The sequence below is a fragment of the Juglans regia genome, chromosome 7, assembly GCF_001411555.2.
Source record: "Juglans regia cultivar Chandler chromosome 7, Walnut 2.0, whole genome shotgun sequence".
Taxonomy (NCBI): Eukaryota; Viridiplantae; Streptophyta; class Magnoliopsida; order Fagales; family Juglandaceae; genus Juglans; species Juglans regia.
Genome location: NC_049907.1, coordinates 34,909,841 through 34,970,788, shown reverse-complemented (window position 1 = coordinate 34,970,788; position 60,948 = coordinate 34,909,841). Strand labels below are relative to the sequence as shown.

Below are 60,948 nucleotides of genomic sequence, written 5' to 3'. Positions count from 1 at the left end.
ATATTTTCCATGACCAGACTCAACTTGCCTAGACCTATCATGCACATCAGCTATATCTCAAGATTGAGAATTTTCAGTAAGGTAATCAAAATATTCAAATGCTTCCTCGGGCTCTTTATCGAAAAATTCTCCATTACGCATGGTTTGAACAAATTGGCGCATTTAAGGTGTCAAACTTTCACAAAAAAACTTATCACTCGCCAATTTTCATAACCGTGATGAGGACAAGCATTTAAAAGATCCTTGAACCTTTCCCAGTTTTGATAAAAAGTTTCATGATCATTTTGGGTAAAGTTCATGATTTGTCTTTTAACTGCATTTGTCATATGTATTGAAAATAATTTCTTCAAAAATTTAGTTTGCATTTACTGCCATGTGCCTATGTTTTAGTCTTATCTTTCAAGAAAAATGGAAACAATTTTAGTCTAATAATCTCATTGATGCATATCCGGTCCATGAATGTAAAACAAACCTCTTCAAACTTTTTGATATGAAGGTAAGGGTTATCGGATTCCATGCCATGAAAATGTAGAATCAATGGGATCATTCCAAGTTTAAAATTAAAGGCGTTTGCATTCAAATGTTAGATTATGCATGAGGGTGTGCTAGTTCTGACAGGTTGTAAGTAATGTCTAAGATTCTTGTTCTGATTTACTACTTCCCTATTATGATTCTCATTTTCAGCCATAGTGCTATTAGTGTCAGAAGATAATTCAAGAGAAAGTGATGTTGAGGTAAAAGATACTAGTGATTCTGTCCTAACCAACCGAGAAGTTTGGTCTGGTCCAACTAGTCATACAACAAGAGTAGAAATTAAAAGAATATGTAAGAAAAACAGAAAAAAAAAATTAAAATAAATAAAATAAAAAAGAATGTCACCCAAGCTGTGAAGAGATTCACAGTACTACAAACGTCTTCTCAACAGTATGAGAATGCCCTGATAAACACCAGTTGTCCCCGGCAACGGCGCCAAAAACTTGATGGTTTTCTATATCCGTCTTCCAAGTGCAGAAGCTATCAAAGTAGTACATGAATGAGTTGCATGGTCATTTCTACATGGACAATAGTATTCATGCTGAGCAAACATATAATGAAGTGTATTTTGTGTGAAGAACTTGTTTGTCAAAGGGCTATTTACACAACCAAGAAAAGAAACAAGAAAAGTATATTTATGTACTGATTGGAGTGTATTAACGAAGAATGGTTTGGATCTTTTCTCTATTTTTTTTTAATAATTTTCAGAATACTTGTAAACTTAAAAGAAATGAGGAAATAAATGAATGCTAGAGAAATGAGTGCAAGGAATTAGAAATTGCAAAAAAATAAAAACCTAAAAGAAAATATACCAAACACTTGAGCTGCAGTTTTCATCCTTTCACAGATTGACAATGAAAAATGTTAAAATCTCTTTTCTACTCAACCACTAACCCATAAGTAAGGATCATGATCAGAAAATATAATAAATCAAGCATAAGTTATATCTTAGCCCCAACTTTCCTACTGAGTTGTAAAGCCAATTGTACAATAAAATAAGACTATCAAAATCTTAATCAGATCAAGCATCAGTTGTGCCTAGCGTCTGCAACATATCAAAATGCATGAGAAGGAATTCCAAGCTTCTCCAAATATAACAGCATTACAGCTCAATAAGCTATGAAATGAAAATCAATGGAAAAATTAGCAAAGTTAAGCCAATCTGTTTCTGGATTACTCCCCACAACCTAGGTTTAGAAATTTAGCCTAACATTTTTTAATCCAAATACTTCATCCCCATTCTTGAATCTAACCGAAAGAAAATAAATAACCATAATCTCCCCCCAAAATAGGGGTTTGAAACCGAAAAACCTCCAAAAGGTTGAAACGAGCACAGGTCCCAAAAACTAAAACTAAAAAAAAAAACTGCCGAAAAAAAGAGAGAGAGATCGTACGGAAAAATGCCTCCCTTTTAATTTATACCATGCGTGCCCTCGTTCCGGCCCTACAGTGTGTGTTTCATGTTCCCACCTCTCCAATGCGCATCTTGCGCTGCTTGTGAGGCCACGATCCTTGCACTGCAGTCCTGCATGAGCTGCTCTGCACCAGTGTTGAAGCCAAAATCGTGCCATAGTTGTCCACGTGCGTGAGTTTCCAGAAGCTGCTCCACTTCACACCAATGGATATATGTCCCTTAGTGAATCCCATGCTCTGGTTCTTAATTTCAAAATTATCCCTACAACAATTAGTTAAGTGTTCAGTATATAAGGGTAAAATGGGTAGATTAACTTTGGTTTGTCTTAACAAAGTGAGTATGCCAGCTGCATTACAATCTTTTTAAGTGCAAAATATCATAATTTAACAATTGACCCTAGTTTATAATTTATTGCATAATTAAGTGTTTAATTCATTTTTGGCTAAACAATTTAGTCACTTTATCAACTTAATTATGCAGTTTTGAAACTTTATCATTTAGTTATTATAACTTTATTATAAATTGTATTATTGTAAATTGTAATAGCTGAGTTAGGACTTGAGAGTATTAGTAGTACTTCATTTTCTCTTAATTTGTATTCTTTTATTGTAAATTCAATACATTGTTTATTGCTATTTAATTATTATACATATTTTTTGTTTATTGTTTGGGCCCAAAATGGCCAAGAAGCTATGGCCCTTTTTTTTTTGGAGGGGGGGGGGAGCAAGGGTAGGGCGGGGCGGGGCGGATGGATACGGTATCCGACCCCGCACCCCAATAACAGGGTACCCGCACCATAAGGGCACCTGTCGGGGCGAAAACTTCACCCCCTCCCATGTGGGGTGGGGAGGGGGTGACCCCACACCTTATGGTGCGAGTAGCACCCATAGTTTAAACTGAAACATGCATACGTGTGATATTTGCATATTTGGAAGTGTTAGTCATGGAGAGTACTTTTAGTTTTGGGCTTAGTGCTTACAGTGATCGATATCTGCATACTTGGGTTGAAGCCCAGTTCCTTGAACCTAAGGTCCACGAAATAAATTGCTCTGGATCAGCATGACTATCCTGAAGCTAGCAAAAGAAGCAACAAAGCCCATATAAGTCTTTTTCCTTCTATTTTAAAAACAAATAAAATCTTATATCCAGGTAATTGGTTGTTTACATTAATTTAAGCTTGCTTTAAGAACACCCTGATCATCTTGCATGTATATTGTAAGCTTTAGGAAATTGACAATAGGTAGTACGTATGATTGCTTGTAAATTCAACTCATTTCATCTCATCTTATCTCAACATTCACATACAAACACATTTCAATTTCAAATTTTCAGTTTTATCTTATAATTATTACCTAATTATTACAATTTTTCAAAACAAAACATAAAAAATAATTCAAATTTCAAAAATTTTAAAAATTTTAAAAAAAATATTCTAACAAGATTTTAACTTTATAATATTTTTATTCAACTTTTTCTCTCATTTCTCAAAATCTCATAAAATATCTTAACTCAAATCATTTCACTACTATTCACAAACTATCTCCCTACCATTCACAAATTTTTCATCTAATCTTATCTAATTTGTGTAACCAAACGAGGCGTTAGTCTAAAGTAGTGATTTAAAAACTCAATAATAAAAAAAAGGGGAAATATTTTCCTGCAGCCTCCAAATTTGTAGTCTGAAAGCCCAACCCTCGTCATCATGAGCATATAATATATATATATATATATATATATATATATATGTAGAGTAATTATACTCATCATCTTAATTCTCATCATCTTATCATCTTCTCATGATGTGGCATTAGATCATGATTGGACACTATTTATTATATTTCACTTTTGAATCTATTATCTAATGTCACATTATGAGATGATGAGAAAAATGATGATAATAGATTAATCTATTATATATATATATATATAGCTAATCTCAGTTACAAGAACTAGCTGCATATATGCCATGCAGTACAAGCTGGTTTTTTGATCCGAATGAGTGCCTCAAGAACATAATTAGATTAAAGTTTTGGAAGTATAGTGTTGCATAAGTGAACAGAAATATTATTTTTTAGATTAAAAAAAAAAAAGCGTCAGATGAATGAGATCGTGGAAGGACGGCATAGTGGCTTTCTCTATTGTTAGATAAAGTGGAATCAATTCCAATTCCATCGATCACACTACTATGGACAAAGTGAATATTTGCTTGCCTATCTAGCCAACACCTTGCATGTTCTTGCTTTTCCTTCATTTTCTTTCTTTCTTTCTATACGCAGTTTTCTGTCTTTTATTCTTTTCGATCTGCTACCTCTTTCTGGCTTTTCAATGGCATATAATATATGTATATATATACATATATATATTTATATATATCTATATATATCTCTGTTTGGCCATATATAATCCATATATAATAGGCATAACTAATTGAATAATATTGCAGATCGTAAAATGAATTCTGAGTAGTACTGTTGGTCTTTGAGGTCTATCAAAGTACATGGCCGAAGTATGTATTCCTTCAAGCCGCGCTAGCTAGTGTTGTGATTAAACGATATATATCCCTGATGAACATTTATGTATTTTTCTCGGTTTTCTTTCTTTTTCTTCTTCTTCCTTTTTTTTTTTTTTTTTGGCTTGAACGATACGTCTCTTGCCCTGGGCATTTTAATCAAAGCTCTCTCTCTCTCTCTCTCTCCCCTGGAGAACCTAATTAATATTTTGTGGCTATTATGGGTGAGGTCATGAGCTGATGGGGACAGTGGATATATACCCCAAAAGTTAAAAGTGCTGCTTTTATGGATGGATATATACTCGAAAAGTAGAAAAATTCTCAGATATTGGTGGTTGATAGCTTCCATGTTTCGTTATCGATCTTCTTCTCTAGTACGTTCTCTTCAATTTGATTTATATATGAAAGAGAGAGCTTTCTGGCCTAGAGAAAAAGAAAGAAAAGAAAAGAGAGCTTTGGGTGAAATTTGAAGACTCGATTTGGTCCTAATAATATGCTTAAAACTAACGGTACTTCGAATTTCGCCAAGTCCAATTTGACGACTTTCTTTAAAGCCTTGAATGTGGTAGAGTACTGTAGAGTTGGGTCCGTTTGGATAGTGAAATAAGATGAGATGAGTTGAGATGATTTGTGAATAGTAATAAGATTATTAGTTGAAATTAGATGAGATGATTTCGGCCTAGTTTGGGTAGGTATTCTGAGAATACCTCACAAATATTCATTATTTTATATATTATTACTTTTCAACTACTTTTTACTACTATTTAATATTTTATCATTACTTTTTCACTATTATTCACAGAATACCTGAGAATATCTCATTACCCAAACGCAACATTTTATCTCACATTTGCATCCAAACGGGCTCTTAAAGTTTGAACTCAAGACCTCTATTATGATATTATGTGAAATCACCATTTCTTTTAAAAGTTTAAACTGATAGGAAGAAATAGATTTAATTATTTATATTATATTCTATACACTATCTACAAGTTAGAGTGAGTTTCTTACCATCCAACATTTAGCTTATGTTTCGTTTTCTCATTAGATAAATTGACCCAACCCCCTCTAGATCATCTCCCAATTGAATTTACAGTACTCTTTATCAAATCAGGACTTGATCAATTTTAATTTTGATAATGAATGGATTATATTTTTGTTCCTTTGCCAAATAATCATTCGATTGATCATTCCATTCAAATTGGCAAGTCTATCTAGCACTTGTATCGATGGGGATACCCCCCACCCCCAAATTGTACCCCACATTTTATTTTGCTTAATTTGTAGTCATGGACCCGTACGTGATGCCAAACCGCTCCTATTAAAACAATATGTATGGCCGTCCGGAAAAAATATATATATACAAATAACTTATCGTATAAATCAAATCATGCTATGTTAAGGCATCTACGTACACAAATTTATAAGTAGAAATATTCTTTGATTTATAAGACTATAACACTACAATATATATGATTTTTTGCAACGAACATTTGCAAGGAACATTTTTTTCGTTGTCATTTGCAACGATACAAAATATTTCGTTGAAAATAGTTGAATTTTGCAATGATAAAACCTCGTTGCAACTAACCATGCATGAACAGTGATTAGAATATTATTTAATTAGTTGTTTAACAATTGCAACGAGCTGTATAACCTAGCTAATAGAAATTAAAGTACCCCTTCATGTGTAGTAGAAATTAGAAACTCATGAAATCTTGATTTAGATAATGATGAGAACTACTTACGTACGGCCTATGGGGACTAGCTAGTTAACTAGGTTAACAAATTCTCTCTTTTGTCTATTACCAACACATGAAACTCAATTCATTCACCATCGATGATCTCAATAATCATACACATGATGTGGAAAAAATAAAGACCGATCACGTAGTGGTAGCTAGTAGTACTTAATTATATGCGAGGAGAGGTAGTAGTAGCGTACTGATCATTGTAAGAAAATTATTTATTTGTAATCAGTTATTTTCTATAAAAACAAATATTTTCTGTCAAAATGATCAATTTATTTTTATCGCAAATAGTCATTATCGCTACAAATACCGGCCATTTGATCTCTTGTAGTGACTGTTGAAAACTTGGAGGATACATACACATGATGATAGGGAACTATATATATATATTTGTTAAGGAGGAATTGAATTAGCAACCAACATTAAGGTTTCGTTTCGATAGTGACTTGAGATGATATGAGTTAAAATGAAAGTTAAAAGTTGAATAAAATATTATTAGAATATTATTTTTTTATATTGTTATTGTTTTGTGATTTGAATAAGTTGAATTGTTTATTATATTTTGTAGGTATAGGAATTTAGAAAAATTATAATGATGAGAGGAGATGAAATAAAACACATTTACTATCCAAATGGAGCCTTAATACTTTGCTCCAACTAGCTAACCTTGGCCAGGTACCACTGCACGTAACAGATAATCATGATGAGTAAGGGATCTCGCGGGAGAGCATCATGTAAGCCTCATATTATGGTGTTAAAAAGCTTTATGGTTTCCAAATGAGGTTTCTGAAGTCTTTCGAAAAGAAAGAAAACAATGTTTTCCAGAGATCAGAAAAGGTCCATGCATTTGAGAAAACGAAGAAAAAAAAAAAAAAGCTGATCCTGCATTGGTTATAAGGGTAGCATATAAATTCGGGATTCTTGTCTCAAAAGCTAAGGACAAGCATGTGATGCATCAGAGATAGATAACTAAAACAAGTACTCTAGTAATTAACAACCTAAGAAGGACGCAATATTCGTGCAAGGAATCATGCACTTTGTTTAGTGACAAGGAAGATGGTGGATCGATCATATATAGGGCAATTTATTATATATTTTTAAAAAGGAGCTTTAATTTAGTAATATATATAAATATATATATAGCATTACTTCTTAAATTGATCCAAATTAATTATATTCTCGAGAGCAATATTTCTAGGTTAGTAATTAAACAAGGGATCGTGTTATATATTGGAATATCGGATGATCATAAATGCGCGAGGCCCCATCCATCCCGATGAAACCCCCACCCCAAGATCCCCAAGATTATGCATGCTTGATGGAACAACACTAACAAGAATATAGTTTCTTAATATATATATATATATATAAATATTATATATAATCATAGAGTGCATAAACGTCATATAATCGTTTTGAAAAAAAATAAAGTCTATTATTAAAAAATTAATTTTTTTATATAAATCTCATATTTATTTATTTTTTATAAAATAATTATACGATACTTACACACTCACGATTATAATCATCATCTATTTTTTGATAAATACAAGCAGTAGTAATTAAATATAGTACAAATTTTAGAACTACACCTGATGAGATCAGTACTCTATATATAATTATTTGCCACACATTAATTGTTCCTACTGGAGCCGCCAGATGTAATTAATAAGTAGAAACAGAAGTTACAAAAAAAAGGGGTGGAAAGGGAAACAAAAAAGAGCTGACTTAACCTTATTTAAAAACTTAGAACGTCTAGGGCTGGGGGTTAGCTAGCTAGAGCTAGGCAAATGATCTATAATATTGTTAATCAAAGCCATATAGCTCCGGCTTCTTTGAGCAATTTCTTTAGATTGCCATTGAGATGAAGTGTCATGACAGTGTTAGCAGAGCCCACGAATTTACCCCCAATGAACACTGCCGGAACTGAGGGGTTGCATCCTAGACGCATGAGAGCCCACTCCATTTCCTGCCCTCTCGAGTCCTCATCAAGTTCGAAAATTGCCGGGCTCACTCCTTGCTCGTAAAACAGCCTTTTAATTGCATGGCACATGCAGCACGAGCTCTTGCTGAAGATCACCACTGCCTTTTGCGATGCAATTTTAACAATGCGATCCATTGATATTATTGATGGCCCTGCTAACTCAGTACAATTGAAGAAGCTTCTCTCTCTCTCTCTCTCTCTCGCTGTGCTAAAAAAGAAGTATAAATGTACGTACGTATAAGCTTGTAGTACTTGCCGAAGACGAATAGACTCCAAAATAGAGGTAATTAGCGATCGTGGGTACTTGTGATGGAAAATATGGCAAATGCAGGCTATGAAGATTGAGAGGAGATCTAGTTTAGAAGGCAGCTAGCTTGGTTTGTGATGGAAATGAATTAGCCCTCGAGGCCCTTTATATAACGTCTAGGGGAAGCAAAAGTACTTGGTACGTACATGGATCGATTATTATATGTATAAAGTTTATTTACTTAATCCGAAGCATGCAGCACGTACGAAAGAGATCATCAGGATGAAAAGGTGAAGGTTCCCTGAGATATATATAATTTGGATTTTAGCTGTGTCCAAATCAGTGAACACCCTTGATAGAGACTTGTGTGGCTTGCTGCTAACAATCTTTCCTAGTTGCGTGTTCCAAGAATCTTCGACCCTATAGAGATAAGCCAAACACTGCCGAAAGTGGATCACTAGGAAAAATAATATTATGGAACGTACGGTCACTACACTAGTTTTTTCTTCTTTTTTTTTGGGTAAATTATTATATATATAATGCTGCCTGCCCTCGATTACAATGTGTGGGTGAAGAATGTCATCAACTTTATAATATAAATGACGATTACATGCGTGGGATGAGAGGGTGATAGCAAGATCGATGTAGTCGGGCACGAATAGTTGCATCACCGAATAACCAGCTAGCTAGCAGCCGGTGCATGGCTCTGAGCATGACATGAAAATTCCACGTAAAGTTTTCTTAAGCTTTAGATGATGTCTATGTACGTAGCACCCATCTCTGTCAAAATTAAAGGAGATAAAGAAAGTTGGGAAACAGAAACAACCCCGGAGCTTGAGCCATTAGATAGATATATAATAAAAGGCCCTGCACTGAGTGTGTGTATATGTGTGTGTGTGTGTTAATAAGTTGATAAGAAGACTATAATGGATCTAGAGCGTCATATCCTTTAATTTTATTTAGCAGACGCGCGCGAGGATAAGAAAATCAAGTATGAAAGAACAAAAATACAATTTTATCATTTTATCTCTATTTAAATGGTTTAAAACTAGGATCAATGAAATTAACAATCTACACATGACTTAAAGTTGAAAAGTGCTTGGATTGCTAAAACTAACACCATGTTTGGTTACAAAAAATGTTTGAGAATATTTTGAGAATTTGTTTGAGATCATTAGGTTTTGGGAAATGAGAGATAAATATTTGAAAACCAATATTTTTTAAAGTAAGTATATTTTATTGGAATTTGTAAAAGTGGATAGATAAAAAGGTTGAAAATTTGTTTGAATATAATTTTTTAAGATTATTTTTTATTTAAGAGTTTGTACAAGTTGTATTGATTTTTCTGTTTGAGTAATGATTAGATAAAAAATTAAAAATATGAAAGAGAAAAGTATTTTATGTTTAAATAATATTTGAAAATGAAGTTAGAGAAAAGTTGATAAATCATGTTGAAACTTTTTTAAAAGAAAAATTATATTCATCCTCCTCACACATCACGCATTTTACTTTTTTTTCTCTTAAAAAATATATATTGTATATGGATGATGAGTATAAGAATTCAATTAATTTAAGAAAAATAAAATAAAAAAAATAAAAATAAATGTAGTGTCTAAAGATGATGAGTAGCAAATTAACTCAAAAATATATATATAAATATATATATTTATATATATATATATATATATATTTATATACTTGATTGCCAAACAGGGCTGGATTTAAGAGTCAGCTCCTAAAAATCCCCTTACCTCCGATTTCTTCGGTCCCCCTCCATCCCACTAAAGCCGGGGTAGAATAATTAATCAAAATAAGATAATGAAAAATTGATCAACATGTAATAAACAACAATACTTGAAAGAAAATATATAATTCTTCTTTAAATTAATATGTTATCTATGAAAACATGAATTAGTCTTTAAAATATATACTTTAAAGGTCTATTACCATGTACTACTACTTATGACAGGCCATTATATATAAGGGTTCCACACTATTTTTTCCGAGAAAAATGACGTTTCATCTAGTTGGTTAATTTTGGGGCTAATATGCTCGTGCTTGCATGGATAATCGACAAATTGCTAATATTTATTTTTATATATATAATATAATATATATGTGTATATATATATATATATATATATATTCTTCTCAATATATAAAACACATTTTGTTTCAAATCATGAACATGATTCGTGGTTCAAACTGTCTAATCAAATTTGCGAGAACTTTTACAATTAAGGAGAAGTGCTTATGATTCTCTTGCATGTCTATATATAAAGCCTAGACGTACGACGATCACATCAACTTACCTCAGAAGCTTGAGAGATGTACGCATGTTAATCAGTATATATATATATTAATATATGATTATAATTTGTTATTAATTCAAGCGCGTGTACGTACGTTACTCTCGTTTTCAAGATAGAGTAGTGAGCAAAATTACCAAAGATCCCAGATTCATTTAGGTGTTAAATGCAGATAATCATGGAGTAACAAATAGCGATGATGACATGAATTGGCATCCGAAACCATATTATGTTATATGAAAAATGATAGTTGCAGTTGTGAGTATGTAAGCGTCACACAATCATTTTTAAAAAAATGAATATATACAGGACTCACATGAAAAAAATTAATTTTTTAATAGTAGACCACACTTTTTTTTAAATATACTATACAATATTTACGTACTTCACAACTGCATGTAGTATTATTTATTATGTATGGCTAGGATCGAGATGGCCGGGATGCATGCACCACGAGATCTAGATCAGGCGAGAATCGCAATTCATTGAGAATAAATAAAATGATTATAACACAAGTTAACTGAATAGATCGATGGATCATATCTCTTCATGACTGGTGATGTATATATTTTGTTCCATAATCGAATTAAATGACCCAAGTATAAGAGAATTTTTTGATCTTCTTTCTGCTTTTATATTTTGGATGGAGTTGTAATATTCTTTCTGTTTCGTATCTAAAAAAGTGATAAAGGCAAAGAATATAAAATATGGTCCCTGGCCTTTCCCCTTTCCCTTTCTCTGTCTTTCTTGAGTGGAATATTAAACCAAGAGCAATTTGTACACGTCAGTACCCTTACCAACCCAAAACCCTAACATATAATGTGATGCCAGGATCCGTCCTTGCATTGATCTTCTTTATCTTCATACGCTAAAAGTAGCTTGACATTCTTTCCCCACCTTATCCTTTCCCGACGCATCGATCTCGTACCAATATATGTTCTTTTCATGTCCTGATCCCTCATGTGTCCTGCACGTTGAAAGTGAGCGCATCATGCATGTGTATGCATGTATGTGCAACTTACATGATCTCTGCTCACCTAGCAAAGTAGAAATCTTGATATAGGTACTTGCATATATATATATATATATATATATATATATGAAAAATGATTCTTGCAACCGGCCTGTGCAACCGGTGGGGAGTCTCCACGTAATTAAATGAAATACTGTATTTCTTTTTGCCTTGCAGGGGAGAAGAAAGTAGAAGAAAAAAAATGAATGGGAGAAAGAGAGAGTCCGTCAGTCATTGTGTGGGTGGACTGGATTTCATCCGATTTTAAGCAATCCAATTTGATGAAACTCCCATGGTCATCTTTGATTGGAGTGACAGTAAAAAGATTCCACTTTCCAGAAATGGGTACCGTCCTTGTAGTTCAAGAGCCTGCCACTGTAGCTCTTCCCCTTTTTAACTGCATCTCATTTTTTGGCCACTTCACTTCGGTCTGTTTCCGGCCTATGAAGAAATCGTCTGCACCCAAAATACCTCACTAAAGTCACAGATCAACTTCTCCCATTCTTTTCATGGGACACTACCATTTGAAAATATTTCTCTTATTTTTTTCATAATTTTGGTGCCCACTGCCCAAACTCTGCTAAACCCTGAACTCAAACAAAGAATGGATAAACCCAAAAAAAGAGCGATAAAGAATGCTGGTATACACAAAATCCATATCAACGGGTCCGACTTCGTCAACAAAGACCACCGAAAGTCCTTTCAGTTTCCTTTTCATTCCGATGGATTATCTTCTTCTCGAAGTTTTACTTTTTTCAAATTTTTGTCTGTTTTTTTTTTTAATTTTTCTGACAGATGTTGATGTGGCAGTCAGCCGGTTGAATGGGGGTTGCATATGGCGGTTGTACGTAGCAGTTATGTATATATATAAATATATATATATATATATATGAGTTCTACTAAGTACAATTATTTTTATATATTTTTTATACACTCCACTACTTCATTGATGTGATTAGTTAAAACAGTTATTTTATATTAAAAAAAAAGTGACACAGCCAATTATCACATTAGTGGAATGCACAAAAAATACACAAAAGTAACTGTACATAGAATTTTTATATATATAAATATCGATCGAATCTTGATCTGAATGATGGTGGTATTAGTTTCATCACATCATGCATGCCTGATGTATGCCTGTGATTAGTCATGAGAATTAGAATATGACTCATAAGTTCAAGAGATCCATACGGTAAAGTAAGTACCCTAGCTTGTACCCTAGCTACAAACTAACCCTTGGCTAGGGGTGGGCTCTGACTCCGACGGAGTCGGAATGCCAACCTCCAACCTCCGACTCTGACTAGGGTCAGAGGTCAAAAGCTACTCCGACTCTGACTTCAATTAGAGTTCGGAGCTCGGAGTCGGAGCTCAGAGCTCCGATCAGAGTAGAAGTGGGCTTCCCAGAAATTGGGCCCTAGTTGCCCTACTCAGATTAGACCTAGGCCCATGACCCAATATCCAAGGCCTAATCTAAAATTCAGATTGACACACCCCTATTTAAAAATATTTTAAAAAAAATTAAAAAATCTAAAATACTGTAAAAAATTAAATTAAAAATCTAAAATCTAAATACAATGACTAAATCTAACTACAAATCGCAAACAATAAATTTAAATTTAAAACTACAAATCACAATAAATTTAAATTTAAAGCACCAAAATATTAATTATGTCATAGATTTTATTCAAATATGAAATAACCACAATCCTCCGCATCAATCTTGACAGTCCATGCATTTGAGTCGATGACTCGATAGTGATTTTAATTTTCATGCATGATGTTTTATTGATCAGATGCACTATCTTTTTTTTTTTACCTTTTACCTATAGACTTTTAAACCATCAGCCAAGTAATATATGACATAAAATAGGACACATTATGAACTCACATCCATCTCCAACTCTAACGAGTTTTGCATGATGGTAATTATGGTATTGAGTTTCTCACCAATAAATGGGACATCCTATGGTGCATCCATTTCAGTCATCCATAATTAGTCTAGGGTTCACAGTTAGGTCAACAAAATCATATAAATTATAAATTAAATAATGAAAACATTAAAATTATGTAAAAAAATCATTTAAAATCATAAAGTTACTTGATTCAAGCCTATAGCTCTTGGCATCAATGGTATCTACTTCAATGGGCATTGAACTTAACCAGTTCTATATGCAAATGAGGGTCTCGTCGGTAGTCGAAGACAAGGAACTCCGATAAGCAACTCCGATAAGCATACAAGACACGACCTCCGTGCTAAATAGCGACTTAAAGGCAACCATAGTGATAAGAATGGCTAATATATCCCTGGCTATTCGGGAAGGACTAAAAATTTGTCAAAATTCACCTTCCACCAAGGTAATATCTGGAATGTATCACTAGGTGCCTCGACATCTTCCATAAAGTAATGCTCAACCTTTACTTACATTGCATAATATTCCTCGATGCACGGCTTTGATGATGTCGTCGTAGTGGCAATAAATTCGAACTTTGTGTATGTGTGTCATCCCAAGAAGATGTTGAGCCGGTCGGGCGTGAGGAGCTACCACCTTCAGTTGAAGACTGACCACTACTGTTGTAATGGCTATATAAATCATCAATATCACATTTAAGAGATCTAATAAATTGATCAGCGTCCTCATCACCAAGAACATCTCTAATTCAATCTTCTACAATCGCCAACTTAAATCGAAGGTCAAGAATCACAACCACAAATAATAATCTATTTATCTTCTCCACATCCCCCAATATTTATTATATTTGTATTTCATCATTATAGTCATTGCATTCAACAAACCCACACTGTTAGCGCAACTCTGTTGCAAGTAGTCATAAAGCCCCACGAGCTCTCGAAGTACATGTTCATAGTAGGATATTTAGACTCAGATATCCGCATAGTTATATCATAAAATAACTTCAAAAATTGAACAAAATACCTGACATTAGCCCAATCAACTATATCCGAAGCATCGAGCCCCCTTCTCCCCCCAGCTGACTCCAACAAAGCATACCCTATGCCCTTAGCCTCGACCTCCAACCACTCAAATGTTGTTTGGTAGTTCTGCACTACACCTAGCATCATATATGTAGAGTTTCATCGAGTCAAAACATCCAGTTGCAATATATTGGAAGATGGGATCTCCAGTTGTTCGGCTATTGCCTTAAACTGGCGGAGTCATTGGGGGGAAGTTTTCACATATTTCACAAGGTTCTGGACTTTAATAATGGAATCATTAACCTCCTTGAACCCACCAGAAACTATGAAGTTGATGATATGGGCATAACATCGAACATGGATAAATTGGTTCTCACGAATGATATCATCATTTACCGTTGTATTCCACTTGAACCAATCAATAGCAGTGTCATTCGCACTGGCATTGTCAACCGTGATACAAAGCACTTTCATGATCCTCTCATTCTTTATACAGTCATCCATCTCCTTGCCAACAAATGAGCCTTTGTGATCAATAATTTCTTTGAAACTGATAATATGCTTCTGCAACGTCCACTCACTGTCAATAAAGTGGGCTGTGATACACATGTAACCCACATTTTGTATGGAAGTCCATGTATCAACCATAAATGACACTCTCTGGCTAGTAGCGACAAACATTTCCTTTATTGTTACCTTCTCCTTGGCATGTCTCACCAAACAATCGCTCATCATAGTATACCATGAAGGCATGAGAAATCGTAGCTCTAAAGTGTACACAAATTGTTGAAGTCTGCCTTGTCAACCGTGGTAAAAGACATCTCATCAGTGATAATCATTTCAGTAAGAACATCCATTAACATCTACTCACTGTATTGAGGGATTGATAGCTTCTTAATTTGAGTGTGTCATCGGTGACCGCAGAAGTCTCATAACTCAGCTTTATCTGATCAGTTGCCACCAACCATTTTTGTATCTTATACCACTGGCAGCCTGTAAGATGTGCTATTAATACTGACGTGCCTTGTTTCTTTGAATGACAACTGCATAGTTACCCATAGTAGTGGCATTGAGCTTGCGGGTTCTCACGATCATCGGGAACTTTGGTGAAATGTTCTCATGTCCACGACCTTTTTTTACTAGGTGGTGTTTCTTAATCGACCTCAACATTCACCAACTCCTCCTTCTTATTAAGTATATCAACATTTTCTAGATCTATTGGGACTCGACTACTTGCACAGGAAGTAGCTGCTCTGGATGGGGGTATATGGCCCATAGTACTTGTCGGTGACGCTAACGGCTGTGCGTCATCCTCTTGTGGAGAATCGTGGCGAGATGGTGTAACATCCATAATTTAAGCAAATAATCTGAAATAATTAACAAACAATCTTCATTTAACATGTTATGAAAATTATCTAGAACTTGGAAACGTATTGAAAATGAAAAACATATGTGTCTATTCGTGTTTGTGATTTTAAAAAGAAATAAAACACAAAAAAATGAACGTTCGCTCGAGCATCTCTGTGACGTTCGCTAGAGTGACACTTGAGCGAACGTCACCTGGACCAAAAATGCCCGATTTTTCCAAAACCTAAATCCCTCAATTCCTAAATTTAACAGCCAAAAAATCGAAATCATTGAAATGAACAACAAATCAAACACATTTCATAAATTTCAAACCACAATGTGACAATTAAATCATTGTGGAACCCTAAAATTTTACAAATTTCAAACCACAATGTTATAATTATATATGTGACACTTGGATACACATAGAAGGAGGATATATTCTATTCTGGACCATACAAATGATACCATATATAGAGTATATAAATATTTGTGTACACACACCACACACATATATATACACACATATAATACATATATTTTTTACCATATGACGACTAATTGTGTACAAGCACTACGATTCGATCGTAATGGTGACCAAAAGTTATATACAGAAAAGAAAAAAAAAAAAAAAAAGCAAACAAACCTTTTATTTTGATAAAGATCTTTCTAGAGATCGATGGCATATATATATATGATCGATCCATATATAGCTTTCAAGAATAATATTGGTAGATTTTCCACGAGTTTTGTAGATAAACTAGCACCTTATAAATTACAAACAATCCTTTAATTTGGCGAAGTTCTATTTTTAATTTGTATTTTCTCCTGATCATCTTATATAAGATATCGAAGTACTTCTTTTTGTAGTTGTAGTGCCGTGCAATTCGTGCTTAATTTATAAAGGAATAAACAGGACAGGCTGATCATCATCAGTATCACGGTATACGTAGAAAGCTATACAACAAATTAAGAATTAATCCTGCGAGGAGAGCAGATCAGATCAGTTTATCTTTTGAATAATTTTGTACGTATGATCAACTCCTGACCACTCACAAAAATATATATATATATATGAATAATATGGATCGACACAACTCTCGATGACTCACATCAACGATGGAGTATAATTTATATGCGCCATTGCCTTTAGAAAAGTAAGTTCATTTTTTTTTATATAAATAAGAAGTTTTTATTCTTTTTTACGACATTAACCGGACCGGGAATTTCTTTCTTTTTTTTTTTTTTAAACATGCAAAAAAGAAATATATGGACAAATAGATCAGACGACATTAATGGATAATGTTGGGGACCTCATATATATATATAAGCATCTACACTCTCCAATATACGGCGCTAGCTAGTCTTTCTTGGTAGGGGATGTTTTCTCGAAAACGAGAAGCCAGATCGATCAGAATATTTTGATCGAGATATTTCCTAAAAATTGATAGAGAATTGTTTAAATATTAATTGCTGTTTGAGATAACCTACTGGCAATATGCATGCATATCATTTTCCTTCAAATCTTCTCCCTTCAGTACTTGGCTTTCTCTGTTATTTCTTTCTTGTATTGGACGCGAATCTAATTGCCCAAAAAAAAAAAAAAAAAAAGTGTCCCGATTGGATAAGTCCTACTCCTTCCTCCAACTCAGCAGATGCTAGCTCCATGATAGATATATACGGCAAAAAAACCACATGATAAAAAATGTACACCCTTCAGATTACTAAACATACGGTGCGATTTACGAGTTGAAATTGAGAATATTTCATCCAAAAGTTTAAATTATCAAGAAGATTTAAATTTAATTATTTGAATTATATTTTAACACTCTCTGAGTCCTTAGTAGCAACTTGGATGAGTATACGAGACATTCAATTAAATTAAGTGTAATTAGTGCGAAGTGTTGTGCATGCAAAACACACACATCCATGCTCTCTGACTTCTTTCCCGACAGTGGAAGATGGAGCTTCTTTCCATAGAGATAGTCATCGATCTACATCTTCCAGTACCCAAAATTAGTGTCATCAAACTTCTCAATCCTGGGTGTTTTCACTTTGTCTCCAGCCATCGTTCTCCTTTAGATCCAACATTGGCTCTTGATACTAGTTGTTGTGCAAAACACGCATGCATAAATGATGGCAACCAAAGTAAACAAGCACACGATCAAGCAAACACGACACACAATATACATGGTTCGGCAAATTGCCTACGTCCATAAAACTACAAAAATCTTATTAACTAGAGAAGATTACAATCATTCAATCTCAACTCACACTCTCTTAAGGCTTTTTTTATCTCACACAATATGCACTCACTTAACTATTTTTATCTCTAAAAAATATGCTGAAAATCTTACATCATAAGTCAAATATTACATATTTATAATAAATTGGAAACCCTAACTTTGGCAAAAATACATCATTCGCTTGAGCAGCGTGTTGAGCACACCTTGAGCGAACCTTGAGCGAACAACAAATCAATATTGGCTCGAGCAGGATGTTGAGTGTGGCTTGAGCGAACACTAGGGTTTGTGTCTCGCTCGAGCCCACTGTCGAGCGCACATCAAACGAACTCACGGGTTGAGCTTCACTCGAGTGCTAGGTCGAGCGAACTCACTGTTTCTCGATTTTTCAACTCCAAAATTAGTCTCTACCCCAACACAAAGTCGATAACTCTATTTTAATACTTATATGTTAAATAATCAACATTTATCCCAAAACATTTAACTAATAAAAATAGGCAAATTTGATATTGATATTATATTATAACAACTAATCCACGTATATACCACCCATTAACATTAAGGGTTCATAATTATGTGGGTGTAACAAATTATTTCGAACGATAGTACTGTATGAGTACTACTCGTGTCCAAAACGCAATGAAAGTCACTTGGGTGATCTACTCTGTACATGCAAAATGGCCCTTACCTCGAGTCCGGCCTCGTGATTACGTACAAGAAAAACGAACATGAATCATCAAAAGCTCTCTCTCTCTCTGTCTCTCTCTCTCTCTCTATCTCTCAATGTGCATGCATGTGTGTAGGCACTAGTAGATGATGCGATCGAAACCGTATGAAGGACACGTCCCAAGGCTACAATCGTATGCATGCCAAGATTCGTTGTTGTGCAACTTTACTTGTCTGGTTCACATCAATCGCTGTCAAGTAATGATCAAAGCGTAATTTGGACTAGGACTGAAATATCTAAAGGAACATTCTCATTTTTTCTTCACCACCAGATCAAACTTTTTCCTTTCTAGCTGCGTATTAATGCAAACCCGGCCACAGTGAAAGTCCTATATAAATGACAGCTCCTGGGGCTCAAGTCTCCCACATCAAAAACCTCAGGTACTGCCTTCACATTCCTCACAAAATTACCTACATGCATTAATCGCTCGCCCTCCTAATTATTCTGTTCTTTCTTCATTCTCCAAACCCTTCACTCTAATTTGGCATTGCATGCACTTACGTACACTAATCTAGGTTGGTTGGTTCGAAAGTACTGTATCAGAAGTCTCAATATCTTTATATATATATATATATATATATATATATCTTAGAGCTAGTTGCCTTCTGCAATATCGGCAATGGAGAGAGTCTCAAACATGACATCAGAGAGGCCCGTGGTGATCTTCAGCAGGAGCTCCTGCTGCATGTGCCACACCATCAAGACTCTCTTCATCACCGAGTTTGGGGTGAACGCCGCAGTCCACGAGGTGGATGAGATTCCGAGAGGGAGGGAGATCGAGCAAGCTCTTCTCAGGCTTGGGTGTAACCCGAGCGTGCCGGCGGTGTTCATCGGCGGTGAACTGGTGGGTGGAACCAACGAGGTGATGAGCCTCCATCTCAGGCGCTCCTTAAAACCAATGCTCCAACGCGCTGGAGCAATCTGGGTTTGAACCACTAACCTAATTAGCATCAGGCGCGCCTAAATAAATGTTTTGAGTTAACATATATACATATGTATGTATTAAACTATATATAGAGTTGATCACTACAGTACTCTTGCTGAGTCTATATATATACTACGTGTATTTTAGCTTTTTTGTAAGGTGCATGTACGTACCGTTTCGCTTTTGCTAATAAAAGTTGCAATTTTGCATCAAAGTTTTAAAGCCTAATATCAGTTTTTCCCTTCCAATTTCAATGCTTTACAGGAGAATGACGAGAACTTTATTTAATTCTAAAAATACTATTCAACTAATCTGCCTGCACTTGAGTGAATAATCGTGGAAATGACCAATGCATTATTATCCATTGGACTCTTTTTTTCGTGCAAAACTTCACAATAACGATCAGTAAATGAGTGGTGAGAAATGAATGGGAAGAAAAACGATAAAAGTTCCTTCATTAGTCAGTAATGGGCTACCACAAAATGGGTCGAGACCTTAACCCCATCCGCCCAATATATAGCCTCCTTATGGGTATGAAGATTGGGCCTCAAGTGATTTTGACATCGAACAATGGACTTTTCGGTTTGCTCAAAGTTGTTCCCAAACCAAATTGGGCCAGTAAGAATTAGACCTAGTTTGATTATATAAATGAGATGAGATAAAAAAAAATATGTGAATAATAATGAGATTGTGAGTTTTGAATAATGAGTTGAGATGAGATGAATTGAGATGAAAGTTAAAAGTTAAAAGTTGAATAAAATATTGTTAGAATATTATTTTTTAATATTATTATTGTTTTGAACTTTGAAAAAGTTAAATTATTTATTATATTTTGTGTCAGAATTTGAAAAAATTGTAATGATTAGATGAGATGAGTTGAGATAAGTTGAAACCATCTTTGTATCCAAGCATGCCTAGTTTGTGAATGAGTAATGTTATATGTACTTACATATTTACTTACAATACTCATTTTGTTAATTTTCTTTTGAAATTTAAATCTCTTGATTTTTAGCATATCAATAGCTGACATGTGGAAAAATAAATTTTTTGTAAGTTTTTTTTTAAATACATTTAGCATTTTCTTTTGTGAATAGTAGTGAAACTATTTAAATTAAGATATGTTATGGGGTTTTGAGAAATTAGAGAGAAAAGGTTGAATAAAAATATTATAAATTTAAAATATTATTAGAATATAATTTGTTAATATTATTTTTGTTTTGAGATTTGAAAAAGTTTGAATTATTTTTTGTGTTTTGTTTGAAAGTTTGTAAAAGTTGTAAAGATTAAATAATGATTATTTGAAACCGTTGAAAATTTGAAATTGAAATTGAAAAGTGTTTATATTTTAATGGTGTCTGGATGTTGAAATGAGATGTGATGGGTTGAGACCATCTGTGAAACCAAACGGGGGGGCCTTATGTTGGGGTGTATGTGAAGACTGGTTTCGGAGCTGAAAATCGAGAAACGGAGTGTTTCCTCAACGTGAGCTCGAGCAAAGCTCAACTCGTAAGTTTGATCAAGTCCCGCGTGACAGTAATCTTGAGCGAGACAAAACCTAGTATTCGCTCGAGTCCCGTTCGACACACTGCTCTAGCCCCGCTCGACACACTACTTGAGTCAATGTTGTTTTGCCCGTTCACTCGATGCACGCTCAATAAGCTGCTCGAGCGGATAACGCAAATTTTGTCATATTAGGATTTTCAATGTCATTTGCTATATATGTCATATTTGACTTGTTTTGTACTACTTTTCAACCTATTTTGATAGAGAACAATTATTTAGTGAGTGTATATTGTGTGAAAGAGCAAAAAGACCTAGAGAATATGAGTTGAAATTTAGTGATTGTAATCTCCTCTGTTAATAAGATTTTTGCAGCTCTATGAATATAGACAATTTGCTGAACCACGTATATTGTGCGTCGTGTGCTTGATCATGATTGCTTTTACTTTATTTGTTATCGTTGTGTGTGTGTGTATTTGTACAACATTTCACAACAACTAGTATCAGAGCCAGGTTATATCTGAAGGAGAGCGATGGCTGAAGATAAAGTGAAAGCACCTGGGATCAAGAAGTTCGACGGCACTGATTTTGGGTATTAAAAGATGCAGATCGAGGACTATCTCTATGGGAAGAGACTTCATCTTTCATTATTGGAAAAGAAGTTGGAGAGTAAGAGTGTAACGGGTCGGGTTTTGAACAAAATTTAGGACCAAACTAGTATGTATCGGTTTTGTATTTTAAAAAATTGATTACGCATTGGTTACTCCCCTAAATTGATACATCTAATTTTACCAATTCTGGTCTGGTTTTCAGGTTTTAATAAAATGCAAATTTATAAAAAAAAATATATATGTTTATAAAAAAACTACAAACAAGAAACCATTGAAGTATCGGAGATGTAAGCACCAAACTTCACAATGCAAAGGAAACTAAAAATAAAATGGAGAAAAAGATCCAGACATGTAGACCAAAAGTAGAAACGGTAGCTAAGAGCTACAGCCACAGCTCTGGATTTTACAATCAAGGGCAACTTCAGATCTTCACACCCACATGCAGAGCCTTTTAGATGCCCGTCAATCCAATCAGTTTTTCGTTTGCTATTGATTTAAAAAAAAATGTTGATGTGATTTATTCAGTTTAAAGTTTTACAATTTCAATTTATTTTTAAACTAATTGATATTATTATATATTATTTATAATAATTATATATAATATTAAAAATAATAATTTAAAATATATATTATATGGAACCGGTCCGATCCTAAAAAGCTTAAAACTGGAACCGGATTGGTTCCGGCCGGTTTGGCCACTACGGAAATCGGTTCCGGATCGGATCGGTCTAAAACCGAACCAATTTGACTGATTCGATCTAGTTTTTCAGCTTTTCGATTTTTTTTACACCTGTACCGAAGAGCATGGATGGTGTTGAGTGGACCCTATTAGATCGACAGGTTTTAGAGATTGTTTGACTAACCTTATCCAGAACAGTGGCACATAATGTCGATAAGGAGATAATCACAGTGAATCTTATGCCGACTTAGTCAGGTATGTATGAAAAGCCGTCGGCGAACAATAAAGTGCACTTGATGAAGAAATTGTTCAATGTGAAGATGTCGGAATGTATGTTTGTAGCCCAACACCTGAATGAATTCAATACGATCACAAATCAACTGTCTTCTGTAGAGATTGAGTTTGATGATGAGATCAGAGCGTTGATTCTGTTGGCATCGTTGCTAAATAGTTGGGAGGCTCTGAGTATGGTTGTGAGTAGTTCAGCTAGCAAGATGAAACTGAACTCTGATGACATACGTGACATGGTTTTTACTAAAGAGGTACTACGTATGAGTGACTTGAGTAAGTTCTTGTGTTCAGGATTTGCCTTGAATGTTGACAATCGGGGCAGAGTATATGATAGATCAAACTTCAAGAGCAGGGAAAAGAGCAAGATGAGATCTGGTGATCTAGGCAGCTGATCACATGTTAGAGTTGTGGCAAGCTGGGCCACATCAAGAAAAACTATAGGAATCAATAAACTGTTGAGGATGAAGCGGTGAATAGAGTGGCATAAGAGATTCATGATACCTTACTTTTTATAGTGCATAGTCCGATTGATGATTGAGTGTTGGATTCAGAGGCTTCGTTCCATAGCACCTCACATCTAGAAATCATGCAGAATTATGTTATTGGTGATTTTAAAAAAAATATATACAGCTGATGGAGAGGCACTGGATGTAGTGGGAGTGATGTGCTCACCCACTCCCATTACATCCAAATAGGGGCGTGTGGAACTTACAACAAGTCAAACACGTTCCAGATCTAACAAAAAATCTGATCTCTATGAGACAATTTGATAATAGCGGTTTTGCAATAGCGTTTTTTGGAGGAGTTTGGAAGATCACTAAAGGTGCACTGGTTCTAGCGCATGGTAAGAGATCTAACTCGTTGTATTTAACATCAGAGTCCAGTGATGTGCAGGGAAATACGATAGTGCAAAAAGTCAAATTTGATCGCACAAAACATGTGAGGAAGCTAAAAGGAGTCAGCTTTGTTGTTCCTCATGTAAGCCTGGAAAAGTTGGATGAGATTGCTAAAATCGGTTCGAGATCAAATACTCCTAGTGTAGTGGGAGTTGTGAGTCGCCTTGTGGATGTGCTGACTAAGAGCAATGTACGTGGAACACTAAAGTCGGGCTTGACTTCAGTGCGTCTTCTGACTTGAAGACGGGAGCTGTGAGGTGCAGAGATGATAAGGTTTGGCTGAAAATAGTGGCTGGCACATGGAGAACCAGTCTCTAAGTGAGAGATTGTTGGGGTGTATGTGGAGACTGGTTTTGGAGTTGAAAATCGAGAAACATAGTATTTGCTCGACGTGCGATCGAGCGAAACTCAACCCTTGAGTTCGCTCGACAATGGGCTCTGGCAAAAAACAACTATTGAGTTCGCTAGAGTCTCGTGTGATAATGAGCTCAAGTGAGACACAAATCCTAGTGTTCGCTCGAACCCTGCTCAAGCCAATGTTATTTTTGTCGTTCGCTCGATGCACGCTCAACATGCCGCTTGAGTGAAGAACACAGATTTTGCCAGATTAGGATTTACAGTGCCGTTTACTATATATATGTCATATTTGACTTGTTTTGTACAAATTTTCAACATATTTTGAGAGAGAACAATTGTCAAGTGAGTGCATATTGTATGAGAGATCAAAAAGTCCTAGAGAGTGTAAGTTGAGATTGAGTGATTATAATATCCTCTGTTAATAAGATTTCTGCAGTTTTGTAGACATAGGCAATTTGTCGAACAACATATATTATGCGTTGTGTACTTGATCGTTATTGTTTTAATTTTATTTGTCATCGTTATGTATGTGTGTTTGCACAATATATTACAACACCTTAGAGTAATGAATAATTGTATTTGAAGATCTTTACACTACACATAATTTATATAACATAATTTGATTTGTAAGATTCAAATTTTAAAACTTATCTTCAAAATTAAATTATACCACGTGGATGGTGTTTAGTATAAAGACTTTCAAATAACATTACTCTTAAAGTAATACTAGATACAATAATGTTTGGGTAGTGAGAATATCTAAAAAGTGTTGAAAATGTTTGTGAATAGTTATAAGTAGAGATTGATGTGGGTTTGTGGGTCTCACTGAGAGTATTTTGAGTTGTTTGGATGTATAAAATATGTTGAGTTGTTGACTTTTGGATAGATAATTGAAAAATGTGTGGGCCCCATCAATGATTGATTTTTTTTACTAATGATTTTATTTATATATAATAGTAATAAATATTATAGTGATTTTATTTTATTTTATATATAATAGTGATAAATATTATATTGTCTAAATATTTTATATATATATAATAGTGATAAATATTATAGTGATTTTACTTTTTTATTTATATATAATAGTGATAAATATTATAGTGATTTTATTTTTTATTTATATTTAATAGTGATAAACATTATAGTAATTTTATTTTTTATTTATATTTAATAATGATAAACATTATAGTGATTTTATTTTTTATTTATATATAACAGTGATAAATATTATAGTGATTTTATTTTTTATTTATATATAACAGTGATAAATATTATAGTGATTTTATTTTTTATTTATATATAACAGTGATAAATATTACAGTGATTTTATTTTTCATTTATATTTAATAGGAATAAATATTATAGTGATTTTATTTTTTATTTATATATAATATAAATAAATATTATAGTGAAATTATTTTTTATTTATATATAATTGTGATAAATATTATAATGATTTTATTTTTTATTTATATTTAATGGTGATAAATATTATAGTGATTTTATTTTTTATTTATATATAACTGTGATAAATATTACAGTGAAATTATTTTTTATTAATATATAACTGTGATAAATATTATAGTGAAATTATTTTTTATTTATATATAATAGTGATAAATATTATATTGATTTTATTTTTTATTTATATATAACGGTGATAAATATGATAGTAAAATTATTTTTTATTTCTATATAATAGTGATAAATATTATAGTGAAATTATTTTTTATTTACATTTAATAGTGATAAATATTATAGTGATTTTATTTTTATTTATATATGATAGTGATAAATATTATAGTGTTTTTATTTTTTATTTATATTTAATAGGGATAAATATTATAGTGATTTTATTTTTTATTTATATATAATATAAATAAATATTATAGTGAAATTATTTTTTATTTATATAGAATAGTGATAAATATTATAATGACTTTATTTTTTATTTATATTTAATAGTGAGAAATATTATTTATTATTTATTTATATATAATAGTGATAAATATTATAGTGATTTTATTTTTTATTTTAATATAATAGTGATAAATATTATTGTGATTTTATTTTTTATTTATATTTAATTTGGATAAATATTATTATGATTTTATTTTTATATATAATATAAATAAATATTATAGTGAAATTATTTTTTATTTATATATAATAGTGATAAATATTATAGTGATTTTATTTTTTATTTATATTTAATAGTGATAAATATTATAGTGATTTTATTTTTTATTTATATATAATTGTGATAAATATTATAGAATGTTTGTGAATAGTTATGAATAGAGATTGAAGTATGTTTGTGGGTCTCATTGAGAGTATTTTAAATTGTTTGGCATGTGAAGTATTTTCAAAAGTACGAGAATGCTTGAAAAGTGTTGAGAAGACTTTGCTACCCAAACATTAGGGTGTGCAAGTCTTACGCATTTCGTTTGAAAAAAAGTGGGATCTACCATTTAAAAAATAATTTTTTTCATATGAATTTTCGATTTACGCACTTTTTTTTTAAAGAAATACATGAAACTTTTACACTCGACCTAAAACTACAAATATCATTTATGTTTTAATATGCATAGTTAGGTTGATTTGGATTGTTGAGCTAAAACTAAGTGTTTAGGATGACATGGCATCGTCCTTGCATTTGATTAAGAAAATGATCACATTACAAGATGCTCGCATTTGATGACATGGGAGATAATAGCCATAGGGTAGGTTTAGGGTCTTAGATGTGATACAAAATTATCATTTGATCTCATTTGATCTCATCTAATCTTATTTTCAAACATAATTCAAATACAAAATTTTCAAACTAATCATTACAATATTTTTAAACTAATCATTACAATTTTTTCAAACTTTCAAATAAAATAAAAAACAATTCTAACTTTTTCAAATCTACAAACAAAAATAATATTATAAAACTATATTATTACAATATTTTAATTTTATAATATTTTTTATTCAACTTTTTTTATCTCATTTTTCAAAATCTAAAAAATAATCAATTTAAACTCTTTCACTACTATTCACAAATTATCTTATTATTATTCACAAAATTATCATCTCATCATCTCACTTCCCAAACAAGCCCTTACAATCCAACTATAATTTATTTACAACGTCTCGCAAAATAATATCTTTTAGATTTTAAACGCAAGAAATTAAAATCAAAATTAAAATAAATATTTGAAAAAATATTATTTAATTAGAAAGTTGTAAGAAAATTTGTAAAGGGTAGTTATTTTATCATTTTCCTACGTTCTATTGAGAGTTATTTTATCTTTACGAAAGTTTTTTTTTTTTTTTTTTTTATGGAATATTTCCCAAAGTTACTGTGTATATAAATATAGCCTTTCTTTGGTTGTCTACGTCCGTTTACGATCCGTGCAAGTTCTCTAATGTTTGTATCATAACTATTTCCCCGAGTAAAAAAAAAAAATCATAACTATTTCCCTATTTATTAAGAAATCGTATTGTCTAGATTACATATGAAAATTACCGAATTCAGTTTTATCAAATTTAAGTAGATCGTGAACAATATGAGTCCTTCTAGAGTCATCGAAAAAATCTCATGAAGAAGTGTTCCGAACAATATTTTTTTTTATTTTTTTTTATTTTTTTAATCATCATAAATATTTTTTAAAAAAATAAAAAGTTCACAACATGATTAAAAAATGCTTCATTAATCACTAAATAAAAAAAAATATTTCGAAACCCAACTTTCGATAAATTTAGCATTTTTGGAACAATATTAAGCTCGCATTCGAATAAATAAGCCGTATGTTCAAGCTCAAGTCATACTCGAATATGTTTGAATTTTGAGTTTCATTACATATCGGCCAATAACATGAAGGTTAAACACTCCAAGAAACGTAATTTTTAACACAACAATACAAGCTACGCTACGACGCTCCAAGCAGGACTACGTTCGTCGTAAGCCTTATGTGTGAGGTTCTACTCCCTGACTAGGGAGGGGCTTCACGGAAGCGCATGGCTAAGGCAGGGGGTTCCCAACCCCCACCACGTCTTCCAGTCTGGTAGAGGACTTTTGTGGACTTATTGAAAACTCCGCCTCAGGCTATCTCGGAGGTCAGTGTTCCGCTTCGGCAGCCTAAGCATGTTGAGGGAGAAGTATTTGTGCAGTTTACAAAGGAAGAGCTGGATTGATCTGCGGTTCCGTTTCGGTTTTCGTTAGTCTTGAAGTTCTTGTGGCAGAGGCCTTCTTTGGATCGTATTAGAGGTTTTATACATAGCCGATGGGGTCTTTCAACCAGTGTTTTAAATTTTGTACCGTACCGACCGATACGGTCGAAATTTTTCGTTTCGGCCGTCCGGCCGGTACAGGTACTATATATGTTCCGTACCGGCTAAAATACCGACCGTACCGGCCATACCGGACTAAATTTCGGCCTATACCATATTTCGGCCAGTACCGGCCGATATTTCGGCCTGTGTTTTTTTTTTTTTTTTTCCCGTTTTTTCAAACTACAAACTTATTTTTTAACTCATAATTCAAACTAAACTATTTATAATTTTTATATATATGTATTTATATATAATTTATTTATATATAGACTATTATTTTAGAATATAATTTTTATATATATTTATATATATAATTTATTTATATATCGACTATCCCGAAACGCTATCCCGAAACGGTACCGATATCGAAATATTTCGTTTCAGTGCCTTGACCAGTACGACGTCCGGTACGGTATTCAAAACATTACTTTTCGACGCAGCCTGTGGTATTTGTGATGCGCCGGCCAAGAAATGTTTTTGTACACTTCTCGAATGAAAAAGATTTCCTAAAAGTTGTGATATTGAAGGGGCTGCATACCGGGCATTTCATTGGATAGTGGAGTTTCAAAAAGATGAGGAACCTGCGCAGGTGCCAGTGTGGCTTATGCTACCTGGCCTTCCACCGAATCTTTATCAGGAATCATACCTCAGGAATATAGTGGCTCTGATAGGTACATTTTTACGTAGGGATAATGCAACGAGATGTGCAACAAGAACTGATGGTGCGCGAGTTTGTGTCCTTATGAATATTGATTAAGAGCCAATATCTTCCTTTTGGATTGGAACGCCAAGACAGCCTGCAAGTATATTCTAAGAAGTTGAATATGAAACTCTGCCAGCCTTTTGTTCTTGCTGTAAACTGTAAGGACATAATCTGAAAACATGTAAGACTAAGGGTACGTTTGGGTGTTGAAAAGTGTTGATAAGTGTTAAGAATGTTTGTGAATAGTTATGAGTAGAGATTGGAGTGAGTTTGTGGGTCCCATTGAGAGAGTATTTTGAGTTGTTTGGATCTTTGAAGTATGTTGAGTTATTGACTTTTGAGTAGGTAGTTGAAAAATGTGTGGGTCCCATAAATATTATAGTGATTTTATTTTTAGTAATAAATATTATAATGATTTTATTATAGTGATTTTTTAATATTAATAAATATTGTAGTGATTTTATTTTAATTTTATATATAATAATGATAAATAGTATAATGATTTTATTTTTAATTTATATATAATTGTGATAAATATTATAATGATTTTATTTATATATATATAATATTTATAAATATTATAGTAATGTTATTTTTTATTTATATATTATAGTGATTTTATTTTTAATTTATATATAATAGTGATAAATATTATAGTAGTTTATTTTTTATTTATATATAATAGTGATTTTATTTTTTATTTATATATTATAGTGATTTTATTTTTTATTTATATATTATAATGATTTTATTTTTATTTATATTTAATAGTGATATATTATAGTGATTTTATTTTTTATTTATATATTATAGCGATTTTATTTTTTATTTATATATAATAGTGATAAATATTTTTTATTTATATATTATAGTGATTTTTATTTATTTATATATTATAATGATTTTTTTTATATTTAATAGTGATAAATATTATAGTGATTTTATTTATTATTTATATATTATAGTGATTTTATTTATTATTTATATATTATAATGATTTTTTTTTTTATTTAATAGTGATAAATATTATAGTGATTTTATATTTATATATTATAGTGATTTTATTTTTTATTTATATATTATAGCGATTTTATTTTTTATTTATATATAATAGTTATAAATATTTTTTATTTATATATTATAGTGATTTTATTTTTTATTTATATATTATAGTGATTTTATTTTTTATTTATATTTAATAGTGATTATAGTAATTTTATTTTTTATTTATATATTATAGTGATTTTATTTTTTATTTATATATTATAGTGATTTTATTTTTTATTTATATATTATAGTGATTTTTTTTATTTATATATTATATGATATTTTTTATTTATATATTATAGTGATTTTATTTTTTATTTATATATAATAGTGATTATTTATATATTATAGTGATTTTTTATTATTTATATATTATAATGATTTTTTTATTTATATTTAATAGTGATAAATATTATAGTGATTTTATTTTTTATTTATATATTATAGTGATTTTTTTTATTTATATATTATAATATTTTTTTTTATATTTAATAGTGATAAATATTATAGTGATTTTATTTTTTATTTATATATAATAGTGATAAGTATTATAGAATGTTTGTGAATAGTTATAAATAGAGATTGAAGTGGGTTTGTGGGTCCCATTGAGAGTATTTTAAGTTGTTTGGCATGTGAAGTATTTTCAAAAGTACGAGAATACTTGAAAAGTGTTGAGAAATGTTTGGTACCCAAACATAGCCTAAGTTCAAGGAAGGGAAAGACTACAAGAACTTGAGGAATATTAAATCTAACCGAGTTTGGGTTCCTAAGGAGAAGGAGGATGCAGTTAATATGGCAAAAGATTCATCGGGTAAGGCTATCGAGACATCCTCTATTTTGGTAATTCATAATGTAGAGGAAAATGAGTTAAATGATAGAAGTAATGAAGGGGTGGTGTCTTTAGATGCTGAGATTGATAAGGGAGAAACTGAGAGTGATCGGGAAGTAGTTGGGGCTTTAGATTCTGGGATAGATGTGACAATGTTGGCAGAATCAAGTGGAGCGGAAAAAGACTTGGTTTTGGTTATGGGTAATGACCAGGTTCTGTAACCTGTGGTGGGGTCTGATATGGAGGGTCTAGACGTTAACTCTAAGGAGCAAATAGGAGGTACACGGGCTTCTAGTTCGGAGGACTTGCAACTGGTGGTTTTTGACCAAGATCATATTGGTATGGAATCAAAATCTGAGGATGAGATGGAGGTGGCGCATCCAGCTAAGGAGAATGACGGAAATTCTGATTCTGAGTTATCAAAAAAGAAAGTAAATTTTACACGAAGGTTACGAAGCTCAACACGAGTTCCAAGCAGGCCCTCTAAACAAATTCAATGATGAAGAAAGTTTATGTTTTGGAATTTAAGAGGAATTGGAATGTCGAAGAAGAGATTACGGAAGCTAGTTCGTGTACATCAGCCTTGTGTTTTATTTATGGCAGAACCTTTTCGGGATGACAGTCAACTGACTTACTGGTGTGATTATTTTTCATTTAGTGCGTGCATCTCTAATGCGAGTAAGTCTGGGAAGCTTTGGTGCTTCTAGGTTGCTGGGATATAGGTGGATATTGTGGGAGGCTCGGATCAGTATTTAGCTCTGATGATTAATTCAAACATTTTGATATCAGCTGTATATGCAAAGTGTCGATATCTAGATAGACGAGTTTTATGGGAGGATTTGCTTAATGTAAATGCTGTACAGATGCCTCATATGATTTTGGGGGACTTCAATATTTTGCAGAATGATAGTGAGAGGCGTGGTGGAGGCCCGAGGCTTTTCATGGCAATGGAGGAGTTTTCCTCATTTATTGATTCTGGTGGACTGGTGGAAATGCCATTTATAGGAAATAAGTTTTCATGGTGCAATGGGCAATCGGGGATGGCTCTCGATCATGGGCACAACTTGACAGAGCTATGTGTAACCTGAAGTTTCTGGAAGTGTTCCCTGTGGTGCATAACCAGTACCTGCCTAGGAGGTCTTCAGATCATTCTCTCGTGTTATTGGGTCTTTCGGCTGCTTTGTCCAGGTATGGCTCTTCTTCCTTTAAATTTCTTTTTATGTGAACCTCATGAGGATTTTTGTTGAAATGAAATGTTTGCTAATGTACCTTTATGTTTTTTGTGTTTTTTGTATTGTTTTGAGTACTTGAGTTTTTAGTTCAATAGTTTTTTTGTAAAGATCAAGTACTGAGACTGTAACCACGATTTTCCTCCGCCAAAAGTGAGGATTTATTAATAAACTTTGGCATATGTCACTTTTGGACATATGACTGCCTTCTCATTTAAAAAAAAAAAAAAAGTCGTACTCGAATAAAAACTTAATAAATAAAGTTGACCACTTAATAATACAAGCTCGGATTCAATTCGTTTTTCCCCTATAGTCTAATTGAGTAAAATGGTCACTGTGTTACTTATCCAATATCCATAATGGGATTCTTCATTGAGTTACTCTCGTGTGGTTTATCACATCAAGTCTAGTTATTTATTCATTTTATACTATTATATTATACGTGTAAAACTTATTGAATTTCATATTATAAGGCTGAGATATAAGTCTGACTCAAACTCCACTAGAGGGAGTACCTGCGACTTTTGTCGTATGCACGCTCTTAATCAACTTCCATAAAATATGATATTTGGGTTGGCATTTCATGTTTACGAATTGTTTTTTTGTGTTGAATTAAGTCATAAGTATTAAATTATATTAATTAATTTAAATATAATCTGCTTAATTAAATATTTAAGAGATCAGATCTTAAAATTTTAATACAACTCATATAATTAATGAATGATACAATACGATCTATATAATTTTTTAATAATTAATTTTATTGAGTTAATCTAGACAAGAACCATTTCAAAACCATTCCATATAAAAAAATAAGTTGAGCTGAGCCATGTATTTAATTTTTAAGCCAATTAATATAATTTTATGTATAATATAAAGATAACCATATAAATCATTCATAATTACAATTAAATTATTCAATATCAAAACTAATAATATATAATAAAACTAATATTTTTTCATAAAATAAGTGTTAACAAAAATATAAGATATTAAGTAGTCAAATATATTAATATTATATCCTATCAACAATAAAGATATATAAAACGAAATATTTATATAATTTAAAAATATGATTTATTTGTGTTATACGAATTTATGGTGAATTTTGCAAGTTGACTGTAATTGATCATTTATTAATTATATCTTATCAAATCAATCCGTTTTGTTCCCAAATGGGCAAATCCATTTATATCCAATTAAGATTCATTTAGTTTGTATTATATTTTTGTAAAATGCATATATATGATTGATAATATAAAGAGAAATAATTTGTAAAACTTTTAAATAGATAAATATCACGTAATCATTTTATAATAAAATAAACATCAGCTCAAAAAGTATAAAAAAAAATCTATTTTTAATATTGGAAAATATTTAAAAAAAAAATTACTCAAATTAGGATGGCTCTACTCTCACCGTTGAGAGCTCTTGTTATTTTTTTTTTATTATTTATATATATATATTTTAATACTTTTAATATTTTAAAAGAAATAATAAATCATAATATTATTAAAAAATATTTATTTAATTATTAAGTAAAAAAATAAAAAAAAATTATAGTAATAATTTCCAGTAGAAGACTAGCATTTTTCACGTGACCATGCTATACGAATTTTTTTCCAGCAGAAAGACTTGTTCTAGTGATATAAAAAGGCCCTCCGACCATGCTATCCCAAATTTTTTTAAAAGTAAAAATAAAAATAAACTAGGTCCCAGTGCAACAACAGTAAAATGGATCGCAGCTTCTACAACTTTCGTTGACGGTTAGATTAGATAATTCTATTCTTTGAGAAGAAATGAAAGAATGAATTTTATGAAAATTATTTAAAATTAATTTAAATATTTAAATATATTTATAAAAATTAAAAAATATTATAAATCTTGTATGTAAAAAAATATTAAATTAAAAAATATTATAAATAAATTTAAATCGAGATAAATTTAATAATTTTAGAATTTAAAATTTTAAAATTAGAATTAAACAATTAATTTCAATTCAATAGTATTGTCATTGGTTTGATAAAAAAATCAATAAATTTTTTAAAATTTAAATAAAATTATCAATATTAACTTCGTCAAAATGTAGATAATAGACAGGTGCACCTTCGGTTTGAACACGTGTGGGGACCCACCTAAAAGAGATTCTGAATTAGCACAATTCCCGAGACAGACAAAAACCTCTTTGGCCCCACTCTGGCCTCGCGAAATAAATGCACAACTGCCACTACCCTCTCTTTCTCTCTCCCTGCTCTCACTCTTCCTCGAGTTCCGTAAAACTCACCCAGCTCCGTCACTCAACGGTCATTCGCACTAAAAAAATATATGCGCTCTCACTCCCCCTGCGTACTTTAGAATCGCTTCTCATCCAATCTCCCTAGAAAACACCGCAAACACACACACTGATGCTAACCTACGCACCCCTTTCTCTTCTGCGTTACTAACTTGGTACTTACTGCCATTTAAAGGGGACTGTAACAGCCACTTTTATCACTGCTAATTTCACCATTTCTTTGAATACGACATCGTCTAGAATCTCACGGAGATTTGTTGCTCTCTGTGGGCTTTTCGCCGTTTCGTTCACTCGTTTTCTTAATGTGCTGTATTTTCTTTTGTTTTCATTAACTTTCTTGGGAACCAAACACAAGTTGATTGGTGCTGTACCTTACTCTTCACGGGTAGGCTCCGAGTCAAATTTACAAAAGCTGTTCTTCTTTTTTAGATAACTTTGAAAAACTTGTCGACTTCTGTCTCTATCGCCGATTCAGTATTTGGGCATTTCCATACCAATGATAATGTGGCTTCCTTCCATTGGTTTTTAGGGTTCGGTTTTGAGGGAGGCGCTTTCTATTGAAGAGTTGGTATCAGAAGATGTTCGGTTTCTCTCGTCGACGCTTGAAGCATGGAAGGTGAGCTTCTCTATTTTTTTTTTTTCGCTAGTTATTTTTTTTTCGCCTTTCAATCTATTTCCACGACTTTTTATTTTAGTAGGCTCAGATTAGATACACCACCAAGCTCTAAAAATTTACTAGAATTTGTTGGTCATGGAGAAATTTGAGCTTGTGTTTGCAGCATATTTCTTATTTATCAAAAAGGGGAAAGAAGGAAATATAAAAAAATTTCCAACCATATATGCATTGTAAATTTCGAACCTCTTATTCAGTTACATTTAATTGGCATTTTCTATAACTGCATTCTTAATTGCAACCTCCAATCAGCGACTTTTAATTCACAGTATGTATTGACAAACCTCGGTGGTACGCAGTATAGTTATTTTGTAAGATATGCATTTTGATGCCATTTTGGTTAATGTGGTGCGGCAGATTGAAAGTCCATCTATCAGACTCTGCTCAGGGAACTCGAAGTCCCGTAAAGAACCAGAAGCGGAGTAGCAGCGCTGGTGTAAGAATTTTAAGTTGTTTGCTGGTGAATTTGCATCAATGAGTCGGGGTGCGCTGAATTTTTTTGAATTTTTGCAGAGTGAATGTGCCGCACCTACAACTAGCCTTTCCGATGAACTCAATTGCCATTGTTCATCTGCTGCGCCTGAGATTAGTAATTGCACATCGTGGAACTCTGAGAATTGGATGGTTTTGTCAATTGCTGGGGACAAACCTACGGGTCGTTTTAATGTAAAATGCTATTTATGAGTAACTCTAATCTTGCTCTATACAGCACAAGTAATTGTATTTATTTGACGTAAGTTATTTTTCCAAAGGTCACTAGTTTACTTTATTTCATGAATAGCATGCAGCAGCTGTGATTGGGAACAAGATGATAGTGGTCGGTGGTGAATCTGGGAATGGGTTGTTGGATGATGTACAGGTAGGAAAATGTTTCTTTTTAATTTAATATATATTCCATGTGGCATGAATAGATTTAAGTTGTTTAAAAAGGAAATAAATAACATAAAGAGTAATTATGTTTAGCATCAGCGTGATTTGCTGGTTAAGTTATAGATGCAATTTAACATATGAAAACATTGAAGATCCTATGATAGAATATATATGTACTTTTTTGCATTTTCAGGTGCTTAATTTTGATAAATTTAGTTGGACAACAGCTTCATCAAAGGTTTACTTGTCACCAAGTAGTCTGCCACTAAAGATTCCTGCATGCAAGGGCCATAGTCTGGTAATATCTTGTGTCACATCTATATACCACTCACTTTATAGTTTTGCATTGTCTTGTAGCTGTAATGTGAATCATAGCTTATCTCTGTTGTTTGAATCTGTTTTGTTTTGCTTTTTTAAATATATGTGCAATATGTGGGATATTGTTCGTCATGGACAAAAAATTTTGGGTTCCTAGTCCTGAAGATATATCAACCCTACTTAGCTCCAACAAAAGAAGAAAAAGAAAAAAGATTTGTCAACTTGTTTCTTATTGGCACCGGGTGTCCGAGAATAATATCTCTACTAATCCCGGGAGTGCATAGGCCCTCGGCAAGGAGTTTCCCGCAAGTGCACCTCGGGTAATTTAAGGGGAAAAGCCCCCAGTCTGATGGCCCCCAGAGATTATTTGCACCCTAGAAGATTTGAACCTTATATCTAGAGGGAGCATACCACCAAGACTAAGGCCTTTATCACTTGAGCCAACCCCTAGGGGTTATTTGTCTTACTCATCTAGAGAAGAGTCTTTAATTTTTGGGTGTAAAGGGTGGTGAGCACCATGGATTTGCATTACTGTAGGACAAGTTTGTTAATGCCTCTGTCCTGTATATATCTCAGTCTGAGCTGTGTAAATATTTTTTTTTTACTCCCTGGAAGCTATCACAAGTAAGGTATAATGTGATCTATCCCTTGGTGTTAGATTTCTGGTTATTCATATTATCCCATGTCATGTTGGCTGCAAAAGCTATAAATTGTTATAGTGCTGAGTTCTTTCTGTTGCGATTCCTGACTAGATTTGTTGGGGAAAAAAGATACTACTGATTGGAGGAAAAACTGGTCCTAGCAGTGACAGAGTTTCAGGTTGGGTCTTTGTGTGTTTATGTTTTGATTTTGATTTTGTGTTGACATATTACATTTACTATGTTTTTCTAAATGATGTATCTGATTTTGGCTTTTGTAGTGTGGGCATTTGACACGGAGACTGAGTGCTGGTCACTTATAGAAGCAAAGGGTGATGTGCCGGTATTTAGCTGTACTTGTTAAAGGCTCCAATTAGATGTGTTGTCAGAGTAGCTTTTCTCAAGCCTGACTGCCCAAACAGTTCCTACTTTTGGGACTCCCAATTTGCAAAGCTCATTATTTGATTGAAAATATTTCTCGTATATATATATATATATATATATATAATATATATATATAAAACTTTTCTGATAGGTAATCAAGAAGTTTTATTCATAAGAAAAGAAGGCATAGCCCAAGTACACAGGATGTATATGTGTATATTTATAATAAATCTTTTTAATGACCAATTATTTATACTTATAAAAAAAACCCTTCCCATGTATATCGTGCATGCCAAATTCATGAGGACCAGATATTCTAGCCACCCGGTCCATGTAATTGCATCATCTCCAATTACAAATTTATACCTTAGCAAAAAAAAAATCAAATTAATACAAAGTTAGGATTGCTCTATGTAAGGAACATCTCTCAATCTCTGATTAACTTGACAATTCGCTAATATGAAATGCCTGGGACCTCTCAGTAACTTGTGTTAATATGCTAAAGTTATTGAGGAGAGTAAGAATGCCATAACTGTAGGCAGTCCATCTCGTGGATTACGGCTGTGGTATATGCCTTTCCAAGGACAAGATGTGATGTTACTGTGCTTTTCTCAGTAACATCTCTAATTTTGCTATTTTATTTTGTAATCACGAATCATTAGAAATTAATATGTATTGCAGGTTGCTCGCAGTGGTCACACTGTGGTTAAGGCAAGCTCTGTCTTGATCTTATTTGGCGGTGAAGATACTAAAAGGAGGAAACTAAATGATCTATATATGTTTGATCTGAAGTCTTTGACATGGCTCCCTCTTCATTGCACGTAAGTGGATTTTAGTGTACCTCTGAAGTTGGGGTGGAATTGTTCCGTACTCGATCCAAAGTCTAGTGTTTGTCATCTGTGTCATGGAGGATTCTGGTTCCGTTTCTTGTAACCATCTACCTTGATTGAGGAGCAAGATCCTTTTCTTATTCTTTTTAATTGTACGTACAGAGGAACAGGACCATCTCCAAGATCCAACCATGTAGCAGCTCTTTATGATGATAAAACACTTTTTGTGTTTGGAGGAGCATCAAAGTCCAAGACATTGAATGACTTGTACTCTCTTGACTTTGAAACGGTATGTAAAACATCTTTGAACATTTTGGTTGTTTATGGTTCTGGATTATGAGTCTTTCAGTGAAGCAGACTAAAAATATCATTACATGTGACATTTTATAATTAGATCTTTTTCCTCAGATGGTGTGGTCAAGAATAAAGATACGTGGTTTCCATCCATCACCAAGAGCTGGTTCTTGTGGGGTACTCTGTGGAACTAAGTGGTACATAGCAGGGGGTGGAAGCAGGAAAAAACGTATGCCTCATGAGCTCAGAAGCATTCGCTAGGATAAATTTAACCTGTTTATCTTATGTTGAAACATAAAAGCTTATGGACAAACTTAATGCATCTCTCTTTTTGCAAGAAAGTTCTTGATCTTGTGTTGCTCAATTGTGAAGTATAATATCAGTTCTGAGGCAACAAATAGCTCTAAGATAGAGCTTTGACCTATCTAATTAAGATGTTGCCGATGCTTCAGTGGATTCTTATTATTGTCTTGTTTTATACCCAAGAGAGTTGCAATGGTTCTAGAATACAGCCATATAATTTGTCACCCATACCATAGGAAGATTTGTAAAATTAACTTCATTTGGTTCCAAGAAAACATTTGATGACTTATGGGGAAAGAAGATGGAGAAGATAAAGGAGAAGAGTAAGAAAAGTAAGTGTAAGGATGATTGAGAAAGGTTGGCTTTCAACTCCTATGATTCCCATGATTTGGCAAATGTTTTACTTGTACAACTTGTACATCCTGACCTGTCTAGGTGCTATTGATATTTTTACAACTTCATAACATATTGTTTCTTTTGCCATAACTAACTCCATTATCCTCTAGTTGATGTTTTCTAAATTTGAAGTTTTTATATGTGGAATTAATTGCGGGTAGCTTCCATCAATTTCATCTCTAAACTTGATTGTCTGTTCTTTGCTTTTTTTTCCTTTTGCATTCAAAAATAATTTTTTCTTTCAAATCCTATTTTTCCAGGACATTCAGAGACGTTGATATTTGATGTTTTAAAAGTTGAGTGGTCTGTGGCCGTCACATCACTGCCGTCTTCTCTCACTACCAACAAGGTGAGCTATAAAGATTGTTCTTTGCATTGAAAGGTCTTTTTAATGTTAGCTTCATGCATTGTGGTGTGCCAAACATATGTATCAGGAAATCTTTGTTATCTCCATCTAAGTAGTATTTATGATCTTTTTTACAGGCAATAAATCCATGAGCTTTCTAGTTTATCCTTCAACTTCTCTTGGTTCTTAGGTTACTAGCTCAATTTTTTAATTTCATTTTGGCTGTTAGTTCAATTTTCAGATTAAGGTTGAGTTTGGATGTTGAAGTGAGTTGAGTTGAGATGATAAAATATTGTTAGAATATTATTTTTTAATATTATTATTATTTTGGGATTTGAAAAAATTGAATTTTTTATTATATTTTATGTTGGAATTTGAAAAAGTTGTAATGATGAGTTGAAATGAGTTCAGAGAAGTTAAGGAACCAAACGAAGCCTAAGGGTACGTTTGGTAAATGAGATGAGATGAGAAATTATCAAAACCTCACGATTTCCTTTCCAAACATCACCAAACACAAAACACTTTTCAATTTTAAATCTTCAACTTTTTCATTTAATCATTACTTAATCATTACAACTTTTACAAACTTCAAAACAAAACACAAAAATCAGTACAAATTTTTTAAACTTAAAAAAAAAAAGTAATATTTAAAAAAAAAAGTAATATTAAAAAATTATATTCAATTAACTTTTTAATTTTATAATATTTTTATTCAACTTTTTCTCTCATTTCCTAAAACTCAATAAAATTCAATCCATTTTGCTACTATTCACAGACCATTTCACTACTATTCATAGAATTCTGAGATACTCCAAGTGTTTAAACGAGCCCTAAAAGTAAACATTCTGGCTTTTAGGATGTTTTAAGTCCACTTTGGTGACAAATCTTAATAAGATGAAGCCATGCCAGATTGTCCATATCCTTTATATTTAGTAGTCTAGAAAACTTTTCTTATATGTCAGATTATGATCTACTGGCTCAACCCATGAGATGGAGATTGTACAATGTCTTTGCATAGTGTGCTCCTTGCTGTTAATTTATCTCTTACCAGCTTAATGTAAATTTGGTTTTGACTTTCTTATTTTATTTATTCTATTTTATCTATTAAAAGATTTCATCTTAAGATGCTGTACAAGTTGCATTATTCTTTTCATGCATGAATATTGCATATTGTTAGTTGCATTATTCTTATCATGCATGAATATATCTTCTTTCCTGTTGTTTTTAGCATAGTTGTATAAAACTATTGTTGTATTCTCAGGGTTTCAGCCTAGTGTTTGTACAGCACAAGGAAAAGGATTTTCTTGTTGCTTTTGGGGGATCCAAAAAGGAGCCATCAAATCAGGTTGGAGATAGAGGTCATGCATTTTCACATTTTTTTTCACTCTTTTTAGATCATTGATTTGCTTTATTTTATAAACATGTCTTATTGCAGGTGGAGGTACTGCTAATGGAAAAGATTGAGTCACCAATGGGTCGAAGATCTGCTCCTGGTGGATCTTTACTGTTTGAAAAATGCTCATCAGGCACAGAATTGGCTACTTCTTCCCAGCGTTTGGTTGATGCTGTTGCTAGACAAAATCTAGCATCTGCCGTTGAACAGCATGGTTCAGGAAGAAAATCTTTGTCAGATTTCTCAGTTATTGAGCCAAATCCTGTTTCTGGCAATCTTTCACTTCGAAAGCAATTCCATAATGAGGAAGAACACAAAATGGCTGTTAAGATGCCAAAGGGTTCAGAAGATGATAATCCTTCCTTACAGGTAGACTGCAGAAGTTTGCAATTATTTCCCATCTCTACTACTCTTCTTTCATTAAAAGTTACCTCGATATTGGTATGCAACTCTAACTTCCATTTTGGATGATTTCATAATATAGATCTTGAATTTAATTTTAGTTCGATTTTTGTTGACTTTGGACTCAAGACGCTAGACAATGACTGGTTGAATGTGAGTGCCATAGATCAAAGGTTGGTACAATTGACAAAAGAGTGGTTAAGGCTGGTTATCATAACCAATTGTCGGTATGAGACTAGAACTGTTTAAAGTTTCTTTCTATAGTGAAAGACAGTATCGAATGATTGTAAATGGAGAAAAAAACCATGTGTATGTTGAAAGTTGTTGGATAAATTGGTATTTGGACTGTGTTGAAAGTTGCTGGAATGAACTTCAGTATTAAAAAGAAGATTTTTTTTCTGATTTTTGTATCAAGAATACTAATCTTACAAGATGGACCTGGTCGGTATTCTACAAATCTCAGCTGTGTGGAAGATGATTCCTATATGTATTCTTTGGTGCATTTGGCAGGAAAAATGATTGGACGTTCGAAGATAGGGAGCGTCATTGGAGGAGCTTAGATTACTTTTTGTTAGAACTTTTTTTTTTTGGACCAACGCTGTAGATTTCAATGGCCTTGCTTGTCATGATTTTCTTGTTTCTATTTCTTCTTCCTAAATAGGTGTTACCTCTTGTATACCCCATTGTGTACTTGGGCTATGCCTATTCGTATTAATATTAATATAATCGTTATTTATAAAAATAAAAATAAAAAAAGATGGAGCATTTTGGATCTTTGAACTTAATGGCCCATGCAGAGATAAATTTCTTCGAATCTCTGCTTATGACTGCAATTGCATGCTATTCCATTGTTTTCTTCGGCCCGGGAGGGTGGGGGGAATTTGCTACCCTAGAATTACTGCTGATATAAATCTAAAATTTGTTAATATACCACTTTTATGTTCATTTCAGGCAACAGAACCCTCAACAAATAAATCTGAAATGGGAATTCAGAGTAACATAACTGGTGGCAAACTGAATGGTGAGGAAGCCCCTTTATTTGAATCTGACAATGCAATTCCTCACAACCATGGAAATGGAAATGTTCCAGTTGACAATGATTATGTCGTATTACCTGAAAGTGATATAAAATCTGGAGTGTCATCAGCTCCTGCAAATATATACCAAGTTTATGAAACAAAAATGGCTTCCCTGATAAGGAAGAATGGAAGTCTAGAAGGGCAGTTGGCAGCTGCATTGGCAAGTCGAGAAGCTGCAGAGAGGAATTTATCCTCAGTTTTCAAGAGCAGACAGGAGATGGAGAAAAAATTGGCAGACATGGTGAAGGAGATGGAGTTGCTTAAAGAGAAGCTTGCTGGTGTAGAGCTAGCACAAGAAGAGGCTAACAGTTTATCAAATATAGTCCACTCTGACAATGTACGGCTCGAGCATGATGTGGCTTTTCTGAAGGCAGTTTTGGACGATACTCAGAAGGTAATGCATGCAGTCAAGTCATGGGTAATTGCTTGTATATTGGATTATGTCTGATTGGCCAATTCTGGCATTTCTTTCTGATTAAATAAATGTTGTATAGGAGCTGCACTCAACTAGAGGAGTCCTTGCAGGGGAAAGGGCAAGGGCCTTCCAACTGCAGGTATGGCTTCAAAAATGCACTACTAGGGGGATAATTATCTGCTATTTTTGCTGTTAACATGAAATATTTACCATAGCCTTCTTTTGCCACTGTTATCTTTGGTTATGATTTATTATTGACCTGCAGATTACTATTTTATATGTTAATTTTCCAGGTCCTCAGGTTGTGGTTTTGATGTTGTAGGTGGATCAGTAGGTTAATTTATAAGATGGAAAGACGGCATAGGTTACTTTAGTGTATAGTAATTTTCCTCTCCCTATATAACATGTAACTTGTTGCGTTTCCATGTCTCCTTGATAAAAAATAGTGTAACTTGTTTATATATGAGTTCATTTCTGTGGTCAAACCCGTGGCTGCGAAGTTGACAATGGCATGCGAGTCTTAATAAGTCCTGGAAAATCTTACATCCGCATCATCTCCTTGCATCTATTTTATTAAAGGAGCATATTTATCTTAATTAATGCGCTATACTATTTTTCTGGCATTCTTCATGACACCATTGCCTCCTGTTGTCATGCAGGTTGAAGTTTTTCATGTTAAACAAAGATTGCAATCTATGGAGAACCGAGCACCCACCCCTAGGAAACCTTTCAATGTGTAGTACGGAGAATGGAGAACAAATCTGAATGATCGAGCTATCCATCAATGGTTAGTGGTAGTGGCTGGCTGTCTCATGGAAAAGCCAGGAGGCAGACAATGTAAGGACCACCATGGCGGGATTGGTTGGACAAAGACTAGACTAGACTACTCGGCCTCAGCCTGTGAAAACTGAAAATCACCCCAATGGGCCAACTGATGAGCGCTAAGTTTACAGTTTCAAGCTTGAAATAAAGAATCTTTGTAATTTAATGCTGTGAATATGTGAAGCCAGTATTTCTTTTGTATATTTGGTTGTATTCTGTTATATTTTTGTTTTACCTAAATGAAACCCATTCCACTTATCTTATTATCTGCTTGTCTGCCATTATTAATTCCTGGCAGTCTTCTTCTTTAGGATTAAGAGTTGGAGGGGATGGTGGCTCATTATTTCTACTGTGATTAATTTCACAGGTTTGGATGCCTCCCCCAAGCTCCATCATGGTCAGTTTGGTAGGAGGTCGTGTCTCCTACCACAACTCGTAGTTGCTGTGTTGCTTTTAATTTGATCTAATGGTAATTTTATTTTGAAAAAGTCTACACAACTTCCTACCATTCATATAACCTCCACACCATATTTTTTTAATTTTTATTATTTTTTCTTTTATATAAAATTTAATATATGAATATTAAATTGAAGAATTGAATTAGTTTAAAAAGAATAAATTAAAAAATATATTAAAAAAATTATTAAAAAATATGGTGTGTGGAGGTCGGGAGGTTGTGTAGCTCTTTTATTTTATTGTTTAAAAAACGGGCCATGGGATGAGGTCTTGTCTCTCGGACCTCTGTAACGAGTTCAGTGGATATGAACCAAAGCATTGAGCAGGAAGTACATGGCGGAAGTGGTCATTTACAAGGCTGATCTTTTGTGGTCCTCATGATGTAAGACTGAATCCTTTCTACGGGAGGGTTTATAACTCCACATGCATTTGTTGTCATACTCGTTTTCCGATCTTGACTTGCGTACTTAAATTACCACCATTTGCAGTTGTATACTTGTTTCATTTGCAACCGTGTCGTATAACTCCGCGGAACTTGGTTGAATAACTAACATTTAGATAGATACGATTTTCTGTATTCAGAGTTCAGACAAAACCAGTACTTCGACCTTTCTGCTTTGGACTTTTTTCAGAGTCAGTCTTAGTTCCTGCTCTGAACAGATTACAAGTTGTCTACAAATTTTGCCATAAACGCATCGTTAAAACGTAAAAGGAATCACCATTCACCACATAATTGGTCTAAAACCCATTTGATGTACAGGTTGGCATCATCTCCACATGAGCTAAACCGCAATAATTCCCTTCATCAAAGAGAAATATAATCAAACAAATCGTCTTGATGGTTTGGCCATTTGGCTTACATGTCAATTTCCAAAATGAAAGTAACATCTAAAACTGACACAATATGTTACATCATTTATACACATCCAAATATAAGAGACCCAATTTTACAGCATCCAGAAAACGGCCCCTCGCACCAATGCCTAATCTTCTTTCCTTTTTGCTTTAAGCCATATCCTCAAAAGATACATCAACCTCAACATCCATCCACACAGAATATATAAATGTCCTCTTTTCATACTTGCTAAATTCCTGCTTAAGCAGCATAATTTTAATTTTCCACTTATCTTAAGTGAAATCCATAATCGCAGGTCACCAGTTTGGCTTGCCAGGACAGGGCAGCACTGTGAATCTCAAATTAATTGTTTATTCACTCATAATCTGCGAGGGGATTTCCTCATTGTTGTAAAATATGAAAACTCACCGTCTGAACTTGTTGTCCTTACAAAAGATCAGTCTCTTCTTGGTCTCCATCAGCATCCTCAACCTCATTTTCATCATCTTCTTCAGGTGCATCAGGATCCACCCCCTGCAAAAGAATACAAGGTTAATCCCAGGGGGAGGCATTCGGATTTCCCCTTCCCATTAGTTTTACTTAAAAAATGTTCAATTGCTTTGGTTGATCATATCTGTGGTAAGCTTTCAATAGAAATAGAGTTATCATCCTGAAGCAAAGGCGGTGAAGTAGATGTGAAGTAATTGGAAAAATTATCAAACAAATTGCTGAAAAAAGAACAGAAGCAGAAAGGAACCTTCATTTGTTTTTCCAAGCGTTCTAACCCCTTTTTCGCAGCTTCATTCTGTGAGTTTATCCTGCAACAAAATAAAAATAAGTCAAATTGAAAGCATTTTTCAGATGAGAGCATTGAAGGATTTCCCATACCCTGTTCATAATTCACAAACATTCCTGGAAGTTGAAAAGCCTGACTGCGATTTTCATAGCATCCAATCACAGAAGTTGGTGATTTTGAATGGGTAAATTCAGAGCAGCCATTTCAAACTGGCTGTGATAAGACAACCTAATAATGATCCCATGCCATAGGTAGTCCTGATGGCTCTAATCAAGGATTTTTACCTTCATTTATCATGCAAAACACAATGGGCCCTTTTCATGCTCTAAAGCACCCCCTTACAAAAGAAAATCTGCAGCAATGCAGATCTTATGTCCTAAATCAGAATGAGATTCACATCTTATGTAAGGTTTTACCTCAATGCAGCCTGATAATGTGACAAAGCATCTTGAAGCATATTTGTGGCAGCAAATACTTGAGCCAGTTTAACATGAAGAGAGTCGTCAGCCCAATCTTTGAGGTATCGCTCAAGCAGAGATACAGCATCTCCATTTCGACCTTCAATAACATGGAGCTCAGCCAAAGCTAGAGCTGCACCTAGGTAACCGGGTTCCAGCCTAAGTGCTGACTCATAAAACTTTTTTGCCTGTGTTACAAATTTAGGTTATAGTCAAAACAATTTTTTTTTAGGGTTTTGAATTCTGGATGAAAGCAATATTTATTTCTAAGCTGAACCTGAATAGATCTTCTACAGATACCTTCTCTCTGCCACTAGAGTTACTGGCATGAACATCCCCAACTAATTTTAGTGCCTTTGCAGATTGAGGCATTGCCTTCATTGCCTCCCTGGCAGCATACAAAGCCTCTTTGGTTTTAGACAGAGACAAATAGGAATGAACCAAACCTGAAATCACAAGGGAGGTCTATATCATTTCAACGCTTCTACATTTCTCTATCATTCCTTCTTTGTTTAGAAAAAAGTCACATTAAACATAAATAAGTCAATGGTAAACCCTGTTTTCCCCCTTGAAAGCTGCACCTTGATATGAACGAATATCAGGTCTCAATTCTTGAGCTCCCCTGAAAGCAATTACGGCCGCTTCTGCTCGCTTTGCTGTTAACAAGAGGTTACCCTGAAAACTTGAAAGAAATCTTCGTGATATGGAATTGAAGATAAGAGGGTGAGAAGAAAAAAAAAACTCCCGGGGTACAAGGATTCTGCAATATATCATCCACAAGATACACCATTCTATCATGAGTGGAATTGTTTTAATACCTTCATAATATAACCTGGTATATGCCTCTCGTCAATTCGGATGCTCTGATTGCAAAGAATTAGTGAATCTCATGAGATCTAGTAATAAGGAAAGACATCTATCCAAGCTTTTCTCGAATTAACTGACCTTGTCAGCATAAGACAAAGCTCCTCTCTCATCTTTCCTTTCCCACAGTACGGACAAAGTCACAAAAACTTCTGGCTTTGTGGGATCAATACTCAGCAAATCATGTGCTAACTTGTTTAGCTTTAAATAATCAGACTTCGTCTTCAGAAGCATTGCATACTCATCCATATAAGTAACAATGTATGGATCAATTGATCGAGCCTGAAAAGACCAAAAACTCTATGCTTATATGTTCTTGCAAGTATATGCCTCCATCTTTGTGTGTCTGCATGCACACTTGTGTATGCTTGAGTGAGTGTGTGTGTGTGTGTGTGTGTGTGTGTGTGTGTGTGTGTGAGAGAGAGAGAGAGAGAGAGAGAGCACTACAATTGTACAAACATAATAAGCTAGAGCCTATTACCTTTTCAAAATTCATGATGGCCTCGTCGTTCTTTCCAATAATGGCTTCAATCTTCACATTACATACAGGTAAAAAATAAACTGAAGTTAAAATGATGTAGGCTTGCTAGAAGCAACTTACTAAATGTACCATTCAAGACCCATGTGAAATTTAATGTCAGTGATCAGGCTAGAAAGGCATCTGAAAATCAAAGAACACCCACAGACAATCATATCCCGCAGAGAAACATTTGGCAATGTGTTAGCAAAATTGGTTTCCTTATCACTATGCATCCACAGGCGGACTTGAGCTTGCATGGTAATACAAGGTAAGTTCCAAATATCTTTTTGCTTACATATAAAATATTTAAGCAGTTGGCTGATAATAAATACAACATAGCTAGATAACTTATCTTAAATAATGTCTTGCAACCTTTCCCAAGGTGGAGGTTTCTTTTTTTTTTTTTCTTGTCAGGAGGGGCAGTGTTCGTTGTTGCAACTAACTAAAATTCAGTCAGCATAATGTTGACCAAGTATTTACTCTAAAAAAATCGAAGGGGACCTCATATAGGAACTACATTTCACTTTCTCATAGCAACAAATAAAAACATGGCAGTTAGACAAAAGCATCTAGCTAGTTCGGTGGATAAGATGGCTGCGCTGCAGTTCAAATAGCATTATCTTCCTTTTTTGAAGCTGTGTACCCCAAGCCATGCCCAGAACAAGGGTCCTACCCAGACCCATTACTATAAAGGCGGATTTTGCATGCAGGTCTGAGGCACACTACCAGAGAAGAGTAGTGTTGTTGACCAACATATGATGGAAAAAAGGTAGCCAGGAAAAATCACATCTAGAAAATCAAATTTATATCCCTGTGAATCATTTCTATAGAATTTGCTTCTGCCTACAAGATTTACCAGATAGAGAAAGAAACTGACAAGCATTAAGGCATTAGAACTTAAAAAAAGCAAACAGTTGTCATAAAAAGTGAAAGGCTGTGACAAGTAGCCCAAGGTAATTGTGGTTTTCATAAACAGAGAAAATCAAATACTTTTTTGTTAAGTGACACAAACAGCTTTGATGTATATCACATGAACATGACTCAATCAAGCCGAACTAGCAAGCAACACAAACATTTTTGGCATATTAACATGCTGCAATTTGTTTTAAAAAAATTGTACCTTTGCAATTTCAAGTAACAAGTGTATGTTATTAGGAAAACGTTGTAACAGATCTGAAAAGAGCTCCAAACCACCTGCCAATAAAAGATGCCACAGTAAAAGATCGTCGACTATTACTCAAGCAGAGACCAAGCAAAAATTTAGATTTTGTAACTTCAGCTGTGGGAGAATTACATCAGATGATGAGAAAAGTGACAATAGGCCAAGTGATCAACGGTTACAATTCTTGCCTTGGTCAGAGTTCAAGTAAGAGCAACCCCCTTCTTCAACCAAGGGTGAGTTTCACACAAACAATCAAAGTTCTCCAGATAGAAAGACTCCAGGACAGTTACCAAAAATGGCACAGATCGTGTAACTTTCACCAGCCTGAGCTATCCTTTAAATGTGTATATGAGAAGATATTATATTTTCATGCAAATACGGAATGTAATAGTCCATCATGCCAGTTAAAAAACAAGTGCAGTAGCTCTAGGCTTCATTTGGAAGCATCATAGTAATTAGGTTCTTGATGTCAACACATATCAGCAGTAGAAAATTTTAGAACGCAGATCATGCGTCAGGGTCTTAATATTTGATGTACAGGCAACAGTCTATATTCACTCCACGAACAGATAATATTCTCAAAATCAGAAGTGATGTTAGTTTACCTTTGTAATCATTTGACGCAATGCAACATTGGGCCTCAACATAGCGCTGCACAAAAAGGGCAATTATTAATGAAGCAATATATCCTAACAGAAACATCAGTGTAAGTATCAATAACTAATTTTTTTCGTTCTTTTGAAAAGAAAACCACATTTTTAATGTCCATGTTTTTGTGCAGGATAGAAAAATAAAAATAAAAAATATTTCCAACATGAGGGGCACCTAGCATTGCATAATATAATAATGACTTAATGATTAAAGAAACTTGATTAATTTATAAGAAATATGAATCAACAATCTAGCCCATGAAGAACTAATATTGACCACTTGCTTCGTGGCTAGTCTGCACTCTTTCGACTTTTTGAACTTACTAAGGAAATCAACTGAGACCCATTATTAGTGGCAAGCGAGAGCAATTGGAGGTTTGACTCGAGGAATTAACAGTCCAGTGAATTGATAGATTCAGAGAGACAACTCGGTATTAAGAAACTGGCTCTATTTCTAAAGATAGAATCGATTGGGGGATGCCAGATGCAGAAACGGTTCTAGTCCCAGCAGCTGAGGTGTAGTGACAGGTGAGAACGATAACAACATAAACAGCAAAAGATCTATGGGCTGTTTGCAATGGAATACATTCAAGAGTCTGGTACAGTATATCTAGAGCAAATAGGCATTGCGTTAGTTGCTTTTGTAGTCGATTTTGAATCCCAATGTTGATTAGACACAAAAGTTTCAAGGGAGGCAAACATGGCTAGATAGTAGGTGATTATGACATACCTTCTAGATTGAGGGACACACCTGGTAAACACCATACAGGAAAAATACCAGCCTTCCAGATCGAGGGAAGAGTCCCTTCTAACTCCAGCTCAAGCATTACTTTGCAAGTTAGACACCGTTGTCTCGGGACTAACATGGGATACGCTCAAGGTCTTACTGATTTAGGTTAATTTATTATGTCACCCCTCAATAGAGAGGTCATTTGGATGAGAAGCTATGTGCTTTTCAAAAATTTCCAGAAGAACTAGTTTAAAACAATATAGGTTTTTATTAATATACAGCACCCACGAAGTATGGAAAGTGCCAAACATTGGGAACTACCTGGGGAGGAGTTAGAAAAAGGAACTAGAAAAAGTGCGAACCACTTAAATAGAGGAATCTATTGTATTTCATCCTCTGTTCCCCATAGCAACTGGGGATCAAAAAGCACCAAATTTGATGACTTACTAAGGGAAAGACGAAGTTATTATATATTACCGGTCGGCTGGTTGTCTTGCAAAAATAAAAGAAAAGGGATTAGGGGACTGGATTTCCACTCATAAGAAAGAAAGATACCTTTGGCGAATTTGTATTTTTTGTTCAAATGGGATGGGGTTCAACTTTAATTCTTCCTTATGAAACATACCTGCCCAAGAAAATGGGCCACCAAAGCTGCTCATATTAGGTGAGGGCCTTACCCTGTTCACTAGCATGAGTTTTAGGAGCAAAGATCACAGATGCTATAATGGGCACTCGGATAAGCTTTCCACCTTCAGATATCCACAACAATTGTGGCCCACGTTGGACTCAAGCCCATTCCTAAAAGAAAGAGAGGAATTTATCTGCATGGATGAGATCTTCATCAAGAAGATATAGGGTAGAGGCTTTCTTGTGGTGGTAATTGTAAACATCTCTCTCCTTTTCTCTGAGCGTACACAGTTTTCTTGTATGCTGATTTAGGCACATCTCTCATTCTTAGTTTCACACTGGTCTAATGAATGAAAGTTAGTCTTTTAGTAAGCGTATATAAGCAGCGTTTAGTGCATAAGCAATTCTTTGGTGGCTGCACTGAAAGGCACGTATGGTGGAGGTTGGCTGAAGATGGCTTACACAACATTCAGAACCAGCCTTGGAAAGAATGATTTTTTTTTACAACTAAAAAAATAAGTTTAAGATTCACTCTTTTACACATCACGTGGATGAGTACTTGGAGTGCATGCATGGACTGAAGCTCAGATAATAAGCTATTTATGAAAGAAGGGAAAGAAGTCCTACCACAAGCAACTGACAATAAAAAGCTGATAATAATGAGGATGATTATGCTAATAAGTGCCTCATGATACAATATATTCTCTCAATAACTACTTACTTGCAGCCAGCGGCTTGAGTCAAAATGATCAAATGAAGCCTTACCGCTTCTCATAGGAGTCTGGAATCAAAATTAAAGAACACCAGTGGTATCAAAAGAAAGATCATCTTATTTTTCAAACACTATGAGCTAGAAGGATGATAATGTAATTCAATCAAGTTACAATTAGAAGCTCCAAATATGTAGAATGTAAACATTGGCCTGATCATTGATACACAAGGGCATCGCAGAATTTTCAAATTAGCAGATTGAACACTCATAACAGATATTCAAAATACATATGATGATACACAAAATTCTGCTAGCCTAGATATGGTAATGTAGGAGATTTAACACTCACAACAACATAAACTTCTAGCAGATGAAGAAAAATACGACTGCTTGCATGCTTACATTGATAGAGCACATATATCAAATTAGTTTAATGCTTTTCACTAACAAACCTGAGGAAACAATGAAATAATGTCCTTAAATGTAGCTCCCAGTTCTGCTAGAGCTGTAATAGCATCAAGGACATAAGGGCAATGCCTGTCAAAGAGAAGCATGATTTTGAAAAGCAGATAAACTAATATCACAAGCATCAGTACTGTTTTTACAATTCAGGTGATTGAGCATTCAGAGAGCAGGCATTCACATGCTAGAAATGCACTTTTTATGCATGCCCTTTAGGCAAGATAAGGCATGTAGTGATGAATATTGGATGCAGCAGCATTTATGGGTCTGGAAACTTCAATGACAGATAATGGCAATCCAAACATCAAAAGAACGTTCAATGCATATTCCTAGAGCTACTCACAACTTGTTTGTAATTTTTATTTGCAAGATAAAATTGGTAAATTAAATAAGAGCCACAAGGGTAAGGCTGAGATAATATGTGATAAACCATATTGAGTGAGTATAGGCAGTGCATGGGATCCCACATTGCTAGGGAGGAAGAAGTTTTTGCTCTTTATAATAATTCCAATAGACTCCAATTGTACCATTGACTCAAGCTTTTGGAGCATGGACCCAGATATGGCATGGGCCTCCCTTGGGGCGTTGCAAGTATCGAATAATTCCCAACATCCTCATGGGCTGTTCCATCATAAGTGGCACGTTTCCAGTCCCACATTTCTAGATGAGATTGTAGTATTCCCGTATTAAGTGAGTATAGGTGAATGTGATCCTACATTGCTAGAGAGGGAGAAGTTATTGCTCTTTACAATGATTCCAATAGGTTCCAATTGTACAATTGACTTGCACCTAGATGTGGCTTGAGCCTCCCTCGGGGCGTTACAAACTAAGAAAGAACTACAATAAAAGAGATCCATCATTTAACACAGACTCGCCAAAATAAGGCATGTATTTTTGTTGTGTATGGGGAGAGAGAGAGAGATGGATAGATAAGTAGAGAGAGGGAGAGAAGTTTGTCTACAATGGATATTGAACCTTCGACCACAACCCATCCTCACTTCAAATACTGCACCTTCACTATTGTGCTTAGTGGCACTAGCTAGGCATAGCAGTCTTTATGTTCAGGCAAGTTAAGATAGAATGTCTACACGAGACCAAGAATGGATTATTGTCCACTCTACTTTTTCCTCCTTTTCATAAGCAAAACTGTGTACTTGCACAATTCATTGTGTTCAGATTTAGCATAAGGAGATATAATAGAGAAAATAAACTAAAATATAAAATGAAAGACAGCTGGTATTAAGAAATTCAAATTGTCAAACCTTAAGCACTCTTTGTAACAAGCAATAGCAGGACGGATATGTCTAGAATTTCGATAAAGCTTTCCCATCAACAGATGCATCTGCAAATTTCTTGCTTTGCCAGGGATTCCCTCCATCTGCAAAATATAAGTGGTTATATAATGATGTTGCACATCAAAGAACCCAAAAATAAGGTAAAAGAATAGAAACAACAATTAAAAAAAACCAATAAATTGCCAGGTTCTTCCTTGTCCATTATGGACTCACTTCACAAAAAAAAATTCTCAACATTCTGCATAAGTGGACAGAGGCCACCATCAAGAAAGTGTGTTTTGTGCACATGTGAAGGGGGGAGAGATAGAATCAATAGTCAAAACCTCAGCAAGGGCTGCTCTGTTCTCACTCAGTGCACAGTGACAAGATGCGACTTTGAACTTCACCTGTTCATTAGACAGAAAAGGTAAATGATGCAAGAAAAAATAAACCTTAACCATAAAAGAGCCTAACATTAATTATTAATCTCCACTAAGCTGTAAAGGGACTGAATTCATAGCAAAAAAAAATCACTCTACCTCATTTTCATTAATTGCTGAGATGTTAAAAGAATTTGGAGAAGATGACCTGTTTGATGGTAGTGAACTTCTAGAAGTTGTTTGACTCTGTTTAGGAATTATCTTGTAGTATTGCAAGGCTTGCTTGTATGTATGCTGTTAGAAAACAGATTCAATGAAACTAAAAATTTCCCAACAAACAAAAATGATGATGATGATTCATGATTGATGATGATCATATGAACAATTTGAGGCAACCAATCAAAAAGTAATGCATAAAGAATAAAACTAGATTTTGGTACCATTTAAATGTGGACTAGTTGACCAATGGTCTTGTGGCTGAGTTGTGCTTCTCCTCTCATTCAGAGATTATGTTTGAGGTTTAACAGGGTGGCAATATGTGACACAACCCATGAACCCAATACGAACACGACACGAAATTAGTGGGTTTGAGTTTGATGTTAATAGGTTCGAGGCAAAATGGGTTGACCTGCTAAGACACGATTTATAAACGGATCAATAGCAGATTAACCCGCTTAACCTGAAATCAACCCGTTTTGACTCGTTTAGGTTTTATTTCAAAATCACAATTTTATTATTGTTGAGTTGTAATATTGATATTTCTCAGTATGTTTATATTTTTATTGTTGAGATTGTAATTCTGGACCTACTCATATTTATTATTTTGTAGGGTTTGTAATATTGATTTTATTATATGTTAAAATTTCAAAAATATTGATATTTTTTGTTAGTAGGTAGTCTTATATTTTTTTTAAGATAATGTGGCTACTAATAAATATAGATTTTAACTTTTGCATGAAATTTTGTTAATCAGGTTAAATGGATTATGCGTGTTAGTTCAACTCATATATATGAAATGGGAATAAATGAGTCTTTTGTGTTAATCTATTTCTAATTAAATATTTAACGGGTCAAACAAGTGACACGACATGACTCGTTATCTAAATGGGTTGGGTTAGAGTTTGACACGTTTAGCTTAACAGGTTGGATTCAGATTTACCCATATAGTCAAATGTTCTTGACTTGACACGACACGACACGAACATGACCCGAAACAGTAATTGAAACCCCTGTCACTTTGACTCACCATGGGTGCAAGATTAGGGGAAATTGAAACTCTCCTATATATTGGGAATATATCTATATGTATGTATATGCATATGTATATGTATATGTATATGTATATGAATACAAACATACAGACATAAACGTATAAATATTTCCGTGTGGTTAAACCAATCATGTAAAGAAGATAAAGCCATACATTCTCACATTTGTCCAATGTCCCACATGGCATCAAAAGTTCCATAGACCCCAAGCTTGAAATCCTCCAACATTAATATAAAAGCAAGTCCTAGACACACTTATAGTAATCTTCCAATTTTGCACCAGGGTTTGATGATGCAGCTTCTTACCAGGTTGTGTCAATACTCCAAAGTTGCATGTGTGAATAAACTAGTCACATTCAATCCCAGCAATCAATTTTCATGCTTCACTCGACTCTTTTGAAACCTGGGGCGAAATCTCAATGAACAAAACCTTAAGTATAGATGGTCTACTAGATTTTCACTATGGTTGTTTAGGCTATCGAGAGTCTAAGGGGATGTTTGGAAATAAATCTCATCTCATCTCATCTCATTTCTTTTCTAAACATCATTCAAATACAAATACTTTCAAACTAACTTTTTCAAACTAATCATTACAACTTTTCTAAATTTTTAAACAAAAAATTAAAAATAATTCAATTTTTTCAAATCTTAAAACAAAAATAATATTAAAAAAATTATATTCCAACAATATTTTAACTTTATAATATTTTACATTCAACTTTTTCTCTCTCCTTTCCCAAAACCCAATAAACACTTAACTCAAACTATCTGACTATTATTCACAAGTCATCTTACTATTATTCAAATTTTTGTTATCTCATCTCATTCCCCAAGCATCCCCTTGGATATCAATACAAAATGACAACATTTCTGCTTATTCAGCAATTAGTGATACAAGGTACAAAAAACACGCAGGTCAATATATAATAGAAACATTGGAATGCAAACTAAATGATTAAAAAATGCATTATATATCATGGAAATTCAACAGTGTCTAGGTAGATTGTGTTTAAACTGCGATATTCGCATCATATATCATGCATCATATTCTTACAATTGCTCTGCGATAGTCGCGGTCGCGGAACAATGCGTCACCGAGAAGCACCTACAGGAAAAGGTACAGAGAAAATTGAACTGCGATGAAAAGCACGGTAAAGCCCGGGAAAATTCCAAAATATGAGGGGAAAAGGAATTGAATTGCCAACCAAGCTCTCAGCCTTAAGATGTGGAGTGGTTTCAGCGTTAGCAGCAGGTGAAGAAACAAGAAAACAGCCCTATCCAAGAAAAAACGAAAATCAGACAAAACTCACACTAAAAATTGAAATCCAGAGATGAACATAATGCGTAAAATCGTAGGTAAGTGAGGAATACGAGCATCTGAGCGGAGCTGTAGAGGCCGTGCTCGAGAAGAATAGCGATCTGTTCCTTGGGGACGTCCATTGCTTTGCGCGAGCTCAAAACTGAGCGCTCTTGGGACTCGGAGAATCCTGAAGAGAATGGCTGCCACAGACCTGGAGTGACTCTCACTGAGAAAACCCCCCAACCCCCGCTCTATTTTTAAAAGAAAATCAGAAGCCATTTTTAAAGATAAATTATATTTACAGTCGCAAGAATTAAATTGAAAAAAAATATAAATATAATTTATATAAAAATTAATTTTTAATAATAAATATCATTTTTTTAAAATAATTATATAATATTTACATACTTTATGATGGTAAATAATTTTATTTATTTTTTAAAAAATTAATCTATATATAATTTTTAAATAAAGATTGTTCATATAAATTTATACAATTATATTTAAAAAATATTTAAAATTATAATAATAATCCATGATAAATTATTCAATAGCAATTAAAATAACAATATAACAGATAGTAAAAATAAAATATAACAATATAATCATTAATGGCTCTGATACCAAAGGCGTATATCCCAGATATGAAATAGATAATTAGATAGTATTAATAGTAATAATAGGCGGTATAACCGGCCATATGCATGATAACAGATAGAGCATGCGATTTAACCGACCATATGCATGAGGAAATAAATAATATAAGAGAGATATAAGAAATAAACTTCTTCATTAAAAACATAATACTTACAAGGAGATTAATTCTCAAAGGAGTTGAAGGTTGAAGACATTGGGAAAAAGGATTGGGAGATGGAGTGAGAAGGACTGGACGAACAGAGAGGTTTGAGCGAGAGAGGAAGGGATTTCAGATCAGGAATTCTGAATGCCCTTCTTTCCTCGTGAACCCCTTATATAGACACTTAAACAGTAAGTCTAATAATACATAAATAGTACCAACCGACACTAAAAACAAGAACAGTATCAGCCGACACTAAAAATAAACACAATACATGACACGTAAATAAACACAATACAGCCGACACAAACACAATACAGGACACGTAATCTTGTATGTACAATAATAATCTTCTAGAGAGATAATATTCTTGACAATTTCCATCTGTTTTAATCGAAAAGCAATAATCTTTTAGAGTCACATATTCTGAGGATCGTAATTTGCTAATTCAAGTTCAAATGGGTCTTGAGAATCCATCAGTTGCACTGGATGATAAGGTGAGTAATCTTGAGAGGGAGAGGCGGCTTGGTTACTTTGGGAGACCTGTTGAAAATGAGAGACCTGATGTGCTGGTGATAATGTGGATTGCTGTAGTGGAGATAATCTGGCTTGATGTTGTGCATCTTCTTCATTGTCACTGTCTGATACTTGTGACATTGCTTCAGCTAATTTTTTCAAATCTTTCTTGTTGGTAATGGATGCTAATTGTGCTTGAAATATGCTTCTTTGGACTAGGACTTCCGGAGTTTTGGTAACTTTCGAAAACATTTTTAATACATGATCATAATTGTATTTTTTTCACCATTTGACAGAAACTTGACGGGCTAGAAACATAATAGTTTTGAGAGAGGGATGAGGTTTGATAACATATTCCCATTTCATAATCCAATTTAATTTTGTTTTGAGAAAAAAGAGCAGAAATGGAGAACAATGGTTTAATGCTGGTGGATTGTCATTTTGTGAAATAAAATTTCGGAAACTTTCTTGAAGGGGAACAGGAAGGAGAAGAGTTTCAGGTCCGTAATATTCCCACCATAGTGAGAACCATCTCGGGAGTGTGGTGATTTCTTGTAATTTGTCAAAATGAAGGAACCATGAATGACGCAGGTTTTTATTTTGTTTTAGAAACATTTTTGTCCATGCTTGCTGGTAATCATAGTAATCATAATAAGGGGGATCATAAGGATGAGAGAACTTTCTTGTTAAATAGGGATTTTTTTCCCATTGTTCCAGAGTGAGAACTTGTTTAATGGCGACTTTATGAAAATCAATGATTGGTGATGCAGGTGGAAAAGGTTGAGTTTGTAGAGAACAAGGAATTTCAGAGAGAATAATTGAGTCGGTATCTACTAATATGAATTCATAAAAATGCTGAGTTTTCTTAATGTTTTGTGGAATATAATGCCAATCTGGTAAAAGGAATGCATCAAGTAATTTATGGGGGTCAGACAGGTGTTGAATTTCAGATTCAATAGAAAAGACTGGATGCCAATGAGACTTGATGATAATAAGAGATGAAGAAGGTTAAGATAATAATGGAGGATTAATAATTTGGGAAGGAGAAGAGGAAGAGGGAGAAACAGCTTTGGAATAGGTCGATAATTTTGGGGCAGCTAATGGTGAAAATGAATTATAAGAGGGTCTAATATTTTGTGGTAATGACCCCAATACCGTATATGGTCTTGGAGTTGCGGATGGACAAGGTGAAGGATAATGAGGAGATGGTAGCCTTGCATATGAGGATTTGGACTTTACTGTGGACTTTGAGGAAAACATGATTTTTCCTGTAAGAATTCTAGGGATAGAAAATCAGGAAGAGAATTAGATTCTCCTTTAATATGTTCAATATCAAAATAAAAAATACTTAATATAGTTTGTCATCTGGCAAATATTTGCTTAGCAGCCAGGTTTTTAACATCTTTGATCAAAACTTCTTTGGCTGATTTACAATCTATTCTAAATAAAAACTTTTGATTCAGCAAATTATCTTGGAATTTAGAAATACATAATACAATAGCTAGAATTTCTTTTTTAATAGTACTATAATTCTTTTGGGTAGGATTCCAACATCCTGAATGGAATCGAACAATTTGTTCCAAATCAGTTGATAATTTCTGTTTCATAATTCATCCATATCCAAGATCAGAGGCATCTGTTTCAACAATTTTTAAAAGTATGCGGAGATGGAATTCCTAGACATGGTAATTTCTTAACATGAGCCTTAATTTGTTTTATAATATTAGTATGTTCATCTGTCCAAGGAGGTAGGTTCTTTTTTAATCTTTTAAATAATGGCTTACATAATGGTCTGAGAGATTGGTAAAAGTCTGCGATATAATTGAGACTTCCTAAAAATCTCTGTAATTGGTTCTTATCCTTTATTTCGTCTGAAAATTTATCGGCAAATTCTATAGCTCTACTAATTGGTGTAATAGTTCCTTGATAAATCTTATGTCCAAGGAACCTGATTTTATCTTAAAATAATTTTATTTTAGGTGATGAAACTACTAATCCATTTTGTTTGATGATTTGAACAAAAGTATTTAAATGTTTCCAATGTTGTTCAATAGATGAAGAAAATATTAATACATCATCTATATAAACTATTGAAAATTGAGTAAAAGGGGTAAATATCTCATTCATAATATTTTGGAATTCACTAGGGGCATTTTTTTAATCCAAATGGCATAACTTTCCATTCAAAATGTTCAAAAGGGACTGTAAATGCTGTTTTATATCGGTCTTTTTCAGCAATTTGAATTTGCCAAAATCCACTTTTCATATCAAATTTTGAAAATACTGTAGCATTATAAAGTCGAGATAATAAATCTTTTTTATTAGGAATTGGATATCTAATCCATTGTAATACTTTATTTAGAGGTTTATAATTGATGACTAGGCGATGAACTCCTCTTTCTAATTCTGCCTGTTTCTTAACATAAAAAGCAGCACAACTCCATGGTGATTTACTTTTTCTTATTAATCCTTTTGATCTTAAATCCTTTATTTCTTTTTTACAGTATTCTAATAATTCATTATTCATTTGGATAGGTCTAGTCTTGGTTGGAATATTTTTTTCAGAAAAATCTTTTTCATAGGGTAATTCAACTATATGCTGTTTTCTGTTCCAGAAAGCATTAGGCAGGTTAGAGCATACCTCATTTTCAATTATAGTTTTAAAATTTTCAATTTTTTGGATTAATAACGGGTCTTTTAGTTGTTCTTGGATTCTTTTGTATTTTAATTCTTGTTTTAAAAAACTTATTTGGTTTTCTTTTGTTTTAATTCTATTTTGTGTTAAAAAATTAATTTCTTTGGTTAATGAGATTTCTTTTAAAGAGTTAATTTCTTTTGATACTGGAGGAAATAAAAATTTAAATTGGGTTTCCTGACCAAGTATTTTAATAGAGATTCCTTCTTCTGTTACAGAGAAATGATAGAATAGAGCAAGAAAAGGATTTCTTAATATTACTTTAGTATTAATATTTTTTACTAAAATAAATGTTGCTTTGAAACAAATTCCATTATTACAAATGTGTGCATTGGATAATTTATAATTTATATTTAATTTTGTTCCATTAGTTTGAGATAATGTTTCTTTTATCTTTTCAAAATATTTAGAGGGTATTATTCCTTTTTGTATACAATTTAAATCTGCTCCTGTATCTAAGAGGGCAATTATTGTAAAAGAAAATTATTGGTTAATTGAAATTGTCACCTCAGAATACCATTTTTGAAAATTTATCCTTTCAAGGATATTAATGAAGTTATCTGTTTCGTCTTTTATGGTTAAAGTTGAG

The 60,948-nt window shown here is 33.5% G+C and overlaps 4 protein-coding genes and 1 non-coding gene across 7 annotated transcripts; 3 read left to right on the top strand and 2 right to left on the bottom strand.

Moving 5' to 3' along the window:
- The first annotated feature begins 210 nt into the window (after positions 1-210).
- On the top strand, positions 211-317 carry LOC118349076. Its single transcript, XR_004802069.1, has one exon. It is a non-coding gene; the product is annotated as a small nucleolar RNA R71 (small nucleolar RNA).
- Positions 318-7,726: 7,409 nt separating this feature from the next.
- On the bottom strand, positions 7,727-8,570 carry LOC108994978 (monothiol glutaredoxin-S10-like). Its single transcript, XM_018970425.2, has one exon. The coding sequence runs from the start codon at positions 8,325-8,327 to the stop codon at positions 8,019-8,021; it is 309 nt and encodes a 102-aa protein (XP_018825970.1). The 5' UTR covers positions 8,328-8,570; the 3' UTR covers positions 7,727-8,018.
- Positions 8,571-19,361: 10,791 nt separating this feature from the next.
- On the top strand, positions 19,362-20,165 carry LOC108994974 (monothiol glutaredoxin-S2). Its single transcript, XM_018970419.2, has one exon. The coding sequence runs from the start codon at positions 19,632-19,634 to the stop codon at positions 19,941-19,943; it is 312 nt and encodes a 103-aa protein (XP_018825964.1). The 5' UTR covers positions 19,362-19,631; the 3' UTR covers positions 19,944-20,165.
- Positions 20,166-34,757: 14,592 nt separating this feature from the next.
- LOC108995030 (acyl-CoA-binding domain-containing protein 6) lies at positions 34,758-44,121 on the top strand. Its single transcript, XM_018970487.2, has 17 exons — positions 34,758-35,080; positions 35,225-35,311; positions 35,726-35,804; positions 35,882-36,034; positions 36,150-36,227; positions 36,432-36,536; positions 37,309-37,375; positions 37,476-37,537; positions 38,260-38,399; positions 38,571-38,697; positions 38,817-38,931; positions 39,662-39,750; positions 41,009-41,092; positions 41,183-41,509; positions 42,494-43,015; positions 43,116-43,175; positions 43,696-44,121. The coding sequence occupies exons 2-17, from the start codon at positions 35,274-35,276 to the stop codon at positions 43,774-43,776; spliced, it is 2,127 nt and encodes a 708-aa protein (XP_018826032.1). The 5' UTR covers positions 34,758-35,080; positions 35,225-35,273; the 3' UTR covers positions 43,777-44,121.
- Positions 44,122-44,968: 847 nt separating this feature from the next.
- On the bottom strand, positions 44,969-56,596 carry LOC108995032 (anaphase-promoting complex subunit 7). 3 transcript variants are annotated; one of them, XM_018970490.2, is made up of 19 exons: positions 56,424-56,596; positions 56,258-56,326; positions 56,107-56,157; positions 53,944-54,078; positions 53,749-53,811; positions 53,393-53,508; positions 52,121-52,205; positions 51,678-51,737; positions 49,555-49,600; positions 48,908-48,981; positions 47,749-47,799; positions 47,349-47,549; positions 47,222-47,266; positions 46,985-47,078; positions 46,704-46,849; positions 46,362-46,591; positions 45,907-45,967; positions 45,579-45,683; positions 44,969-45,114 (listed from the first exon to the last, which is right to left on the bottom strand). In XM_018970490.2, exons 1-18 carry the CDS (start codon positions 56,490-56,492, stop codon positions 45,597-45,599), a joined length of 1,683 nt encoding a protein of 560 aa, XP_018826035.1. In that variant the 5' UTR covers positions 56,493-56,596; the 3' UTR covers positions 44,969-45,114; positions 45,579-45,596. The 3 variants fall into 3 exon arrangements, with proteins under 3 accessions (XP_018826035.1, XP_018826033.1, XP_035548235.1); XM_018970488.1 differs by having other exon boundaries at positions 45,093-45,683; XM_035692342.1 differs by lacking the exons at positions 44,969-45,114; positions 45,579-45,683; positions 45,907-45,967 and having other exon boundaries at positions 46,424-46,591; positions 46,681-46,849.
- Between the last annotated feature and the right edge of the window lie 4,352 nt (positions 56,597-60,948).

What these genes read in the sequence shown, in the direction of transcription:
- LOC108995032 (XM_018970490.2), bottom strand. Translation starts at nt 56,492, where the DNA reads ATGGACGTCCCCAAGGAACAGATCGCTATTCTTCTCGAGCACGGCCTC. An exon ending in ATCTTAAGGCTGAGAGCTTG is followed by an intron (nt 56,158 to 56,257) that starts GTTGGCAATTCA and finishes CTTTTCCTGTAG; the next exon opens with GTGCTTCTCGGTGACGCATT. An exon ending in TACCAGGTTATATTATGAAG is followed by an intron (nt 47,079 to 47,221) that starts GTATTAAAACAA and finishes TCAAGTTTTCAG; the next exon opens with GGTAACCTCTTGTTAACAGC.
- LOC108994974 (XM_018970419.2), top strand. Translation starts at nt 19,632, where the DNA reads ATGGAGAGAGTCTCAAACATGACATCAGAGAGGCCCGTGGTGATCTTC.
- LOC108995030 (XM_018970487.2), top strand. Translation starts at nt 35,274, where the DNA reads ATGTTCGGTTTCTCTCGTCGACGCTTGAAGCATGGAAG. An exon ending in TAGCAGTGACAGAGTTTCAG is followed by an intron (nt 37,376 to 37,475) that starts GTTGGGTCTTTG and finishes TGGCTTTTGTAG; the next exon opens with TGTGGGCATTTGACACGGAG. An exon ending in CAAGGGCCTTCCAACTGCAG is followed by an intron (nt 43,176 to 43,695) that starts GTATGGCTTCAA and finishes GTTGTCATGCAG; the next exon opens with GTTGAAGTTTTTCATGTTAA.
- LOC108994978 (XM_018970425.2), bottom strand. Translation starts at nt 8,327, where the DNA reads ATGGATCGCATTGTTAAAATTGCATCGCAAAAGGCAGTGGTGATCTTC.